At 43.7% G+C, this 72,089-nt stretch overlaps 3 protein-coding genes across 3 annotated transcripts; 1 reads left to right on the top strand and 2 right to left on the bottom strand.

The window, feature by feature from the left end:
• The first annotated feature begins 2,432 nt into the window (after positions 1 to 2,432).
• On the top strand, positions 2,433 to 5,999 carry LOC124661710. Its single transcript, XM_047199590.1, has 2 exons — positions 2,433 to 3,290; positions 3,779 to 5,999. Exons 1-2 carry the CDS (start codon positions 2,433 to 2,435, stop codon positions 5,558 to 5,560), a joined length of 2,640 nt encoding a protein of 879 aa, XP_047055546.1. The 3' UTR covers positions 5,561 to 5,999.
• A 5,351-nt stretch (positions 6,000 to 11,350) lies between these two features.
• Positions 11,351 to 17,448, bottom strand: LOC124666679 (metal tolerance protein 2). The gene is made up of 12 exons (XM_047204011.1): positions 17,137 to 17,448; positions 16,996 to 17,065; positions 15,858 to 15,955; positions 15,539 to 15,687; positions 14,633 to 14,748; positions 14,195 to 14,291; positions 13,303 to 13,387; positions 13,141 to 13,203; positions 12,843 to 12,948; positions 12,233 to 12,372; positions 11,822 to 11,913; positions 11,351 to 11,736 (listed from the first exon to the last, which is right to left on the bottom strand). The coding sequence occupies exons 1-12, from the start codon at positions 17,446 to 17,448 to the stop codon at positions 11,574 to 11,576; spliced, it is 1,491 nt and encodes a 496-aa protein (XP_047059967.1). The 3' UTR covers positions 11,351 to 11,573.
• Positions 17,449 to 34,029: 16,581 nt separating this feature from the next.
• LOC124660370 (lysine-specific demethylase JMJ25) lies at positions 34,030 to 40,282 on the bottom strand. Its single transcript, XM_047198178.1, has 13 exons — positions 39,846 to 40,282; positions 39,577 to 39,728; positions 38,339 to 38,438; positions 37,901 to 38,033; positions 37,767 to 37,821; positions 36,883 to 37,648; positions 36,189 to 36,518; positions 35,573 to 36,001; positions 35,416 to 35,488; positions 34,910 to 34,995; positions 34,652 to 34,771; positions 34,497 to 34,567; positions 34,030 to 34,359 (listed from the first exon to the last, which is right to left on the bottom strand). The coding sequence occupies exons 1-13, from the start codon at positions 40,257 to 40,259 to the stop codon at positions 34,260 to 34,262; spliced, it is 2,829 nt and encodes a 942-aa protein (XP_047054134.1). The 5' UTR covers positions 40,260 to 40,282; the 3' UTR covers positions 34,030 to 34,259.
• Positions 40,283 to 72,089: the final 31,807 nt, after the last annotated feature.

The following is a 72,089-nucleotide window of genomic DNA, read 5'->3' on the forward strand; positions in this document are numbered from 1 at the left end:
ACTCATGCGAAGGTAGTCGTCCTATGTATCGGCAGATGCTCCGTATGCAAGCATCCTCATAGCGGCGGTGCACTTCTGAATTGACGAGAACCCGATCTTGCCAACAACGCCGTGCTTTGGCTTGAAGTAGGGGTCGAGCTCTCGAACATCATGGAGGATATGCATAAACAAACCCTTGCTCATCCTATACCGGCGCTGAAAATGGTCGGCATGTGTTTCCTCGTCTGTGAAGTAGTCGTTGTGCAACATGGTATACCCCTCCAACCTCTGTAGGGCTTCGACTTCTTTCTTCCCGGCTTTGAACCTCCGTCGTGCAGCCTCTTCTTCCTCTCCGTGTCGGCGTCAAGCATGTTTTGGAGGGACGCGATAATCGACAAATGCTCCCGAAGGTCATCGTCGAAGGCTTCCTCTTCCTCCATTATTTCCACGATCATCTTATCCTTGGTATCCATGTCTGAAGCAAAATAAATGGTTAAAATTCATCCACGTCAGAGGAGGCAACGAACATCGACATTTCGTACCTACCAGACAAAACGTTGAACACCTTCTGTGCGCGGAGGAGGGGCGTATTTGCCGGCGTGTTTTGGGACGCGTTGGTGAAACATCGGTGGTGAAAAGGACGACGAGGGAGTCAGTCGTCACGGCGGTGTCCAACGCAGGAGAAATTGTCCGTCGAAACGGCAGACAAATCGCACGGCGGAGGGGTGGGAGACGTGGGAGGAGAGGCGCGGGAGAAAAAAAAAGAGGGAAGCAACCGTCCTAAATGTGGTCGCCACCAGCTGGGTACCGGGCTCGCTTTTCGCTCTGTCTGGGCGCCCGCAGCGTCCTATGTGGACCGAGGATTGCCTCGATGCACCGGACATCATATTAGGTTGTGCTGGCCAAAAAAAAGCCTTTGCAACGTACGGTAAAATAGCCGACGTGTATAAAAAACTTTGAGAGACGCCGACTAAAAATGCTCTAATCCGATGGAGATGCTGCACAACCGCGGACGAGGCTCGTATTAGAGGGCCCATCTTCGGCCCGGCCTATGTTTTGCTTGTCTACTCTGTCCACACCACCAATCTTTCACGCTGTCGCCCTTCTCTCTTCTAGTATTTTTTTCTTCTCTTGTTCTTTGTCTCTAAAGCCCGGCTCGCCGTCTCTGCCTCCGCTCCGAACCACCACCGCGCCCAGACGCCAGGGCCTCACCGTACTCTACACCCCGCGGCGCCGTGCTTGCCGCGTGCTCCTCTCCCGCAACCGCCGCCGGAATCCCGCGGCTCCTCCCGGGGTACCAGATTCTATTGCGTGTCCGGCCGGTGTAGTCCGTTTCTGAGGAGAATCGGAGGCCCCGCGTGTTCGGAGCTGGGAAGGCTTCGTGACGAGGGCCGACGGCGTGCATGGAGGCTAAGGTTTTCCTCGCGACCTCCGCTCCCTCCTCCAATCTTACATTTCTTCTCTGCTTAGGATGACAGCCGCTGCTGTTTGGTGGCGCGTCTCGCGTCCTCCTTCCTCGCGGCGGGGTGGCTCGGCCGTGGCGGCTCCCCTCCGTGATCGCGCCATCCCGACCGAGCTTTTCTAGGTTGCTTGCGTTCGTGCGCGCGCGCGCGCCTTGTTGGAGCAGGGCTCTGGCTTGGATTTGGTTAGCGCGGCCGGGGTTCTTTCCTGGCTCCGTTGGGATGCCTGTGGCTTTGCTTCCGGTATTCTGCCTGAGTCGCGCGGTGCCCCGCGAGTTTGATTGGGTAGGTCGGGGTGGTGGTGCTGAACATGAGATTTGGAAAAGGAAATTAGTGCGTATCGGGGTCTGGGAAATAACTCGGATTTGCTCGTCATGGAGATTTGGGTGCTGTAATACCATGGCTCGCTCGGAGACTGCGAGGGATTTTGAGAGGTTGACGGTAGATTGTTGCCATGATTCACTGCTTGATGCCGATAATTAATTTACAGTGCTTTTGATATCCGAGTCATTCATTCTGCCACGACTGCACCTTTGTTTATTTTTCTCAAGCATTTTCCACTTGTGAGTCATGTCATGTCCAACGACGGCGCCTCCTCGGCAGTGGTTATGCATGATATGCATTGCCTTTTATTTGCTACCCTTTCAACTTAGTGATTACAATTTTTCCATGTAATATGCTACCGGGCTAGTCTTTGTAACTTGTGGAGCTTCAAAGGTATATATCAGTTTGATGGTCCTTGCTATCCTGCTTGCCGTTGCATTTTATCTCAATTACCATTGCTGGAAATATGCCTTTTGCAAATGTTTTGGTGTATGCTGGAGAACTTAACCCTTTTTGTGGAACTGTTTTGCCAAAGTCCTATATGAGCTCTGTTAACGACTTAAACGTCTGCCTCATACTTTGCAACTTAGTTACTAATGTTAACTATATAATGTTTCTTTTTCAATTATGTAATCTCTCACAACTTGTTTTTTCTTATGATTTTGGTAGATGGAGCCACTTGAACTCGAAGACAATGGTGATCACCAACCATCTTTAGAATCTTCCCTTGATTCAGGTGTGATATATGACGACACACCTATATGTCCACGCATTGGAAGTGAGTACCAGGCAGAAATCTCCAAACTGTCCACAGAGGGTGAGCACCGTCGGTTCATCATGACCAGCTCACATGAAAGCATGGTACTTGATTATGATCACCCTGGTATGATTGGGCCAGATATATCAATTATGTGGGCATCAAGTGAAGTCCATAACGAGGAGATACTACGAAGGCAGCATTCTTCAGAAAGTGAAGCAAGAGCCAGCAGCCAGGATGAGGATACTAAGCTGACCTCAATTTCTCCAATCCAAAAAGATACAAGTGACCATGATTCAACAGACCAGGATTCACATTCAGTGGTGCCCGTTGATCAGATGGAGTCTGGCAGCAATCTAGCACATGGTGAGAACTTCGATTCCTCTTCTACTCAAGAAGGTCTCAACTTTACCAATAAGCCGTTGACACAGCAAGGGGAAATCAAGCAATTTACTCCACTGCCTGGTTTATCCAGTTCCCTTTGGAGTGGTATTGAGGCAGAATGTTTTCTTCTTGGGCTATACATTTTTGGCAAAAATCTAAGCCTGATGAGCAGGTTCGTTGGTAATAAGACTGTTGGTAATGTGCTCTTGTACTACTACGGAAAGTTCTACGGAGGAGATGCGTATAAAAGATGGTCGGACTGCAGAAAAGCAAGAACTAGGAGATGCATTCTTGGAGAGCGCATCTTTACAGGTTCTCGTCAGCAGGAGATTATATCTCGTCTGAAATCTGTAATCCTCAAAGAATCTCATGATTCACTACTCGAGGTATGTTGCATATATAGGCTATATAAAAAATGTTCAACTGGCTGTGCCGTCCGGTTTTAAGAAGTTATTCTCTCTAGTTCGAGCTTTTGGTTCCGCTCGTGTTATTCAAAGTAGCAGTTCTAAAATTTTCAGGCAGCATATTCTGCTTAGTTCTGTGCTTCACTTCTATATCAATATTTTAACTACTCTTACTTTTATATAGATTTTTAGCTATCATTATTTTTCTTCTTTTTCTAGTTTTTGTTAAAATTACTAGGCGTTGTTTAATCTAATGTTCCCAGGATAAAGAGTCGAAATTCATGATGATCAAAGACTGAAAAAAATTCCTAGTTTAATATTGTTAAAGAACCATTAAATCTCATTTACCAAAATATTTCTTGTTATAATTTGTGAATATGAACTATTCTTAGCTCTGTTAAAAATTTGAATGGATCTTTTTCTTTTATCATCTATTGCCATATGAATTGTATTGCTTTGAAATGTTGCAGATCTTCAAATCTTTTAACAACGGACAGACATCTTTAGAGGATCTGGTCTTTTCTATAAAATCCATTGTTGGAACAGAAGCTTTTGTGGAGGCTGTTGGAATTGGTAAAGGGAAGCATGATTTGACTGGATTTGTTCAGGATCCATCTAAGCCAAACCAAGTTCTTTCTATTCACCCTGACATACCTACAGGCAAAGATTGTTCCTTGCTTGCTTCGGAAGATATAATCAAGTTTTTAACAGGTGGTTTCAGAATAAGCAAGACAAGATCAAATGATCTTTTCTGGGAAGCTGTGTGGCCCCGTTTGATTGCAAGAGGGTGGCGTTCAGAGCAGCCCAAAGATGTCGGGCCAACTAAGAATTGCATTGTGTTTCTTGTGCCAGGTATCAAAAAGTTCTCAAGAAGTAAACTCACTAAAGGTACTCATTATTTTGATTCTGTGAGTGATGTCCTTAAACGAGTGGCAGCGAATCCCGTTCTTCTTGAGCTAGAGGTTGGTGGAACGGATAATGGTGTTACTGCGGAGCAAAATGGAAATTCCACAGACATAAATCTGAGCCAAGATGCTCCTTTGGATGGCTACCAAGAGCTTCCAAAATTCACAGTTATCGATACCACCTTGGTCCATGGGGAAGAGCCATTCAGAGTCAGGGAGCTGAGGAAATTACCACCTCATGCAAATGTTCGTTTTGGCCCTTCACATTATTCTCATAATACTGTGAGTTTCAGTTCCTCGGAGGAGCAAGATGAGGATGATCAATCAGCAGATGACCAGGAAGTTTGTCAACGAGTTACAGCTGATGTGAATGGCGCTGAAATGGTTTCGGTGTGCAATGAAGGCAAAGAAAACCAAGTTGATTTATTGCAGTACATGTCCACTGCACCATCCTTTAGTTATCCAGTCAATGGCCATTCTTCTAATGGCAGTAGTAACAAAATTGATTTGGCATGCTTCTTTGGCCCCAAAAGAAAAACTGAAAGGCGCAAGTACTTATCCCCAGTGTCAAAGCACAGAAGATTATCCAGCTGTAGCAATGATCAGACCCGTCGGCGCAGCTTTTCTTTCTCGAATGGAGATGGTTTAGTGAGAGAGAAAATCAAGCCACTGTCGACTTCGTCAAAACCAACTGTTGTCGATATTGGTGGTAATATTCAGACCAAATCAATTGCAACATGTTCCACGAAGGAGAAGCCATATAAGCAGGTAACCGTTGCTTCAAACTCTCGTACCAATGGAAGGTCAAAGGAGAAGAAGAATGTGTCCAATTTAAATAAGGACAAGTCTTTTGAGTGCAAGGGCTCGGCGATTCCTAAAGTTCGTTCAAAGATCAGAACCACTAAGGCAAATTTTGCCCAAAAAGGGGTGCAGATTAGTAGTTTGGTTGGTCAGGTTAAACCGGAGACAGCGCTAGATGATAAGCCAAGCACAAAGGTATGTGTCGCTTCATTAGACAACCATGGTCACATGAAGACTGAGGAAGCTCTCTCCGTTTTGAACAGTGATTGGGTCCCTGATGTTTCAGAGGCAACAGGAGGACCTACTATCCCACAACGTAATCTGGCTTCACTGGTGAATTCTCGGAGGCACGGAACCAGGAACAGAGCTCCCACAGCAAAAGCTTTGGAAGCGGTTGCCTTGGGACTCCTTGGAGGAAAGCGCAAGGATGAACCAAAAAGCCCAGGGACAAGCAGGCCTCGCAAGAGAGCTCACAAATCCTGGGTTTATGCGCCTACAAATAGTGACACAGACAAGTCGAGCATGGAGGTTGATGCGCAACTGTGAACGGATTCTTTTGTGATTTTCGGGTGTAAACAACGGCACCATATTGACATTGTGGATGATCACTATCAAGTGGAACATGAGGTCTTCAACTTCAACTGGAGTTGACGAACTGTCTGCATCGTTCTTGTCGTGGACCTTGCATTTTGTTATATTGTAATGTCTGCAATGTAATCGTTAGCAGGTTGGCCTTTAGATTATTGAGTTGTATGCCTGTGAAGGCTTGCAAAACGCAACTGGTACTGGAGACAGAAGAGTTCATGCCCTATATTAGCCAATTTATTAGTCTCTCCGATCCATAACAATTATCGGGGGTTTAGTTCAAATTACTCCAAATTTGAACTAAAATCAATTATTATGGATCGGAGGAAGTATGTGCTTAACAGGATTAATCTTTTCTTAGATCAAAGTATTTCTCTTTGTGTAATACATATACCATCAATGCTTCTGGTTTCCATTTCACCATGCAAGTTTGTGCAATAGGTGCGTGTGCCCTTCAATAGGGAGGTGAACCTATGCACCTCACGACCATGTGATTCTGAGCAGAAAATTTTTGGTATTACATGTTATGTAAGAATGTCTGCAGAACTCTGTCAAAAAAAAAGGATAATATGTGATGTAGTGTTGTATTCCATCTAGTTCTCTAATGGACGTCGTACAATGAGAGTCAAACTTTTGAAACTATGGCCAACAATATTTTCAGAAAATTTTAATTATTTTTCTTTTAAATTAGGAAAATATATGTTAGACACACCTCTCATATACTACTATAGTACTCCCTTCGTTCACTGTTATAAGATGTTTTAGATATTTTCATGTGGCCTAGATGCATACCGAAATGAGTGAACCTACACACCAAAATTCATCTAGATACTTTACATAGTATTCAGAAGTATTGTGGGAGGCTAGAGTAGTATCTCGGGAAGCCCCCAATCTTGGTTCGGAAACCAACATAATTTCCATGGGGTCGATGCCCTCTCACCTAGTGGTGAAGATCTCACTGTTATCTAGGTTTGTGATGAGGCAACGAGCTCTGACTAACTTAAGAATGCCCCTTCGGCAGTGGTGGATCTAACAGTTGTAAGGATGGAGGAGGGCCCACCCTAAGATTCAGCCTAACACATGTATGAGCTATAAGATATCACAACAAGGCCCAGCCCAACTAGAGTATTTTCCATCGTAGCAATATGGGTTGGATGCGCAATTGCGCACCACAAAGGGTCGATGTTCATTTGAATAACAACGAAGATAAAGGGTCGTCTTGACAAAGCTCATTTCGATGGGTGAAAGGGATGCCCGGGTGAGGAAGAGGCTGATAAGCAAATATTGTTCCTACAATTCCCAAGTGTCTATCACCTCCGGCAGATACACACAGTTCACGAAGCCGAAGACCTTTGCGATATCTAACTTGAGGAAGAGTCTTGGATTTTTGTTTGCTACATATCCTTGATGAGATTTGGCCCTATAAAAAGTTGGTGTGTATGCAACACTGCTCAATGAAAGCACTCTTGGACTTGGAGATCAAAGTGTCGAGGCAACCAATGAGCTTATTAGCCATGAGCTTATAGTTGAAGTCTTTAACATGCTAGGGATGATGTCGGTAGGGTGGCAGTCTCAAACTTTGGTAGCGTCGGCCTTCTCAAGGAGCAAGATGATGTTGGCACTAATTACTACTATGAAACTTCTGCCTATGTTGCTATGCATTTTGCATGTGTATGGTGTATGTGTCAGTGTGAGAAGATCTGCATGTCTATGGTTTTCACCATGCACTCAATAGTCTAAACCTTCTATGCTTCGTTTGAGCGTTTTACCATCTGTCATCACTGGTGCTACCTGGCCGTGAAGGATCTTCGCACTGCACAGTTTGTGTTATTCGATGGCCCTGCTGCTCCACAGGGTTTGAGGTCTAATGGCTTTTGCCTCTTATAGTAAAATTATGTTCAATGCATGGGTGGATCGCTCTGAGTCATTGGACACTGCACTGGAGTGTGCACAATGTTGCAAAAAAAACTTGGTGCTAAGACCAAAATATTGTGCTTGACTTGGTTGTAGTACATTGGGCAGGCCGGTGCTAACAAACAAATTTACATTTGAGTCTCGCAGTTCATGCATGTCCATTATATTTGTTCTTCACATTTTTTTGTGCTCCCATTAGAATAGGCTCAGTTGAACTTTGGTTAATAAACACATTTTTCTTTACTCATAAGAATCCAATAAACGGGCTTTCCACTGTTTTTTCCTTCTTAAATGCATCATTTCAACTCTGTGATTAATGAAAGTATTTTGCTTTACCCATAAGAATCTAGTAAACAATCTTCTCACTGCATTTTTTTTCTCTTCTCAACTACTCCCTACATCATCTTGACAGTGTTTTTTTTTTTTTTTGCATTTTCCTTCTCGATGTTTCTATTATACTTTTTCCCCTACCAAACTGCATCATTTCCCAATTGTGTTATCCTTCTCATATGTTTTCATCTCAATTGAATTTTTTCTTAACATCTTCCCAATTGTGTTATCCTTCTAAACAGTTTTCTCAATTGCGTCCTTTCAACCGTGTTTTCCTTCTGAACAGTTTTCTCAATTGCGTCCTTTCATCTGTGTTATTTTTTCGAGAAAACGCAAAGGACCTCTGCGTCTCATTTCATTGAAAAGATAGAGAGTTTACAATCCTCCTAGGAGGCAGCATACAATATACACACTCGGCTACTCAGTGCACATCCCAGGTCGCCGGCAGCGCTACCCTAAGCCCCATAGCACCCGCCTTAGCCCATAGGGATGCTTCGTCCTTGACTTTGGACATTAGGTTGTGCACAGATGGCCGTGCTCCCTCAAAAACACAGTCGTTTTTGTGCTTCCAAATAATCCATGGCAAGAGCAGCGCTGCAGATCCCAGCCCTTTGCGGAGAGGCTTGGGCGTCATTTGCTTCGCCTCCACCAGCCAAGTGAAGATAGAATCATATGTGTCCCGAGGCGTACGGCAGGACAAACGCAACCAAGCCAAATCCTCGAGCCAAACTTGCTTGGCAAAGGGGCAGTGGATGAGTAGGTGCTGCATGGTCTCGGGTTCTTGATCGCATAATAGGCAGAGGGGGTGGTGTTGCAGGCCTCGACGCGCCAGCCGGTCGACAGTCCAGCATCGGTTCTGGGACGCTAACCAGTTGAAAAACTTGACCCGTGGTGGCGCCCAAGCTTTCCAAATGTACTTCCACACCGGGCAGAGGGTGGATCCCTGGAACGTGGCGAGGTAAGCGGAGCTGGCAGAGTATTTGCCGCTCATCGTCCACTTCCAGAGCAGCTGGTCTGGGGCATCGTGGAGCTGAGTGCCGTCAATGTCTTGCCAGATTAGAAGATACTGCCCAATCTCGTGGAGCCCGATCGTGCCATGGATGTCACGTGCCCAGGCATGGTCCTGCAGACCATCCGCCACCGTCCTCAGCTTCCTTCTGCGCTTGGGGATGCAAGCATACAACAGCGGCGCGATCTCGCCGATAGACCGTCCATTGAGCCATCTGTCCTCCCAGAACATGGCCTTGCGTCCGTCCCCAATCTGCATCGTGGTGGATGCGAAGAACAGGGCGCGCTCATCAGCGGTGAACTGTAGGTCTAGATCATGCCAGGCGCGGCGAGGATCGGTGCGACTGAGCCATAGCCAACGCAAGCGCAGGGAGATGCCCGTGCGCTCCAGGTCGTGCACGCCCAGGCCCAGGCCCGCTTCATCTGTGTTATCCTACTAAACTATTTTCTCAAGTTTTTTGTAAACCTGGAATTCACATTTCTGGGCTGGCCTTATAGTGACGAAGAAGCACTTATTCCTATTTGGTTCTTTCTCTAAGGATGGATTTGAGATAAGGTTATGGGGGATAAATGGTTAGAAAATGTCACGCTATGGGAATAATATCCAACTATGTACAATATTGTCCGTCACAAAGATAATACCTTAGCTAAGGTAATGGAATCATCCCTACTGAGCGTGACGTTTAGAAGTGATCTTGTTGGGCCCCAGCTTGCATCATGGAATGAATTGCTATATCGTGGTTTTTTTTTCCATTTGACGCAAGGAGCGGATGGGTTCTGTTGGAACCTAAGTAAGAATGGTAAATTTTTGGTGAATTCCATGTATAGAGCGTGATCCAGCCTGTTGAGACGGTAGTTAATAATAAGATGATTCGGTAAGTAAGATACCGCTGAAGACAAAGATTTCGCGTGGAATCTTCATCGAAGTGTTATTCTCAGTTTCTCACTAAGTACAACCTTACAAAACGTATCTGGGAAGCAAGAAATGTGTATTTTGTCATTCAGGATGAGACAATAAAGCACTTATTCTTCCAATGCCAGTTTGCAAGATCTATATAGTCAATCATTCATATAGGTTCTACCTTATACCCGTTACGTAGAGTTGCCAACATTTTTAGCAATTGGCTTAATGGGGTGTACCGGTGGATACTAGGTTTAAACTACTTATTAGGGTGAGAGCGATTGTCGTTATTTGGTTGTTTCGGCTATGTAAAAATGACAAGATTTTTAATGATTAAAATTTCTTTTCATGTAGGTTATCTACCAGTGCACCATTTTTCTCCGTTCATGATCATCTCAGCGTACGAAGAACCGCGACCTCTTTACAGAGGTGTCTACGTGGTTGGAGGACACAACGAGGGACTTTATTATCCGACATGGGTGGCAGCATAATCTCAAGTCTGGTCCTCCACCGCTTTATGGGTCGATACAGTTTCAACTAATTTCACGTACCGAGCCTTTTATTTTTGTATTCATACTTTAGATTTTGGATGGTTGTGTGCATCTTAGTTATGGGCAGATCGGGTGTAATGCTTAAATCTTTTAAGTAATGAAGCGTGCTTTATAGAAAACCTTTATCAAGAAAACTGTGTTTTCCTTCTCAATTGCATTAATTCAACTATCTTTTTTCATCTAATAAAAACTATGTTTTTGCTACTTAAATATGTCCTTTGAACTGTGCTTGTCCTTCTCAACTGTGTTTTTTCCCTTCTCAACTACGTCATTTCAACTCCATAACAAGCTCCCGTACAAACTAAAGCTTATATCCCAGTGCATCTCCCTAGTTGATGTGGTAAATTCTTTGCTCCTCGTGCGTGTTGTTGAGAGGTGTGAAATTGTGTATGCAGCTGAGCGGTAAGTTGACGAGGATACAGTTTAGAGCAATGCAGTTGATGCAGTTGAGGCTGTGCATTTTTATAGAGGATACGCTTGAGAGCTTTGCAGTTGCAAACACGTTTCAGCTGCATCAATCTTATAAGTGTTCACTGGGTGTACAAGACTGGTAAACGTTTGCTCTGAATTCGCTCCCCAATAAAATAGACCACTTGACCTGGAAAGAAACAATACACACTGCGCTACGTCAATCTTCATTTAACTCTTCGCTACCTGAATGGAACTTGCCAAGTACCATGGTAGTCAACACTGGTGACGATCTAGTTTCCCTATCTGTCTTGCCTTGGGTCTTGCAACAGAACAAGTCCATTGCAAAAATAAACCTGTTATCATTCAATTTCCGCACTGTTGTTCCATCAGCAACATATGACACTAATTTTCTGGTCGCCAAGACGGCACACGATCTCAGGTGGCAGAATCAGTCTGCGTCTTTTATCGCAAAGTCCAGGTGGCATATAACATATCTCCCCTCTTCTTTTCTCCAGTAAAGGAAACATGTCTCATATGAAAGTGAGGTTTACTTATTTTACACTTAATACATGGTCCGATTAACCACACCTCAATCGGAGAGGCACTTGTGTTGTGGAATTTACATGTAGAGTGTAATGCATAGCCTCAAAAGCAGACCTTTTCCGGTTGTCATTTGCAATCAAGGTTGCTCTTGGGGTTATTCCATTTTTTTATTTTGAAACTCTGAACAAGATGTGATGTCCATACACTGTCCTACTCCACTGTCAGCAAAATGCAGTTGATTTATGTCAGGAAAATTAGCAAATTATCATGCTAGCTGACCGAGCCAGCTTAGCTGCAGAATATAAGGCCCCTCCTACTACTGTTTTTCTGCTTGTAGATCATTCTGTCTGCTTTTTCTTGCGGCCAGCTGAAGTTGCTCAATTTGTTGGCCTAATCTCAGCTGTACGCTGACTTGACTTATGCTGGCGTCAGCCTTCATGATCTCCTCCTCGGCTTGTTTTGCAATGTCCATTGCATCCCTACCAAGTTTAATAATTGGAGATGGACACAGGGTTAGAATAACACAAAATTGGAGCTTTGGGTTGGAAGATAAGGGTTGATTACCGAATCAAAATTTCTGGAGACATTGAAACTTGGACCTGAAGCAGCACACGTCCTTGCAAGTAATGCAGCACTAGGTGCTCAAGGGACATTTTCTGCATTTTGAGTCGTATATGAGAATTCTCATTACAGGCGTAAAGAAACTATTTGAAGTGGACAAGATATTCCAGTTAATAAGTTGTCACTGGCACTCCTCAAGTGTAATCACTGAAACAGAACATCAGAGCATTTATTTTCATGTCTTGTAAATAGATTATATCAACCAACCAGATTTTCTGTCAAAACCTCATTCAAGTCATATCGGTATAGTTCTACGCTCACGATTTCACTAAATATTTGCATCTTCTGCATTTCCTGTTAACCTGGAGCTAATAATTCTTGGCAATAAATTTAATGTAGAAAAAAACTATTTACCTTAGGAAAATGAGAGGAAATTATATTGGACACAATAGTTTCTGCACATTGTTGCCGTGGAATAGCATCTGAATTTCTTCTCTCCAAGTTCTCCAAAATCCTTTTCTTGTCCATGTTGACACCCATTGAATATGAGGGGTCTGCAATTTGTGCACTTCAGAAATGTTCCAGTTGAGGGTTTTACACAGTTGTGTAATTAACCACCGGAGACCAGGTTTCAGGCTTACAAGAATAAACTTAATGACAGCCTACCAAATTTGGGAATTGTGAAAGCCTAGTAGAACTGTTGGCTATAAATTGGATGGAAACATGTATGATGCTGCCATAACTAGGTCGTAGTTGGTTACACAAGTCCTGAACGAACAGAAAAAGGTAAATGATCCCAACGCGATGCATGTGAAAACATGATGACGTACAATGCAGTAGTTCTGTTATTAGCACTGGCCAGTACCACATGATAGTTTTTTTCTCGAACACACGCCTAGGCGTGCATCATTATATATTAGAGAAAACCGCTGAGAAGGCGGGAGCATACAGGGTTGTAGCAAGGCTACGAAAAACTGAGAGAAAGCAAAAAGAAAGAGAACATTAAGTTTGAATCATGTGTTACCTATATGTATGAAAACCTCAGCAACTTGATTATGTGTCTTTTGTATATGATGACGGACAGTTTCCCCGATATCATGTGCTGCACTGACACTCAAGAAAGGATGTACCTACAATACAGAGTATCATGATCAGCTTAAGACTGCCTATCAATTTATCTGCTACAGTACTACGCACATAAGGGCCCACTGCACAGTCATCATGGTTCTAGATTTCCAATAAAGGGCGTACCTAATGCTGAAAGCTCCCACGTATTGAAACAAACAGCATACACAAACAAAATAAACCATACTGTTATGTACCTCAATATGCACATCAAGATACAATGAGGTCCCAGCTTTCCTTCCCCTCAACCGATGGCACCCCTTTCATTATGTCAAAAACTTTTGTCACTTAAGCGTCTCAAGTATACAAAAGCACGCTCATGTGGAAAATAATGCTTCAGGAAGTTGCCAATATTGTACCTTTACACCATCAACTTTCACAATTGTTTCCTTGATTGGTTCTAGAAGTGACGGATCAACAGCTGCATCAACAAGCTCTAGTATGCTGCAAGTTAAAACAGAAAAACCGTCGCATACAGTAGCAACATGAAAACTGTAAGATTCATGTGTACTGAACTGTACAGCAATATTGTATGGCTACCTATAAAACTTTGTATTTGATTGATTCAGTGCAGCCAACTTTGTATCATGTCAAGTAGACAAGAAAACAGTGATCCTAGTACTATCAAAGAAGTGAGCACATGGCTCTCTTTTTTTTCCTTCCATGTGACTTCAGAAAGCTACCCCTTGATTAGGACATTTCTGAAGGTACAGAGTATAAAACACTAAATATAGAAAAACATAGGGTGAGGAGTTTTGGCTCCTGGAGGCTGGCCGGATGAACAGTAAATTCGAATTTTTGTGTTCTTGTTTATGTTACTATGGTCCGTGTTTGTGCAATTGTTCATGAAAAAATCAACATGTATGTTCCAACAATAAAAAAGACAAAGCCCGGTGCTCTAAACAAGCAGCAAATCCGACACAACTTATCTTAGCACAGATCACATTATTTGTTAAAACTTTGCAAACAACCAACTGACACGAACAAATACATGTCTAAATTTTTTCATATTTTTGACATCTATAAAATTATTTTTCCGTACGCAGGAGCATATGCTCTTGGGAGCCGAATTGCATTCCCATAAACAATTATCAATGAACATGACTTATAACAAGACCAGAACTTCAATAATGAAAGAATATCTCTTGAGAACAAAATCAGCTTGATTAGAGATTATTATACATTATAATCTGATTAAAATCCAGCATGGCCAAGTTCCTTGAATCAGCTTGACACACCTAAAATAGTTACCTCTCGTATCCTGTCTGAACACCAGCTTTAAGAATCATGCCTGAGACAACAAGCCCAGCTAGTGGATCAAGATATGGTAATCCAACAATGGAGCCACCTGTAAGAGTTCAAAAGCAAAACATAATCAGAGTGTCATAAAATCACGTTTATCCATAAAGATACTGTAGTAAACGTCATTTTCAGGTGAAAATCCACAAACTAAGAAATTGCTTCCTATAACAACGTAAAATGATGCACCTATTTGATCATCAGGCCTAATAGAGATCCACTTCAAATATACAAACAACTTTCTGAGTTCACACTCTAAACATGAATTCAGGGTGTTATATTTTACTCAAGGCTCAAATTTCAATGAACCAACCATTCATGCTCTAGAAATGTGATGCAAACTTTCTTCTAGAGAAATGGAAGTGCAAGCATCATCAAAGGTGGTCTTACCTACCCCTACTAGGGCAACAACAGATGAAATAGCATCCGCACGATGGTGCCATGCATTCGCTTTCATCAGCCCACTCCCTTCTTTCTCACCAGCTCTTTTTGTAATCCAATAGAGCCTGTAATTCCACTAAAGTAAAACTTCATAACACCCTTAACAATTGTCTGATGAAATTATGACATGAGAATTGTCTGTACAAGAAATCAAGAAAGTAAATTCATACTAAAACAAATGATCACAAGAAAATCATGATATGGATGTAAAAACATCTGGGCATTTATCATTTTGATATCAACAATATATTAGAATATATAGTCTGTGCTGTACACACATAGTAATCTTTGATGAGTAAATTCCAACTTTTCAAGCTAGATATATTCCATCAACAAAGGTAGCACACTACACTTCTGGCTACACAACAAAAGAGTGATGTACTACACAGAGCTTTTAATTACCTAACCTTCTTTTTGAATTTTTTATTACTAAGAAATCCTCACCAAACTTATATACAGATTTAACTCTTTTGGCCACACCATGGATCAAGTCCCGCAACGAGCCAAGAGATGGCTTTTCTGTCACGCAAGGCCCAGTGCCCCAGCAACGTGACAGTGTGGTTTTTCGACTCCATGCCCAGTAGTGTTGCCAAATAAGGTCAGAACTTGAAATTAAGTTTTGTATGGGGTTATTGATGTAAATGTGAAATAAAAAAATATGTCGCATGAGATGGTAAAATCTAACAAGAAACAGGACATAAGAAAATTATCTTCGCTATACTCGTAAAATCTAGAGAAGAAAATAACAAAAAAATAAGCCAAGTTGCAAATCACAAGCAATAGTAAAATACAACATCATGGCATCAATAGAAAGCAGAAACTATTAGGCAATGCGTTATGAAATTCTCCACATACCCTTCCTTGATGGATATTGCTAATGTTGTCATACTCAATGCAAGGACTGGATGTTCCAAATCAATTGCATGATTATGCCCACCACTACCATGGTTGTGATTCATGTGGGATGCATTGCCAATTATATCAGGAGCAGAAGACATAACTCCCTGAAATAAACAGTTCAGCACATGAAGTCTATGCATAATCATGTCTAACCGGAATATCAGTCATCAGAAACCATCCATCCATTGTCAAAACAAACAAATGTACCAGCCAACGGATGATATTACTTTAATACATAAAGTTTGCATGATATTGTTAATGAGAAGTAATAGACCTGAAGAACTTCAAAAGAATGCCAGGCAATCCCACCTGCAGTAATCAACAACATGCTTGAAATTCCAAGAGCTCCTAAACTCTCGAACTTTCCATGACCTGGAATGAAGAAAATGATGATAAGTAAACCTTCAATGTTTTGGGGAAAAGAACGAAGAATACGAGAAATAAATCAAGGTTGTTCTATGTATTCTCTACAACAATGGAGGGGCATACAAATAAATTAACTGAAGCAGTAGCATAATGCACTTTCATATTTCTTGTTTTTCTGATATGTGGTACGCACATAGAACATGCATGTTGAGGTAACGGTGCACATGCACAAACAGCAATATCTTGCATGCTACATATGGAAGATCCCTGTTCTCTTCAGAACAGTGAATTTGCAAGATCGAGAGGTAATTAATACTTTGATCAAGCCCATATTCTGAGCTCTAACTTTTCTTAATTAGCTTAGCACACGGAAAGTGAACGATAGCAAAGAGCCTATACCAGAGACTCATGGGTGTACAGAGATGTACACACATTATTTTAGGGAAGAAAACAGAGATTTTGTAGGTATGGTATATATTTGTACATGATAATTAGCTAAAAAATCTTAAATGTGCTTATTTCCTATTCCAGCATGATTTCCAGCTCTCACCTGATCTCATCCACTCCCACCTTCGAAAGCCCATTTTTCTCGAAACCACCCACTAGCCCACACTTGGTGAATTAATCATAAATCAGAAGCATGGAAGATCTCCTTGGTGAATTAATCTGGGAGCTAGTTCTTCCATCTGGATACCTTGTTAGTTTTATAGTGTGCCTTTTGCTTGCATTAGAAATCAAAATCGGCCCAAGTTTTGTGGAACTATGTAAACATGAACCCCAATTGTGGATTTTCTTTTGAGATAAAGTGCAGTCTCTCGTGTACCTGCACTCTTGATTTCCTCTGGGAAAGTGTAGCTACACATTTGACTAGATTGTTCACCGTCTCTTAGTTGCCTTAAAAAATAGCACAACCGTCTTTGAGTTAATCTTATTACTAGTAAGTTAACAACAGAACACGAATCTTTAAATTATGTACACCCATTCCAGAAATTCTAGGCACAGATTGATGAGGGGATCGACGAGCAGAAAAGAGATTGGCAACTGACCATAGGGATGATCCTTGTCTCTGGGAGCCTTGGCCGCCTTGTACGACAGCAAAGCCACCCCGCTCAGCACCTGCGCAGCCCAAAAGGTCAAAATCCTGCACCAATTAAGCGAATCGCTGCGCGCTCGTTTGGAGGACGTACAATGTCGGAGAGGGAGTGGGCGGCATCGGCGGTGATGGCCGTGCTGCCGGAGAGGTAGCCGGTGACAGCTTTCCCTACGGTGAGGACGACGTCGGCGGCGAGGCCCAGCCGGAAGATCTTCTCGGACGCCTCGCCGCTGTCCTCGCCGTGGGGGTGGGAGTGGCCCCCGTGGTCGCGGACAGGGACGAGCCAGTGGGCGCCGCTCGGCGAGGCGAGAGGGGCGAGCGCGGCGCGGGAGAGGAGTGGCGCACGGCGGGAGGAGGAGGCGGCTCGCGCGATGCCGCCGGCCAGGTGGAGGAGGCGGAAGCCCATTCACGGAAGGCAAGGGGAGCAGTAATTGGCTTTGTGCTCTGACGGCGAGACTTGTTGTGGTTTTCCGGATCCTTGGGCGGTGGCTATGAGCAGAGGCAGAGCACAGCTGCCGGTCGCCCCTTCCAGCTTCCCAGCAATTTGCCACCTGGATCTTTTTTTTGCAAGTTCGTGACCAAAGCGCACGTTGGAGGTAACTTCGTATACTACCTCCGTTTCAAAGAATAAGGCGCACGCGTATTACAAGACGAACTTTGACCATAAAAGTTGAGCAACAAAATCTTGATTATATTATATGTATATAATATCGTTAGATTCATATTGAAAAGTACTTTTTAATGATACTAAGTTCATACAAACAATCTTTATTTGAAGTAATTCTTGGTCAAACAAAAAGCTCGTAAAACGAGGACACCTTATTCCTTGAAACGGAGGTAGTACTAAATTGGATTTTTTCTCTTTTTTCTGACCATTTCCTGGACTTGGAGGGGAAATTTTGCATAGAGATGCATCAAGCTAGGGCATAGTTGGTTGCTCGCCAAGGCCTTTATTGCTAGCCTTGAGCTTAGAAAGGACGTTTGGTAGTCTTCAACAAAATGTACACCACGGTTTTTAAAGCATTTCAGATGCAGGCAAAACTTGGCCCGGCAAGAACACACGGTTTGGCCATTCTCCGTGGCCAGGCGTTGGCGAGCACGGGAAAGGGAAAATGTTGCACGCGTTGGAAAGAGCGAGAGACGTCATGTCTCGAGAAAGCGCGCCATAAATCCCCTCACCCCTCTCACTCTCGCATGTTCTCACTTGCCCACTTCTCTCACTTCTATCTCCTCTCGCCATCGACGGTTGTATTGCCACTAGTAGATCTAAGACCACCGCGAGGAGGACTAAAGAGACGGCATTCAGGGAGGGCATCAACCAAATCTTTCTTCCTCGCGTACATGGATCCCTTCTTCTCTGGTTCAAGCTCTGCTCAGCAAAGACATCCATGGAGATGCGAGTCCAAGCTTTTAGGCTTCAATATTCGTAGATCTACGGTTATGCGATGTTCGATATAGGCTTATGTCACGCATGCATGGTAGATCTGTGTAATTAGCAGTTATGTTGGGTTGTTCTTCCTTTTCTAGCATGAATAGTTGCTTCAAATCGGCATATCCATGTTCGTTTACTTGGTTTTCGTGACATCTGGTTTTTTAGGTTGATTTGTAGTCAAATTGGGGGTTTACTGTTCATATCGATGATTAGACGGTAGTGCTAAGCAACTGGAGAGATTCTTATTCAGAACCTAGTGCCATGATCGGAGTCCATTGTTTGATCGTGCAATAGGTTCTGTTCAAACATCTCATCAATTTGTTCGTGCTATGTTTTGTGAGGCCTGACTATACATGTTCCCACCGATGATTATATGTTAGTACAATGGTCGGAAGAGATGGTCTCTCCTCATGCTGGTGCTATGTTCATGCCCTAGGTTGAGTGCAAATATCTCTTCCATATGGTGCTGCTATGTTTTATGAGGTTGTAGTACTAAACCCTAGTTTGTTCAGAACTGAGCCTAAAATGAACTACATGATTTGAAGAATTGGGTAGCTATGTTGATGAATGTACGAGGGAAAGGAAGGAGGAGTGGGAGGGAGAAAGAGAGGCATTGAGGAAGAAAATGAGGCTCTTAAGGAAGATAAGAAAAACTTGGAGTATGGCATGTTTGATCTCCTAAAACTAGGTTATTTAAAGAAGTTTAAGCTGAAGAGGATTAGGGCATTTTATAATGAGTGGTGAAAGAACGTTGGCATGTAATGTAGCTAGGATAATTTAGGCTATGTTTGAACTTTGAACCTTGTTTGTGTGTGATCTGCTATATGATGGAAACTATTATCACAAGTATTTATGTTCGTTCCGATTTAATATGAGTGTTTGGCTTATGATTGAAATCAGGATCACATTGTTAGCTAGGAATGATCTACGACCTTAGGGCTTGCAGCACACATATATATCTTGCATGCTCCTTGGTCGCATGGCATTCTTAGCTAATGGATGCATCATAAGTATGAGGTCTACCTTGTTTTTAGCCGGTGATATGATGTGTCAACGAAATGACATCACAATTGATATTATCCAACCTTGTATAAAGCACAAACACTACTCCTTGTGCCTCGTACTTGGTTGGATAGTATCAATTGTGGTCTTCAATGATTTGAGGCTTTATAGCTTTGCTTCCATCATGCTTCTTCTATGGCTAATGATTTGTTATGTGTCACAATGCAAGGAAAGCGGTTGTCCATAAACCTAGTCCTATGTGCAACAAGATTGTTTATATACTAGAATTAGTTTGCGGACAATCTCTTTCCTAGGTGTTCAATGATACGAGGCCTTATTTGTCATGTTTTTGCCGATTATTGAAATGTGACTACACACTTGTATGAGGCTCTCAATCATAATGTCATATGAGGCTCAACCTACGTCCTTGCACATTTTATCTCCACACACTTCTATTTGTGCTCATTCAAATTGCCTCTTATTTTCGCACTGCTCGAAGATGATGATGTGTGGACCGCGCAGGCTTTTTGGCAAGGGTTGTTCCAACGAAGCTGGAAAAAGGCAACATTGGAAGAGGCCCAGGGGAGGCCTATCAAGATTGGGCATTTCCATGCTGACGTCGGACCAACCCACTTTGCTAAAGTGGAGTTGTCTTCGGGGTTGAAAATGCTTTCAGTCCCAATCGGCTTCCATCCGTACCTTGGCACCGTACCGAGGATGGTCATCCTCAAGACGAACAATGGTTGCTCTTGGATGGTCCAACTGAAGGACATCAAAGGCATTGTTTGCCTCAATCAAGGGTACCTGGATTTACCATTGCTCATCAGATCAAGATCGGCTACTTCATGACCTTCAAGATGCTCAGGGGCAACGTCTTCAATGCCACAATCTTCGACTATACCATGACAGAAGTGGTTCAGAGTTGCCCACATCATGATCCATCCCTTGCCATGATCGGTGAATGTAGAATGTGCCCCTTGGTTTGTTTAATTTTGTGTTGAACAATGTATGATCGATGCTATGTGCCATTGAACAAGTTTGATCGGTTTGTACGTACTCATGTAGTATGTTTGATCATTCCTTATCGGGTGTTCACTTTATTATGAGCTCATATTGATGCTCAAAAGGGGTGATAACCTCACCATTTGGGAATGGGTCAGCACATTAATTTCTCGTTCCGCACATAACCAAACACGATGTTAAGTTTTTTACAAGCATTACCAATCGAACTACCTATCGTTTTTCAAACCGAGTGCAAGTGAAATTGTTAGCATCTTGCTAGCATCTAAACGTAGTGCCAATGATAGCCCAAATCACATTTCTACTCATAGCAGGCCAAGTTGCACGTGAAAAAACCGATGCGAGTTCAAAATTATCAGCTCGACTGTATTTTCGAGGACTTCAGCCCTGGCTGGACGAATTTCAAGCAAACTCGAGCAAAATTTATAAATCCCAAAATTTGCTTCAAAATGGCATGTTGTTATCGGCGATTTTGACAAAAATAACCCTTTTCTAAAAGAAAAGCACAGACTGACCCTCTGGCCAAACTATTTCACTCATCTAACCCTTTTCAGTGGCGCCCTTCTCACTGGCGCCACACCTCACCGTGTGGAGCCCATGCGGGCGGCGCCACACATCCATCCAACGTGGCGTGGTCGATGTTGCGCGCGGTTGACCAGCCGACGTGGCAGGATGTGTGGCGCCGCATTGGCGCCACACATCCACTTATAATTGCCCAAAACATACTGTAAGACAATTCTCCAGGACTTAGCCGTTTTGGCGACCATGTTTGTGTGGTGCCGATGCCAAGGACGCCACACAGTGTAGTGTGGCGCCGACGCCATGGGCACCACACAAACAGGGTCGCCAAAACGGCTAAGGACTAAGCGTCCGGAGCCCCTGGATGTTTTCGACATATAAGTTGACATATGTGGCGTCGATGGCAAGGACGCCACATAGTGCAGTGTGGCGCCGATGCCATGGGCGCCACACATTGACTTGTGCTAAACCATGAAAATTCCACCCATATTTAAACATTTTTGAATACAACATTGCACACAACATGTATGAGACAACATAATGGTTCAGATAACACATAAGGTTCGACGACATCAATGTTCGAATTACAACAAGGTTCAACGACATGAAGGTTCGAGAAGATAAAGGTTAACACAACATCAAGGTTCGACAACATAAATGTTCGACAACATGAACCTAGCCAAACGGACATCACTGCGTGGCAAAGGCTCCCTCCCCCTTCGCCTTCTTCTTCTTCTTAGATTGTTCAGCCAGTTCTTCCTTCTCCCTTATGTCACGAGCCAACTGAACCACCGAGTCGAATAAATGGTGGCGCTCCTCCGTCTTTGAAGCTTCCGCTTGAGCTCTTTTCTCCCTTATGCGCTCAGCCTCCTTAGCCACCTCCTCTAGGTGCATCCTATTGGCCATCTCCCTCGCTAGTTGAGAAAGTTGCCAGTTCCTCTGGAATTTTTCCCTCCATAGGCGGTCCCGTTCGGCCTGGAGCTTCTCATTCTTCTTCTTCGCGCGCCATAGGTATTCCTCATACTCCCTTTGCATACGGGCACGCTCGGCCATCTTTTTGTCGTGCTCCTCCTCCTCCTTCCTCGCAACTTCTTCCTTCTCCCTCTTCCGCACCGGCCTCAGAGCCTCCTCCCAAACGGACTCCTCATTATCATTGCCCTCCCACGTCGCCTTCCCCTTGGTGGGTTGAGTTGCCATACCTGAAAACAAAATTGAAGAAAACAAAGTGAGTAATGGAATAGGAAAATAGAAAAGTACAATACAATTAATATATTAGAGACACATACGGATAAGGCTCCGCTAGGTATCCTAGCATACTACCACCCCGACGTCCACCATGGCGACCTCTACTAAGCCCTACATGAATCCTTGGTTGCCTTGGAGCTTGTCGCCATTGTGATTGATGCCTTGGGGCGTGTTGCCTTGGAGCTTGTTGCCATGGGGCTTGTTGACTTGGAGCTTGTTGCCTTGGAGCTTGTTGGCTTGGACCTTGTTGGCTTGGAGCTTGTTGCCTTGGAGCTTGTTTCCTTGGAGCTTGTTGCCGTGGGGCTTGTTGGCTTGGAGGTTGATTTGAAGCTTGTTGGCTACTTGATTGTTGGCTTGTGCTAGCATCATTGCCCTTTGACTTTTTGCCGGATGTACATTTTCTTCTATTGTGCCCCTTACTATTGCATGATCCACAATTAGTTGGCTCGCGAGCCTCTTGGAATAACTTGTTTCCCGAATGACCCCATCTATCCATATATCCGTGATCGGAAGAAGCCTGGTGACCGGGTGTATATGTGAGCATGCATCCAATGATTGACACGTGTCTAACGGTGTGGCTCGTCCGTTAAGTGATAACACAGCAGCTGATCTCCCTAAAAAAAAGGCGAAGCACAACCTTGTCCTCTATCTGCTCCACCTCCCCTACATCGTCGTCCCTGCTCCGGCCTCCATTACAAAATGTGGAAGAACATCTGCGACGTGGAGGCGGCTCTCTCGCCGGAGGAAGGCATCGAGGTGCTGGCGTCGGCCCGCGCGCTCGCCTTCCTCGCCCTTTGTCGGCTCCCGCGCGCCGCCCTGGCCGGCAGCGCCCCGCCGCACGGCAGACTGTTGTGCCGCCGGCCGGCTCCCGCACGCCGCCAAAATCAGGAGCGCGGTTACTCTCCCTTGCCCGCAGCGGAGGATGCCAGCGTCGAGACGACGGGGCTGGTGCAGCGCTACAGCGAGGAGAGGCTTGGCTGACGCTCGACAGGGTTCCTTGAGCAGCTCAATGAGGTAGTCCCTGGCGCTGAGGTAGCATCTGAGGGAGAAGCTCTGGTACACCAGCTCGTACCTGTACAGGTTCAGGCACGCCAGCCTCGCGTACCGCTCCATGGAGGCCGCCCGAGTCGGGGTCGCCGAGCGTGACGCGGCGGAAGGCGGCGGAGAGGTCCGTGAGGCCGGAGTGGAGCAGGGACGTGAATCCCTCCACCGCCGGCTGCAGGTCCGGGACCGGCGGCAGCGGCCGGTTGAGGAGACGCGCCGCCTTGGACCGCCACAGCACCACGTCCACCACTCGCGATTGCCATTCAATTTTGCGATTCATTAGGCCTGTAGTCTTGTTCTTTCTTGTACCCGCCGATCATAGAGATAAAGAAATCAAATCAAGAGACGGAGTGGTGGTCTGAGAGGAAGAGAAAAGAAAAGATGATTTGATGTATGGTTCATAGCAACTCAGCGTGTGGATAAGGCTAGCGACCAGGGGATTAGGTGAGAGCATTCACGTGGTGGTTGCCAGGGGAGGAGCGGAAGAGATAGTTTATTGCCGTTTGGTTCCGTTTGTGAGGCACGCATCTTAAAGCAAATCCGATGTTAATGGATGTGTGCTCACGTATACACGCGGTTACCAAATCCACTCTCTATCCGTGATACCTCTTTGTCTTTCTTCTTCCACGTTTCACAACCTTCCATTCCGGATCTGGCCAAACTTGCACTACATGATACTCCAGCCATTGTGATTGGTCCAAGTAGGGAGAAAACCTTGGAGCCCATGTCCTCTTTGTGGCTTCAATGGAGAACTCGGACTCCCGAACGGTTAGCGGGTGATTATAGTTCACACGTCTAGTGTGTGCCGCTGTGAGCAAGTGGGAGCAAGCCAAATGAAGCAAAGACGGCCTCCTACATGTGCATTCACATGTCTTTAGGGACACACGGAAAGCCCGACCTCCGTGTTGGACACCACCTTGTGTGGTGCCTTGATACGTCTAAAACGTATTTATAATTTCTTATGTTCCATGCTACTTTTATGATGATACTCACATGTTTTATACACATTATATGTCATTATTATGCATTTTCCGGCACTAACCTATTGACGAGACGCCGAAGAGCCAGTTGTTGTTTTCTGCTGTTTTTGGTTTCAGAAATCCTAGTAAGGAAATATTCTCGGAATTGGACGAAATCAACGCCCAGGGTCCTATTTTTCCACGAAGCTTCCAGAAGACCGGAGGAGATACGAAGTGGGGCCACGAGGTGGCCACACAATAGGGCGGCGCGGCCCAAGCCCTGGCCGCGCCGGCCTAGCGTGTGGGCCCCTCGTGACGCCCCTTGACCTGCCCTTCCGCCTACTTAAAGTCTCCGTCGCGAAACACCCAGTACCAAGAGCCACGATACGGAAAACCTTACAGAGACGCCGCCGCCGCCAAACCCATCTCGGGGGATTCAGGAGATCGCCTCCGGCACCCTGCCGGAGAGGGGAATCATCTCCCGGAGGTCTCTTCATCGCCATGATCGCCTCCGGATCGATGTGTGAGTAGTCCACCCCTGGACTATGGATCCATAGCAGTAGCTAGATGGTTGTCTTCTCCTCATTGTGCTATCATGTTGGATCTTGTGAGCTGCCTATCATGATCAAGATCATCTATTTGTAATGCTACATGTTGTGTTTGTTGGGATCCGATGAATATTGAATACTATGTCAAGTTGATTATCAATCTATCATATATGTTATTTATGTTCTTCCATGCTCTCTGTTGCTAGTAGAGGCTCTGGCCAAGTTGATACTTGTGACTCCAAGAGGGAGTATTTATGCTCGATAGTGGGTTCATGCCTCCATTAAATGCTGGGACAAGTGATGAGAAAGTTCTAAGGTTGTGGATGTCTTGTTGCCACTAGGGACAAAACATCGATGCTTTGTCTAAAGATATTTGTGTTGATTACATTACGCACCATACTTAATGCAATTGTCCGTTGTTTGCAACTTAATACTGGAAGGGGTTCGGATGATAACTCGAAGGTGGACTTTTTAGGCATAGATGCATGTTCGGATAGCGGTCTATGTACTTTATCGTAATGCTCTGATTAAATCTCATAGTACTCATCATGATATATGTATGTGCATTGTTATGCCTTCTTTATTTGTCAATTGCCCAACTGTAATTTGTTCACCCAACATATGTTTATCTTATGGGAGAGACACCACTAGTGAACTGTGGACCCCGGTCCTGTTCTTTACATCTGAAATACAATCTACTGCAATTGTTCTTTACTGTTCTTCGCAAACAATCATCATCATCCACACTATACATCTAATCCTTTGTTTACAGCAAGCCGGTGAGATTGACAACCTCACTGTTACGTTGGGGCAAAGTACTGTGATTGTGTTGTGCAGGTTTCACGTTGGCACCGGAATCCCTGGTGTTGCGCCGCACTACACTCCGCCACCAATAACCTTCAACGTGCTTCTTGGCTCCTACTGGTTCGATAACCTTGGTTTCTTACTGAGGGAAAACTTGCTGATGTGCACATCACACCTTCCTCTTGGGGTTCCCAACGGACGTGTCAACTACGCGCATCAAGACTGTTTTCTGGCGCCGTTGCCGGGGAGATCAAGACACGGTGCAAGGGGAGCCTCCCACATCCAATCTCTTTACTTTGTTTTTGTCTTGCTTTGTTTTACTTTATTCACTGCTTTGTTTTCTCTTATATCAAAAACACAAAAAAATTAGTTGCTAGTAACTTTATTTACTGTCTTGTTCTCCATATCAAAAAAAAAATTAGCTACTTGCATTTAGTTTATTTTATTATCATGTCTAGCTCTGTACCTGTTACTTTTTCACCTGAGGAATTAGTCTTTACTTTTAAACAAGGGGATGAGGAGAGTTTTAAAGATGCTTGGTCTAGAATTTTTTATTCTTATCGTAAAGCTGAACCTCAAATGACCTTAAGTCTGCTCCTTAGTAATTTTTATTTTGGGCTTATGATTCGCTATAGATATGCCTTGGATGCTATAGTAGGAGGAGATTTCCTTCATTGCAATGGTGATCAAACTTTTAATGCCATAAAAAATTTGGTTGCATCACATAGTTCAGCTAATAACTTTGATTCAGCTCTTATTAGCATTTATAATAGATTAAACACTCTTGAGACAAGTGCATCTTGCTTGAAAGAAAATTATAGTTATGTTCGTAACCGTCTTGATCAAGTTTTAGTGAACTCTGAACCTTCAAATGGGACCCTACTATTAAAGTTGTTATTGGTGGTGAAACTTTTCATGCCCATTGTAATATTATGTCTGAATTTTTCCTTATGCCTAAGAGTATTTATGAATCTTTGACACTTTGGGGACTCGTTGAAGGCGGAGAAGGAATAACTCTTATTGATAACTCTGTTATAATTCCTAAGGGAATAGCCGAGGGTGTGCATACAACCATTCTTGGAAGAACAGTATCCACTGATTATCTTGTTATTGAATGTGTAGGAACGGGACAAATCACACTTGGAAGATCCCTGTTGAAACTATTGGGAGCAGTCATAAATGTGGGAGAAGGCACCCTAAAATTCACCTCTACACCGGGAGGTAGACATGTATTCCCTAAACCAAAGAGTAAGAAAAAGAATAAGAAGGGTATGCATAAAGCCCGAGGTAATGTTGATGCTTCATCTCTTGACAATACTTGATTCACACTTTCTGCGCCTAGCTGAAAGGCGTTAAAGAAAAGCGCTTATGGGAGACAGCCCATTATTTTACTTCTGCACTTTGTTTTATATTTGAGTCTTGGAAGTTGTTACTACTGTAGCAACCTCTCCTTATCTTTATTTTATTACATTGTTGTGCCAAGTAAAGTCTTTGATAGTAAAGTCAATACTAGATTTGGATTGCTGCGCAGAAACAGATTTCTTGCTGTCACGAATTTCAATATGCCTCTCTATAGGTAACTCAGAAAAATCTGCCAATTTACGTGCGTGATCCTCAGATATGTACGCAAGTTTCATTCAATTTGGGCATTTTCATCTGAGCAAGTCTGGTGCCTCTAAAAAATTCGTATTTACGGACTGTTCTGTTTTGACAGATTCTGCCTTTTATTTCGCATTACCTGTTTTGCTATGTTTGATGGATTTCTTTGCTCCATTAACTTTCAGTAGCTTTGTGCAATGTCCAGAAGTGTTAAGAATGATTATGTCACCTCTGAATATATGAATTATGCACTGACCCTCTAATGAGTTTGTTTTGAGTTTGGTGTGGAGGAAGTTTTCAAGGGTCAAGAGAGGAGGATGATACAATATGATCAAGAAGAGTGAAAAGTTTAAGCTTGGGGATGCCCCCGTGGTTCATCCCTGCATATTTTAAGAAGACCCAAGCGTCTAAGCTTGGGAATGTCCAAGGCATCCCTTCTTCATCGATAACTTATCAGGTCACCTCTAGTGAAACTATATTTTTATTCCGTCACATCTTATGTGCTTTACTTGGAGCGTCTGTTTGTTTTTGTTTTTGTTTTTGTTTGAATAAAATCGGATCCTAACATTCTTTGTTTGGGAGAGAGACACGCTCCGCTGTTTCGTATGAACACATATGTTCTTAGCTTTATTTGTAATGTTCATTGCCAAAGTTGGACTATTTCATTCATTGTTATATGGTTGGAAACGGAAAATGTCGCATGTGGTAAATGGTTTAATGTCTTGAATAATGTGATACTTGGCAATTATTGTGCTCATATAGATCATGTTTAAGCTCTTGCATCATGTACCTTGTACCCATTAATGAATAACTACATAGAGCTTGTTAAAATTTTGGTTTGCATGATTGATCTCTAGAGTCTAGATATTTTCTGGTTGAGGTGTTTGAACAACAAGGAGACAATATAAAGTCTTATAATACCTACAATATGTTCATATGTGAGCTTTGCTGCACCTTTTATACTGGAGTTTGCTTCAAACAACCTTGCTAGCCTAGCCTTGTATTGAGAGGAATTCTTCTCATGCATCCAAATCCTTGAGCCAAAAACTATGTCATTTGTGTCCACCATACCTACCTACCACATGGTATTTCTCCGCCATTCCAAAGTACATTACTTGAGTGCTACCTTTAAAATTCTATTCTTTGTCTTTGCAATATATAGCTCATGGGAAAGTAGCCTTAAAAACTATTGTGGTGAAGAATATGTACTTATGTGTCTTATTTCTTAATAATTTGCTTGTTGAGCGGTAACCATGTTTCTGGGGACGCCATCAACTTTTACATCTTTGTTGAATATCATGTGAGTTGCTATGCATGTTCGTCTTGTCTGGAGTAAGGGAGATTTTCATGATCCAATGGTTTGAGTATGCATATTGTTAGAGAAAAACATTGGGCCGCTAACTAAAGCCATGATTCATGGTGGAAGTTTCAGTTTGGACAATTAATCCTCAATCTCTTATGAGAATTTTAACTGTTGTTGAATGCTTATGCATTAAAGAGGAGTCCATTATCTCGTTGTCTATGTTGTCCCGGTATGGATGTCTAAGTTGAGAATAATCAAAAGCGAGAAATCCAATGCGAGCTTTCTCCTTAGACCTTTGTACAGAGCGGCATAGAGGTACCCCTTTGTGACACTTGGTTGAAACATATGCTATGCAATGATAATCCGTGTTAATCCAAGCTAATTAGGACAAGGTGCGAGCACTATTGGTATACTATGCATGAGGCTTGCAACTTATAAGATATCTTACACATAACACATATGCATTATTACTACCATTGACAAAATTGTTTCTTGTTTTCAAAATGAAAAGGAAGGGCCTATCTTTTACTTTATTGTTGAGTCAGTTTACATATTCTTTCTATCCCAGAAGCAAACACTTGTGTCAACTGTGTGCATTGATTCTTACATGTTTACCTATTGCACTTGTTATATTACTTTGTGTTGACAATTATCCATGAGATAAATATGTTGAAGTTGAAAGCAACCGCTGAAACTTATATCTTCCTTTGTGTTGCTTCAATGCCTCTACTAAGAATTTATTGCTCTATGAGTAACTCTTATGCAAGTCTTATTGATGCTTGTCTTGAAAGTATTATTCATGAAAAGTCTTTGCTATATGATTCATTTGTTTACTCATTATCTTCATCATTGCTTCGAATCGCTGCATTCATCTCGTATGCTTTACAATAGTATGATCAAGATTATGATAGCATGTCACTTCAGAAATTATCTTTGTTATCGTTTACCTACTCGAGGGCGAGTAGGAACTAAGCTTGGGGATGCTTGATACGTCTAAAACGTATCTATAATTTCTTATGTTCCATGCTACTTTTATGATGATACTCACATGTTTTATACACATTATATGTCATTATTATGCATTTTCCGGCACTAACCTATTGACGAGATGCCGAAGAGCCAGTTGATGTTTTCTGTTGTTTTTGGTTTCAGAAATCCTAGTAAGGAAATATTCTCGGAATTGGACGAAATCAACGCCCAGGGTCCTATTTTTCCACGAAGCTTCCAGAAGACCGGAGGAGATACGAAGTGGGGCCACGAGGTGGCCACACAACAGGGCGGCGCGGCCCAAGCCCTGGCCGCGCCGGCCTAGCGTGTGGGCCCCTCGTGACGCCCCTTGACCTGCCCTTCCGCCTACTTAAAGTCTTCGTCGCGAAACCCCCAGTACCGAGAGCCACGATACGGAAAACCTTACAGAGACGCCGCCGCCAATCCCATCTCGGGGGATTCAGGAGATCGCCTCCGGCACCCTGCCGAAGAGGGGAATCATCTCCCGGAGGTCTCTTCATCGCCATGATCGCCTCCGGATCGATGTGTGAGTAGTCCACCCCTGGACTATGGGTCCATAGCAGTAGCTAGATGGTTGTCTTCTACTCATTGTGCTATCATGTTGGATCTTGTGAGCTGCCTATCATGATCAAGATCATCTATTTGTAATGCTACGTGTTGTGTTTGTTGGGATCCGATGAATATTGAATACTATGTCAAGTTGATTATCAATCTATCATATATGTTATTTATGTTCTTGCATGCTCTCCGTTGCTAGTAGAGGCTCTGGCCAAGTTGATACTTGTGACTCCAAGAGGGAGTATTTATGCTCGATAGTGGGTTCATGCCTCCATTAAATGCTGGGACGGTGACGAGAAAGTTCTAAGGTTGTGGATGTGATGTTGCCACTAGGGATAAAACATCGATGCTTTGTCTAAGGATATTTGTGTTGATTACATTACGCACCATAATTAATGCAATTGTCTGTTGTTTGCAACTTAATGCTTGGAAGGGGTTCGGATGATAACCTCGAAGGTGGACTTTTTAGGCATAGATGCATGCTTTGGATAGCGGTCTATGTACTTTGTCGTAATGCCCTGATTAAATCTCATAGTACTCATCATGATATATGTATGTGCATTGTTATGCCTTCTTTATTTGTCAATTGCCCAACTGTAATTTGTTCACCCAACATCTGTTTATCTTATGGGAGAGACACCACTAGTGAACTGTGGACCCCGGTCCTATTCTTTACATATGAAATACAAACTGCTGCAATTGTTCTTTACTGTTCTTTGCAAACAATCATCATCATCCACACTATACATCTAATCCTTTGTTTACGGAAAGCCGGTGAGATTGACAACCTCACCTGTTACGTTGGGGCAAAGTACTGTGATTGTGTTGTGCGGGTTCCACGTTGGCGCCGGAATCCCTGGTGTTGCGCCGCACTACACTCCGCCACCAACAACCTTCAACGTGCTTCTTGGCTCCTACTGGTTCGATAACCTTGGTTTCTTACTGAGGGAAAACTTGCTGCTGTGCGCATCACACCTTCCTCTTGGGGTTCCCAACGGACGTGTCAACTACGCGCATCATGCCTCCCGGCTCATTCACTTGATAAACTCAGTCAACATTGTCATAACATGTAGCCATTTGGGAGTCCGCCTTCCTCACCTGAAATTCCATGAACTCTTCAACCTTCGTTGGGTACTCGCAGTTCCTAGCAATTTCCTTCTCCGTTTCTTCGGTGTAGTTCTGGAAATAGACATTCAACTTCTCAAATGTGTATTGAATTATTGTCGTCACGGGCAATGCACGGACACCCTTCAGCACATTGTTGAAGCACTCAGCCATGTTGCTTGTCATTTGACCATATCTCCTCCCATCCTCATCATAAGCTCGTGCCCACTTTGAGTTAAATATAAGGTGCCTCTGAAGAAACTCAAAACCACCCGGGTTGAGGTCTTTGTGCTTCGGCAAGCCATTGTATAGGTTTGCGAAGAGGCGCTCGGAGTAAGCGAGGCAACAATCTTGAAGAAGGTCAGACAACTCTTTGTTCTTGCATGCCCGGTAGAAGTTTGCACAAAAATGCCTCATGCACCATCGGTGGTGCAAAGGAGCATGTACGGGAATGTCAAGCTCCACCGCATTGAGAATTCCTTGATGACGATCCGAGATGACACACACTTCCTTTGAGGGTGGTATGACCCTCGTCCTCAATATATGGAAAAACCATTGCCAGTTATCATTGTTCTCAACCTCTACCAATGCAAAAGCCAATGGTACTAAACGGTTGCTCGCATCATTTGCTATTGCCACCAATAGTGTGCCCTTGTACTGCCCGGTCAAGAAGGTACCATCGACGGCGATGACCGGCCTACAATGTTTGAATACCCTCGTGCATTGCTCGAATGACCAAAATGCACGATGAAATACCCTCACTCTTTTACCGTCATGCAATGTCATTTTGGTACTAGAAGGCTCCACCACATGCACCATGCCCGGGTTAGTAGCGGCCATCGCTAACAATAACCTAGGGACTCGGTTGTATGCTTCCTCCCAATCACCGTACAACATCTTGAATGCGGCTTGTTTGGCCTTCCATGCCTTCCCATACTTGACGTCGCAGTCAAACCGGGATTTCACCGTATCTTGCACGGACCTAATACTCATGATAGGAAGTGATGATATCTCCGCCGAGAGCTTGTATGCAATGAACTCGGATGTGAGTTGACGGTGGTCCGGCTGCGCATCATTGCCATCAAGCTTCGGCCCCCGGCACATGTGAGTGGCTACACAACTTGTTATGTGCCAAGAGGGTCCTTTTTTGAAAGGTCTTGCACGGACAACCCATGGGCACCTTTTATCTACACATTTTAGCGTGTACCGCTTCTTCAAGTAGGAGTGAACAACGGTGTAAGGGCGATGATGCTTAATCGAGAACTCCTTCAACCATACCTTCAATTCCAAGAAGGTATCAAACGTGAGCCCTTTAGAGATCATAGCCGTCCTACCATCCACATCTCTCTTGGAAATTGGCCTAGCTCCAAGAAGTAAACTTTTGCCACCATCAACCACGGCTCCATCCGCAAGACTAACATCACGGAACAATGGTATCCGAATATCCCGCCCGGTTACCTTCTTGAAGATCTCGGCTCTTTCGGCTTCCTTAGCCGTCAAGCCATCCTCATCAAATTCCTCATCGGGTCCATCATCATCCGAGTCCGACGCATAGCATCGGGAATAAGGAATGGAGTGGTCCATCTCCTCTTGCGTCAAATATATACCCAAATCACCGACATTGTTGTCATTCATCTCGAAACCATTATCACAATCGTCATGCTCATCGTACTCCTCCAACGGAGGATCTTCGGCAATGGGAGATTGGACAATGGGAGATTCGGTGGCTTCTTCTTGGCTCATGGGTGGTGGACTCCTAGCTTGAACGGGGGAGGAGCGTCAGTTAAGGTCAATCTCCATATGAGCATCAACCGTCTTGGTTGCAAACAACTTCAAAGCCTTGTCTTGTGGCTCGACCACCGTCTCCTTCTAAATGGACCAACGTTACTCGGAGTTGATACGCATTGTCTTCCAACGGGTGTGCATTCCAAAACCCCACATTATGTCTTCCCTCTAGCTCAACACCATCATTTGGCTCATTCCAATTCAAGTCAATCCTCACTTGTGCTACCACCTCGGCAAAGCTAGGGCTAAGGTCAAACACCAAGTCAACCTCTTCCAGGTCTGGCTCTAGGTTTCCCTTCAAGAAAGCATCCTTATCCACATGATGAACATGAACAATTCTTTCCATCCCCCTAGCATAATGTGAACAACACATACATACATACATGTTTTCATTTGTTACCATAATCAACACAAATCATCCTAGGGTTTCTACCCATACAACCTAGCACTACCATTTCTCCTACTTCAACAAACCCTAACATCCAACCAAATCCACATCCACCCTCAAATCAACCTAGGGTTTCACATCTAGGGTTTCACATGTAGATCCAACCAAATACATCAAATCATTAGATGAAAAGAAGGGGAACGTAGGAGATTACCTCAAGGAGGTTGGGAACGATCTCCACAGACAGATCTGAGGAAATCCACCAAGATTTGAGAGGGATTTGGGTGGGGGAGAGAGGTGGCTAGCCGGAGGAGGAAGATGATTTGGGTGGGGGGTGTGGCTGGATCGGGCTGGGTGGCTCGGGCCAAAACAAATTAAGTGGATGTGCGCCACACTTTCAATATGTGGCGCCGATGGAAGCGGCGCTATATATACTGCCACGTTGGCTGGTCAACCGCATGCAGCGTCGACCACGCCACGTCGGATGGATGTGTGGCGCCGCCCTCATGAGCGCCACACAATGAGGTGTGGCGCCAATGGAAGGGCGCCACGGAAAAGGGTTAGATGAGTGAAATAGTTTGATCAAAGGATTAGTCTGTGCTTTTCTTTCAGAAAAGAATTATTTTTGTCAAAATCGCATGCTGTTATCTTATCTAAGCTCCGAAGATATGCTGGTCCAGTAAATTTCACTGTATATTGATTTAATTGCTACACAGATCATTTTGTTTACACGAAGCCCACGCTAGTCCTAAACCCACAATATACAGGTGAGGTTAATGCTATCTGACAGTGTTCCTTCCAAAGACACCATATGATACATGTACAATTTGCTATATCTACTTCACATGGGTTTCAATTTTGAAACCCGTATCAGAATTTCCCCGGGGCCTTGTAGAATCTCAACCGCAAGACACCTTCCGTTGTTTGGTAACTCTAGCCAAGTTCTCTGAAACTGCCCGGGTTAGGTTCTGATCCTCAAATCTGACATCTATATTAAACCTGAGAAAGGCACATAACACTGGTTATAAGCTACATATAGATCAACTAAAGGCATATAGCTTTTTTAAGAATATAATAAGGTCATAATGCTCGACAAGAGAACACTGGGAGATGAGAACATATACAAGTGCACCTACTTGGGATCGAGGGTTATTTTCTGAATTTCTCTGACAGCAAAACTTGCTGCATATAAAGAGATCTTTCCAATCTGTATGTCAGATGACAGAAGTCGTAAGTTTCTTTTTGTTCCAAATGGTATGTAGATAGCATAAAGCAACTGATCGGTGATTACCTCAAGCATCTTCAGTTTTGCATCCTGATGGTTTGGTAGGCAACGTATCTCTTGGCCCATTCGAGCAGACTCCCGCAGACTCTCAGGTGACAAGAAATCAAGAGCCAACTGAACCGTTGACTGAACCATTTTTAACAGAAGACAATGTAAATATAGTTGCATACAATAAACCATTTCAAACAGTAGAATAGTAGATCATCCAAAGCAGTCAGATTCAGAATAGCAGCCCGAGAGTTAGCAATATCATTAGAAGCATACCTGCAGATTTTTCACTTGGAAAGGACAGCCAGCTGGAACAAAAACAGCCTCGCCAATATGTTGTTGAAACGTCCAAGGTTCAATTCCTGTAAGAACGTCCAAACATAAGTGTGCATAAGGCAGATTAAAATAATGAACAAGATGCACCTAAATTAATTAGTCTGACTCCTATCAAAGATAACTAGCACCCTGCTTCATGCTTCACCAAAGACATGGTAGTACAGATATAAGGTTGGGACATCCCAGTAAGGAAGATCTACAAGCATACATTTGATTGTTCTCTTCGAGCAAAGAATTGGTAGAGTTTTGTTTATTGATTCAGTGGAAATGTGAACAGCACATCATCTGCTTGCTTTAGTATTGTGGCAGAGAATTAAGGATGCCTGAGTCTAAGAAATTGGCAAAGTACATGAAGGAATATGCTATGGTACATCAGTAACAGAAAGTCAGCAACTAATACATCTGCCAACTTAGAACTAAGAATAAGCATTATCTCCATTACTTACCATACTGATCCTTCAATACCCTTTTATGATGCTCGTTGAGATACACAGCTTGATCATAAATAGGATGCTTGACCTACAACCAAAAGAATAGTATCCTCAAACAGATTTGACAAAGATGTGTCAACATAATTTGACGCAGAGTAGTGAGAAGCATTACAGAGAGCATCGCCTGACTGCTAACTGTAAGTTCTTGCCAGTTAGAAGCTAAATATTTATTCAGCGTCGGCAGATCCTGCCTGCGAAAGACATCCCAAATAGCACCAGGCTGAGATCTTTCTGAACCATTAGTTTTTGGTTTCTGCGAGACTGATGAACTCGATAACCCAGCAGCAGAGCCTTCAAAACCACCGTAAGACTTAAAGACCGTGTGTTCAGGTGATTGTTCCCCCATATCCAGATTCAAGTTTTGCACAGGAGCATGAGCATTTACATGCCCTGTGATCCCATTGGCAATCCGTTCAGAATGCACAGCTGTGCGAGCATTTACATGCACTGTCATCCCATTGGCAATCCGTTCAGAATGCGCAGGTTGTAGCCCCTTGGGAGAAAGGTTAAGCACTTCAGCTGTATGCATTAACATGTGTACCTACATGTGGAAACATATAGCATTAGCCACATGGCGTTTTTATTGTGCTTTATTCATTTAGCAAGTCCCCAAACAGATCAAAAGGCCAGGTCGCGACATCAGCCAATGTTCTCTGGTAAGAGAAATGTTTGTTTCCAATGAAATAAAAACAAAATTGAGGTGCAAATATAGCAGAAGGCATACTTACCACATCACCCATCTTAATCATCAGATTTGTCACTGAATCGCCCTTACCAAATTCTTGCTGCCTTCCATATGCAATAACCAGCTTCAGGCCTACTTCAGACTGCAGGGTATCTGGGGGTAACTTAGCAGCAAGATTAAGGAGACCCCACTTTGGATGGATAAAATCAACTAACGGAAAATTGACCACAAATTCTGGTCGCTGGCATAACAGAAACTCCTCTAATATGCTCGCTGGGGGCCACTCTTTCAATTTCAGCATCATGAACTTGCCATCTTCACTCGTGTGACCATCTGAATAACCTTTGATAAACTGATTCAGCTTGATATGCACCTGAACAAATTTTTCAATGCAGAACAAAGATTTTAGGATGGCCAAAGTACACATGAAATCTTCCAGTTTTTTCTACTTTATTTTCTTTTCCCACTTCTCCACTCATAATTATAGGATGGAGTAATGATGGTTGAGAAATCCTTGTACAAACAAGTAATTGTCACCACCCACTTTTCTTTGTAGCAAAAGTTATGCTTCTTACAGTCATAATTTCTAACTCAAAGCAAACTAGCAATAGCAATAAAAGTAATAGCATTTGACACTTCAGAGTCTATAAACAGACGTTACAATGATAAAATCATTTCAAACAGAAAGAGAACTTTTACCAAAATAGATAAACTAGTAACCAGCACTCCCTGCTTACCTCTGATTGGTTTGAGCAGTCCACAGCTTTTACTATGGCATTTTCATCCATTTTTTCTTCCATTATCTCCTGGATTCCTCGCCAAATACTTAATGGGTCCCAGCTTGATGATAAAGAAGGCTCAAATGCATTCCTAATCATTACAGGCTCCCCATTTATCCAGTGTTTACGAAAATGGACAATGCCCTCATATTTTAAATTCTCCAATACAGGAGGGTACACAGAGTTCCCATCAACACCATCACTGTCTGAACATTTTGGGACACCGAGGCTACGCTGACCAGTTGAATCCAATCTTCTGCCAGCATTGCGGCATGAGCATCCATTCTCTAGATCATGTGCTTTGCAACCATTCACCATTTCTTGAGAACTCTTTACAAGCTTACCAATCCAGTTTATTTTGAATATTCGCCTTAATACCAACTTTGAGGAGCCACAACCACCAGCTTCATGAGGTCCACAGGTGATGCTGCCATCATTGTTGATTCTCCATGAAGGGAATAAAGACCTAATGCCAATATCATTCACATCTATTGGCTGTGGGAACAACTTATCATTTACATTAGCTGCAGATGGTTCCAATCTTGCTTTGTTGCTCAAAACATCTTTATTTCTGTCTACAGTGTGACCTTTACCTTCAGCATATTCTCCTCTGACTACACTAGTCTGAGATCCCCTAATGTCTCGACAACAGTCAAGGCATAAATCGTACAAACATTTTGGACAGTGTCGGTGATAATCAAAAACTGGCACTTTGCAGAAGTCACTGCAAAAGAAGAGCAATATTATGGTGTTGGAATATAACTACAGGCTTAACATTGTATTGTAAGAATAAGAAAATCCCAATGATAAAGGCAATATATAGAAGAACAAAAAAGCAGTACCAACACATTTGCTCGTCAGAGTTCATCTTTGCTCTGACAATGTCCATCTTGGGTCCTAGCGCATAGAATATGTTATGGCAGTGTTTGAAAGAAGCGAACTTACACAAAGGGAGATAAGAGGGAAACAGAAGTACCATCAGCTCTTGTTTCAACACCTATTTCATAGCATTGGTCGGAGTATATCTGCTTTAGCACTGGAAGAACATATGCCAAAATGCTATGAAGATATCTCAACTTATCTACAACAGATATCTCTTGCACCCTAGCCTTAAAAAACACAAAAAGATGTGTTACATCAAGAAAATTTAGTAGAGCATGGAAGTCAAATACATTGAAACGGAAAAGGAAGGGGTGTGTTTGGTTGGATGTCACATGTTGGCTAACTTGTTGTGGCCAACAAACTGATGGCCACACCTTAGGCTATGCATGGTAAAAAAAAGTGCCAGCGACATGTGGAGTGTGCTAAAATATTGGTAGTGCATCCTACAAGTTTGGCAAAAAAACCAAGCGCTAGACTAAGAAGTCAAAGCTGACTAGCATTTGCATAGCCCAACCAAACATGCCCTACATACCTTAATTAAGTTGTCTCCTTGTAAGCAAACTTTGCAGTTACAAATTCCACGACATGCTGGACAAACCTTCCGAATATCATCTATTGCAATGTCAGAGTACCTATATATATTATATTAGTAAAGAATAAGATAATAAGTGTATAACACAATTTCTAAAGTCTAAATGACAGAACATACACGCTGTACAATGTAAGGTGCCAACATACAAAAATTGTTAATGTCCTAATCAAGTCTACCCAGCATCCACAAAAAGAAGGTGTTGTCTTGACAAAGGAACAGTAACAAAGATGATAGCACCGTTAATCTACAGTTATAAATTTGCAAAACCTAATGAACTTAACATCGTAGAAGTATTTTCAAAGTCTGAGTGCATATGTATCATTTTCATGTGATCAATCAAAATAGCCACAAGATGTTGATCGAAACTGAGATGGCTGGACAGAACATTCCCACGGTTAAGTTTTTGGTGGCTACAGGGAGTACATGTCAAAAGCAAACATAGAGCCCTGAAATTCAAAATTCAGATGGCTCAGTTCCCATGCTGACACTTTTTTGGGACTACACGGAGTGCCTGTCAAGAGCAAACATCAAGCCTTTAACCTCTCTGCAAGAGAATATTTTATCCCCATTTAGCCAGCTCAAAGAGCAGGAAGCATTAGCTGTTGGTCTGTCACTCTCACTGTCGAGAACACCTATTCATCGTCCCAGCTCTGCTCACATTACCCTTGGTACTAACTTTTTTCAATGTGCACCACCTAGCCGTCAGAGCATGCTCCAATGCACCACCGATGGCTTCCATACGCTAACCGCAGAGTTCCTAACTTGTGTTGTCCATCAACATTGATCGGCATCCCAGTTGTTTGACAGTGGCCTTGCCAGCAAATTGAGCAGTGCATCAAAATTTATTACTTGTTCTTAGATGTACTTGGGTGTAATCGGACATTGATTCTCTTTTCAATTAGGTCATAGTACTGAGTTTCTTCTTGAGATAGTGAGAAGGGGCCATAAAAAGAAAAGTGTAGGTTTTGACCAATAAGTTTTTTTGACTGACATGAACCGAGATATAGAGTAATGATTAATTTTGCATTTAAAAGCCCAATCCAAAGCAGAGGCTGTGCTTGTGAAATTACTCTGACATTGCAGAATGCCCTACATTAGTTGGTATAAACAGGTGTCTTACTGTAATAGGTAGGATGCCATGGTTCTTGAGCCAAGAATTGCAGTCAAGTCATACATACCCTGTGGAGATGCAATGGTGGCAATACCCCCTCCTGTCGCAGCTTGTACACCAAACGGCATTGGCAGTCTTGCGGCATTGGTGGCAAGTGGTCTTGACGGTGGCGGCGCTGCTGCAAGGCTGCGGCCCTGCCGAGGCTCTCCCGACGAGTTCCTGCGTCATGAATCAACAACATGGGGTCGCAATGACAAAATTCAGCACAAAACATCCTAACCCCCATAAAAGAAAGAGAGAAAGAAAGATACTAGTGTACTAGTAAAGGCAACTGACCGCCGCCGTGATAGAGTTGTTGCTGAGGGGCAGGCCGTAGACGACGTTCCGGGCCGTGGGCTCGGCCACGTAGACGGGCTCCCCGACGACCCGGCCGTAGAGCGGCCGGGCGACGGCCATGGGCACCGCCGTGGGAAGGTCGTCGTCGGAGTCCGTGCCGTCGTCGCCGTCCAAGTCGGCGTCTTGGGCCGCGGAGGGGTAGGAAGAGGCGGCGTAGGGTGAGGAGGAGGAGGCGGCGGCGCCGGTGCCGGACGACCTGCGTAGGGTGGCGCGCAGCGCGGAGGATGCGGCGCGCTTCTTGGCCTGGACGTAGTGCTTCTCGCAGACGGTCTTGTCGGGCATGGAGGGTGCGCTGCAGCGCCACTGCTTGCCGTCGGAGCGCTTGCAGCGGAAGTCCTCCGGCAGGGCGTCCATGGCCCTGCCCCCCGCCCGGGCAGCCCGATCCGGGACCGGGAGGAGGGGTTAGGGTTTGGGAGAAGAGGAGATCGGGCGGGGCGGGGAGGGGAGGGGAAAGGAAGGAAGGGGGAGGAGGGAGTGCGCGTAATGGTGGCTGGGCGGTGGCGTAAAAGTGGTGGTTGGGATCGTGGTTGTGTAATTTGGAGCTTTGCGGTGGGCTGCGCTGCAACAAGTCTCGCCATCCATCTCTGGCTCTGGCTCTGGTGTGGACTGGTCTCTCTCCTCGCATCGGCACTGCTGCTGTTGCTAGGCTAGGCTGCTAGGTGCCGTGATGGTGGTGGAGTAAATTCCCTTCCAATTTGGTGGTGGTGTGAGCAGGGAAGGTGGAAAGGAGAGGCCGGCAGGCGCGGTGGAGGGGAGCAGTTACCCTCCACCATCACCACCACCTCCCTGGTCAAGCCGTGGCGGAAGGGGCTTCTTTTCTGGGAAAGCACGATGAGTTGCAGGGGGAGACGGACGGGAGTTGCAGGTTTCAGCCCGCCTGGTTTCCTTTGCTTTTCCGTGTGGGCGTGCTGTTGACTACGGCAGATGCCGCAGCTGCAGTGGGGACTGGGGCTGGGGAGGAGGGGAAAAGGGGAGCGTCACACTTCGTTTTCGTCGCATTGCGTCTGCTTCAAGACGCTGTTGCGGGAGAATTTGAGTGTTTGGTAGCCTGCGCCAGTGGTGCGAGGTTTTTTGTATGGTAGGTCGGGCTGCATAGATTGGACCAAAAAGATATTTTTGTTTGTTTGTTTGCAGCCAACCTTAAATTTTAATCAAGATGAAACTACACCTGTTTGGTACCATCTAGGCAAGCATAAAGTCACATCTTCTCTACAACGGGCAGCCTTACCATACTATCACCTCCCATCACACAGAAATCACAGTTCAACCAGTTACACACTTACGAGGCTAACAGTTCACGAAATCAACCCTAGCTACTACAAATGGTACTTCATAACGATACTCTCTAGCTACTATGAATGGCGGTTTATCATCACGGGGTAGTTCAACACACGGGGATCAAACTGGGGCTCGAGAAACAGGGGATCAAAGGGGTTGTTCTTCTTCATTTCTTTTTCACTTCACTTGTTCTTCTCCTTCTCAAATGGTGGCGTTGCATCTGGCTTCCTACATTGCGTCCGCCACATCTTGCCTCTTCTCCTTCCAGGCTTCATTGTCGCCTTGGAAGTGGAATACCAGGTCGGCATGCATATCCAGCATCTTCAAGAAAGAACTTACTCTCAGGGATCGATTTGCAACCCATCGGGCCTTGACAAGCTACCGGACAGGATGCTTACATCATGAGCTAAACCCTCCCAGCCAACAATCACGTATGTGAACCTCATATCAAAATCCATAGCTGCTAGCATGTTCTGGCTGGTGTAGTGCTTCCTCCCGCGAAATGTTGCAGACATTGATCTCCGTACCTTTGTAGTGGCATGCGTACCATCAATAGCCCCAATGCAATCCTGTCAAACAATTAGTACACAGTCATGTTTCTGACAGTACCACACATCTGATAAGTAGAACGAACATGATTTTGTACTCACCCTAAAATACGGGAACCACCTGTTGTTGTTCTTGACCTTGGGTGGTGTGTCCATTGATGTTGGCTTGATCATTTCACCTCTGAGGTCCCCAACTGCGTACAACACCTGCTGGACGTACCGAGAGATAGTCTCTGCGGATCGCTTGAATGTGCTATGGATGACTCTGAACCTCTGGTTATGACCCACGACATGGAGAAACATTGCGACTTGTTCTTCGACAGAGGTGTGGATGCTATCAACCAGCATTCTTCTATCCCTAAACGTTTTCACAAATGCATAGAAAGGGGTTCTTCTCATCTGAAGTATCTGGATAGCCTCTACATAATTGCAGTTGTAGATGTAGTTTAGGTTGGCCATTATCTCCTGATCTCGTTGTAACATAGGACCGTACATGACAGGAGGAAAAGCAGCATGCCTAACTGATCTCTTGTGCACCATCAAGATCCAGGCTTGTATGAAAAATATGAGTGTTGCGGCGTGATGCACAAGCTGGAGTCGGTCGGTTTACTCAAACAAGATCTAAGCATTACAAACGGTCTTATCGAACCCAACAAGTTCTACCAACATGAATCTAACACTACAATTGAGCACATGAGTTTCCCCTTACCTCTGTCATGGCAGACGATGGAGACGGACGGAAGTTGGAGAAGATGTGCGCAGGCTCCACCGCAGGTGGAAACGATGACCCTGGTCCGGCACCGGAGACAGAAGGGAGGAGCTCCTCGTCCAGACCACGGCCAAGGTCAGATGTGCGAGGCTATATCTGGGTCGCTATCCCCGGTGCGAAAATTAGGGAAAGGGAAATTTTGGGAGGGGCTAATGGAGAGGGTAACCGAAGAGGGAGGTTACCCCTACCTTTTTCGCGCAACGCCGCTCGGATTTCACCTTCTCCTGCCATGTCGCGACCGCGCGAACGGCGTTGTCAATTTCCGCTGCGCCCAGGCATGTCCATGGAAAAAAGGTCAAAGCGGGCGTTCCTCCCGGGCCTGTCCTCGAGGTGATTTAAAAACCGTGCTATGCAACAACATCGAGACGACCGGGCATCCAAACGGCCCAAAAATTGCGGGGCATATGCGAGCCAAAGGGTGCACAGGGTACCAAACGCTCCCTAGAAATCGCCCTCAACAACTAGGAGTAGGGCAGTGGATCTAATCCAGGATGGTACCTCATGCCACATTGTCCTAGGGAAGGGGCATCATGTTTGTTGCATTGTGTGGAGTTTTTGTGGTCAACTCCTAACCAACGCAAAAAAAGATCTAGCGCTATCTCCTCCATTGATTTAATGTCAATCCACATGTCCTGCTAGAATAGGGCGGAAGCCCCATCCCCTAGCACCATTGATAGCTCCAATTTGTGTGACATTTTACCGAGGGTTTTTCATTTGGTTCTATTTGGTTTCACCTTTCAACTAACGTTAATATTGCAAAAACAAAGAAACCTTGTTATCTATTTGAACTTTCAGGTGTTATGTTGCTTTGGAAGGATTTGAAGCAATTTGTGAGTTGATTGTAGGAAATCAAGCAAAATATTAATTGGAGAAATCCCATTTGAGGAGTCACAAGTTGTAAGGACCACCGGTATGGGCTGGCACCGATGTACCTTCCTGCTATATCATATGATACCGCCTTCGCCTAGTCAAAAGGAACCACTTTCGTGAAGGAGGCATAGATAAAAACACAACACAACAGCCACCACCCATTTGATCTACTCCAAGATCTTCACCCTCAAGATCATTCGTTTCGCCATCATTCCCCTATCAGAGAGAGTGATGCATATAAAATGCATACATGAAATTTGTCCTTTATCATATTGAATTCTCACATATTTGCAACATATATGATGATAATACCATGTTTACATTGATTTATTGGGATTTACCAATGATCCCCTTTATTTGGTTTATAACTCTGCATAACAATAAACTGCTTGTTTTGCGTATTTTCACTTTCAGAGACCTATATGGAGTCAAATTAACCTGAGATTTTTTTAGCATCATTTTTTCATCGGGGGAAGCACCCTGAAACCTGGAAGCACACCTGGATGAGTCTGAGGCCCAAAAGAGACCAGTTGACGCGCCCAAACATGTAGGGCGCGCCACCCGGGGTCTTTCGGTCGTCGATCATCCAATTCGATTGATTCTTTCGCCCACCGACTTATTTTTACCAAAAAATCACTATATATATATATATATGTGTGTGTGTGTGTGTGTGTGTGTGTGTGTGTGTGTGTGTGTGTGTGTGTGTGTGTGTGTGTGTGTCGTTGCCTATTCGACGGTACCTCGGAGGAGGGATCCTCACGAGGGGCAGAATAAGTAGGGGCCATCAGGCGGAGAGTCCTCGTGACGGTGGTACGCGATTTACCCAGCTTCGGAACACCTGCACAATGACAGGACATACTGCTTGTCTGAAATTATCTGGGCACTTTCGCGTTGTTACAATGAGTTGTGGTTGTGCCTCTAGGGCTCCTGGGATCCGGCTTATAAAGGCGCCAAGATCTAGGGTTTACACGGAGAGTCCTAGCCGGAATACAAGTTGCCTAACTACGGAATATTGCATTGCCGTGCACGTCAAGGATCTGCCTTTTTTTATATGCCGTACTGGATCCGGCTAGTCCAGATGGGCCAGGCCGAATCCGACTTACAGAGTTGGTCGGTGGATCCGGCTCCTTGTTCCTGGGCTGGACTTCATCCATCTTGATCTACAGCAACTGGGCCGCCTGATGGGCCATACGCCACCATCACCGTCTATGGGCCACCCGGGCTTGCCGGATCTAGCCACTGTCAATGGTACACCCATGAAGTATACCCACAACAGTAGCCCCCAGAGTTCTCCGAGATTCACCTATCATTTCCACCTTGCTTGAACCATCTTCATGTCTGACAAACTTCTCGGAAACATGGGGAAACTTGAAGAACTCCAACTTCTTAAAACTTCCCTTTCCAGCATGCATGCCGGAAAGATCCTTCATCGCGCGGGACTTCATCCATCGACCTCATTGTCACAATGAGTCTCCGGCTTACTACCCTGCAAAGATAATGGCTTATCATTTGAAATTCTTACCCGAAACCTTGAGAGGCTCAAACGGTTCCGCCAATCTTGGCGCCATTTTCGGGTAATTTGAACGGTAACTTGATCCTTAGCCATTTTTACCGCTAGGGTTTTCGACGCGTGTCCATCATCCAACGGTGCGACGCTTGCGTTCCGACCACATGATGCGGAGCATGAATCTCATCCTGCGCCTATAAATATCCTCACTGCACACTCTAACCACTTCATTCTCCCCGTTTTTCACCTCTCGCTCGAGCGCCGCCACCGAGTTCCTGCTTCCGCCGTGTCAGAGTCTGCCGGAGTTTTGCCGGAGCCAGCGCCGCCGCGTCGAGTTCATCGTGTTCTTAACCTCGGCGAGCCACCGCAGCAAAAACCTCGTCACCGGCGCCTCCGACCACCACAGCAGCCATCTCCGGTAAGCTTCCTAACCTCGAGCTTTTTCATCAGCATCGGTAGGGATGACTAGTGTGTAGCGGTAGTTCCGACTAAGTTAGTTTGCTTTCAATTGTAGATGTCTTATTCTACTCCGCCTGAAACGCAGCGTAGCCGATCGCGGCCACGCCAATCTCCTCCGCCCCTCTGCCATTCATCCCCGTCCAGCTGGACCCTTCCAAGGAATCCCGCAAGACCATTGAGGGAGCCACTGCTAAGCCGTCGGACTTAGCTGGAAAGAAGCAGATGTAGAAAAAGGTGGAGGAGGCCGCCGCCAAGAAATCAAAGGCCCGATATCGCGAAGGCGAGGTTAAGGGGCAATGGTGGCCCTGCACCACCACTAAAGATGAACTCCGCAGCTTCGAGGCGGAGGGATTTTTGCAACCCGGATCCTAGAGAGTGGTTCCGGGTGCTCTCAACCCGGTGCCCGAGGCCGCTGAATGGGTGTTGACCAGGGCATTGGTAGAGCGCAGATTCTCCTTGCCCCCGAGCAATTTCTTCTCAGAAATCCTTGAGGCATACAAGCTGCAACCCCACAACATCTCCCCCAACAGCGTCCTCGCCATCGCCAACCATGTCGCTCTGTGCGAGGGTCATCTCCGAGTAACACGAGACCTAGCCCTCTTTCAATATATTTCCTCCGTCAAGAAGGAGACGGTCCCGCAAACTTCATCGCTCGCCACCTGCGGGAGCATTACCTTCAAGATCCGCCCCGGCCACATCTATCCTCACACGGATCGTCACGAGTTTGTGAGCTACTAGTCTGGGGGGTTCTTCTATGTGAAGGATGTCTCGGATTCGGCCAGCCCGAAGACTTTGCCGGAGTTCAAGGACGGGCCTGCCAGCGAGACCCCCGCCTGGACAAACTGCCCCTATATCTCCGAGTCACCTACGATGACAAGGATGGTAAGGCGGATCTGCAAGCTGACCGAGTCTAGCTTGTCGGGGAAGGACCTGACGCTCTCCTGGTTCACCAAACGGGTCCAGCCTCTCCAACATCATGATCGATTGATGTATGAGTAAAGCGGCCGCAACGACACCATTTGCGCCACAAAGGACAACCTCTCCTCCGACGCCCTGAACAAGCGGCTCCTGTTCATGATCAAAATTCCGCGTGATGTTCACTCTCACGTGTGTCATTTTGACATACACACGGATGGCGTTGGCACCGCGGTAAGTCTTCCAACTAATCATCATTACCTTTTTATGCCACGAATTTGTCTAAGGACTTTATCTTGTATGTTCAGCTCGAAGCCCTCGAGGAAAAAGATCTTGGGAACCTGACCCAGGTTCCCACTCCGGCACCACGAACCCGGAAGCCGCGTCTGATGCGGAAGCTCCTGAGGGGCCTCCTCCCGCAAAGCGGAACAGCGGTGCAGCCTCCGGGTCGGCGCCCAAACATGCGCGCGAGACTCCCAGCGCCGCGGCCACCAAGAAAGCCGAGAAAGAGAAACAACAACTCAAGGAAATCGACACCAGCAAAAGCTCGCAGGCTAGCCTCGAGCGATTCTTCAACAAGCCTGGGTAATAACTCAACTTCCGGCTTACTCCTTAAGCAACTTATCTCGAAATATATTAAGTGTCACACTCTTTTTGTTGTGCAGCAAAATTGCCGGAAGCAAGCCCCCGAAGAAGAAGACCAAGCCCTCGCCTGCCTCTATGCATGTTACCCTGGAAGTGGAGGTTCCGCCTAAGCCCTCCTCCTCTGCAGCTCCAAACCCAAAGGACATCATCAATATTGATGATATTTCGTAGGCTACCGTAGATTCCGGCAAAGACGCCTCCTCGTCCAAGCATCCGCCTAAAGAGCCTGAATCCACCTCGGCTGAAGCTACGGCTAATGATGCCACAAAGAAATTGTTGCTAAGTGGTGCTACCGATACGCCCCAAACGCATCAACATTTGTTTCCGGTACTTCAAAAAGTTCCACTGGCGCAGCGTCATGCGGAAATGACCAACTTAATGAATGAAGTGTGGGGGAAGCCGGAGACGGAGCAACAAGACCTAGCAACCCTCGAAGACAATCTCCGGGTCTTGTTTGCCAAGCACAAAGCCGTGCGCCAGGTAACACTAGCCTCCAAGCATTGGTTTAGATATTTTCCGAGTGTAATTTGTGAACCGATGCTTCAACTATATTATCTTGGTTGGATCTTGGCGGAAACTTGAAATTTTTGAGCACAAGAAGAACTTTTAACTTCGCGTCCAACCCCCCAGATTTTAAATTTCTAGCTAACCATTCCAACTTGCTGCACAGAACACCAGTCAACTTCATGAAGATCTGCGGACGTTAGTGCTGGAGCAGAAGGCGGAGATCGAGAGGTTGTACAAGAAGGAGGCGGAGGACCGACAGGCAATCATACTTCTTGAAACTCGTTTGAAAACATCAGCAAGTTTCCCTTAAGTGAATCACCCAAGGTTTATCGAACTCAGGGAGGTAGAGGTCAAAGATATCCCTCTCGAGAAACCCTGCAATTACGATACAAGAAGTCTCTTGTGTCCCCAACACACCTAATACACTTGTCAGATGTATAGGTGCACTAGTTCGGCGAAGAGATAGTAAGATGCAAGTGATATGGATGAATATGAGTGGTAATAACAGTATGAAATAAAGATGGCAGCAAGTAAACATGCAGTAGAACAGTAAATAAACGGTGTTTCAATGCTTAGAAACAAGGCCTAGGGATCATACTTTCACCAGTGGACACTCTCAACAATGATCACATAATAAATAAATAACTTATCCTCACTTGTGCTACTTTCTAACACTCTCTTGTTGGATAATAAACACCATTCATTGTGTAGGGCTACAAGAGCTCCCTCAAGCCGGAGTAAACAAGCTCCACAATGTCATAAAGGAAACACACACGATGCACACACTGTCACCATCACACCGTGGAGTGTGAATCCGGAGTTCATATTAAAGTAACCTCTAGAGTGCATAGTAATAGTTAACTTCATAATCTACAAGAGATTACAATCATAACCTACGCCAAGTACTACATGATGCACACACTGTCAACATTACATCATGAAGGAGGAATAGACTACTTTAATAACATCACTAGAGTAGCACATAGATTGATAGTGATACAAAGCTCATGATCACATAAAGATCACATGGGAGAGAGAGATGAACCACATAGCTACCGGTAGAGCCCTCAGCCTCGGGGGAGAACTACTCCCTCCTCATCATGGGAGACAGCGATGGCGATGAAGATGGTGGTGGTGTCGATGGAGATGACTCCGGGGGCACTTCCCCATCCCGGCGGCGTGCCGAAACAGAGACTTCTGTCCCCCGAACTTGGCTTCGCGATGGCGGCGGCTGCGTAACTTTTCTCGTATCGTGGCTTATCTCCTTAGGGTTTTCACGACGGAGAGACTTTATAGGCGGAAGGGCAGCCTCGGAGGGGTCCTGGGGGACCCACACCATAGGGGGCGCCCCCCCTTGGCCGCGCCGCCATGTGGGGTGGGGCCCCCTTGGCTCCCCTATGGCCCCTCTTCGGTGCTCTGGAACCTTCCGTGGAAAATAGGACCCTGGGCGTTGATTCGTCCAATTCCGAGAATATTTCCTGTGTAAGATTTCTGGAACCAAAAACAGCAGAAAACAGGAACTGGCACTTCAGCATCTTGTTAATAGGTTAGTTCCGGAAAATGCATCAAAACGATATAAAGTGTGAACAAAACATGTAGGTATTGTCATAAACTAGCATGGAACATCAGAAATTATAGATACGTTGGAGACGTATCAAGCATCCCCAAGCTTAGTTCCTACTCGCCCTCGAGTAGGTAAACGATAAAAAGAATAATTTACGAAGTGACATGCTACTAACATAATCTTGATCATACTATTGTAAAGCATATGAGATAATGAAGTGATTCAAAGCAATGGTAAAGATAATGACTAAACAACTGATCATATAGCAAAGACTTTTCATGAATAGTACTTTGAAGACAAGCATCTATAAGACTTGCATAGGAGTTAACTCATAAAGGAATAAATTCTTAGTAGAAGGTTTTGAAGCAACACAAAGGATGATTAAGTTTCAGCAATTGCTTTCAACTTGTAACATGTATATCTCATGGATAGTTGTCATCATAAAGCAATATAACAAGTGCAATAGGTAAACATGTAAGGATCAATGCACACGAGTTGACACAAGTGTTTGCTTCTAAGATAGAAAGAAGTAGGTAAACCGACTCAACATAAAGTAAAAGAATGGCCCTTCACGAGAGGAAGCATGGATTACTATTTTTGTGCTAGAGCTTTTATTTTGAAAACATAGAAACAATTTTGTCAACGGTAGTAATAATTCATATGTGTTATGCATAAGACATCATATAAGTTGCAAGCCTCATGCATAGAATACCAATAGTGCTCGCACCTTGTCCTAATTAGCTTGGATTTACATGGATTATCATTGCATAACATATGTTTCAACCAAGTGTCACAAAGGGGTACCTCTATGCCGCATGTACAAAGGTCCAAGGAGATAGATCGCATTTGATTTCTCGTTTTTGATGGATCTCAACTAAGGACATCCATACCGGGACAACATAGACAACAGATAATGGACTCCTCTTTAATGCATAAGCATTCAACAACAGATAAACTTCTCATAAGAGATTGAGGATTGATGTCCAAACTGAAACTTCCACCATGATTCATGGCTTTAGTTAGCGGCCCAATGTTCTTCTCTAACAATATGCATACTCAAACCATTTGATCATGATAAATAACCCTTACTTCATACAAGACGAACATGCATAGCAACTCACATGATATTCAACAAAGGTGTAATAGTTGATGGCGTCCCCAGAAACATGGTTACCGCTCAACAAGCAACTTATAAGAAATAAGATACATAAGCTACATATTCAATACCACAATAGTTTTTAAGGCTATTTTCCCATGAGCCATGTATTGCAAAGACAAGGAATGAAATTTTAAAGGTAGCACTCAAGTAATTTACTTTGGAATGGCAGAGAAATACCACATAGTAGGTAGGTATGGTGGACACAAATGGCATAGGTTTTTGGCTCAAGGATTTGGATGCACGAGAAGAATTCCCTCTCAATACAAGGCTTTGGCTAGCAAGGTTGTTTGAAGCAAACTCAAGTATGAACCGGTACAGCAAAACTTACATATGAACATATTGCAAGCATTATAAGACTCTACACTGTCTCCTTGTTGTTCAAACACCTTAACCAGAAAATATCTAGACTTCAGAGAGGCCAATCATGCAAACCAAGTTTCAACAAGCTCTATGGTAGTTCTTCATTAATGGGTACAAAGTACATGATGCAAGAGCTTAAACATGATCTATTTGAGCACAACAATTGCCAAGTATCAAATTATTCAAGACATTATACCAATTACCACATGAAGCATTTTCTGTTTCCAACCAAATAATAATGAACGAAGCAGTTTCAACCTTCGCCATGAACATTAAAAGTAAAGCTAAGAACACCTGTGTTCATATGAACGAGCGGAGCGTGTCTCTCTCCCACACAAAGAATGCTAGGATCCGATTTTATTCAAAAAAAAACAAAAACAAAAACATACGGACGCTCCAAGTAAAGCACATAAGATGTGACGGAATAAAAATATAGTTTCACTAGAGGTGACCTGATAAGTTGTCGATGAAGAAGGGGATGCCCAAGGCATCCCCAAGCTTAGATGCTTGAGTCTTCTTGAAATATGCAGGGATGAACCACGGGGGCATCCCCAAGCTTAGACTTTTCACTCTTCTTGATCATATTGTATCATCCTCCTCTCTTGACCCTTGAAAACTTCCTCCACACCAAACTCAAAACAAGCTCATTAGAGGGTTAGTGCATAATCAAAAATTCACATATTCAGAGGTGACACAATCATTCTTAACACTTCTGGACATTGCACAAAGCTACTGAAAGTTAATGGAAAAGAAATCCATCCATCATAGCAAAACAGGCAATGCGAAACAAAAGGCAGAATCTGTCAAAACAGAACAGTCCATAAAGACGAATTTTTTAGAGGCACTTAACTTGCTCAGATGAAAAAGCTCAAATTGAATGAAAGTTGCGTACGTATCTGAGGATCACGCACGTAAATTGGCAGATTTTTCTGAGTTACCTACAGACGGGGCTACTCAATTTCGTGACAGCAAGAAATCTGTTTCTGTGCAGTAATCCAAATCTAGTATCAACATTACTATCAAAGACTTTACTTGGCACAACAATGCAATAAAATAAAGATAAGGAGAGGTTACTACAGTAGTAACAACTTCCAAGACACAACAAAACAGTAGCAAAATAAACACATGGGTTATCTCCCAAGAAGTGCTTTCTTCATAGCCATTAAGATGGGCTCAGTAATTTTAATGATGCACTCGCAAGAAATAAGAGTTGAAGCAAAAGAGAGCATCAAAAAGCAAGTATGAAACAAATTTAATCCTAACCCGCTTCCTATGAAAAGGAATCTTGTAAATAAACAAGTCATGTAAGCATAACGCAATAAGAATAGAAAAGTAACACAAGCGCAACTTCAAGATTCTCAACATAAAGAGGGGAAACTTAATATTATTAAGATGCATATAACCATGTTTCCCTCTCTCATAATAACTTTCAGTGGCATTATGAACAAACTCAACAATATAACTATCACATAAAGCATTCTTATTCACATGCATAAAAGTATCATTACTCTCCACATAAGCATAATCAATTTTATTAATTGTAGTGGGAGAAAATTCAACAAAGTAGCTATCATTATTATTCTCATCACCATAATAATAAAATTTAGGAGGCATAGTATAATCATAATAAACTTTATCCTCCATAGTAGGTGGCACCAAAATACCACTATCATTATAATCATCATAAATGGGAGGCAAAGTATCGTCAAAGAAAATTTTCTCCTCAAAACTTGGGGGACTAAAAATGTCACAACCAGCTTCCCCAAGCTTAAATTCTTCCATAGCATTAGCAATAATAGTGTTCAAAGAGTTCATGCTAATAACATTGCTACAACTATTTTGCAAAAAAAGTTCCATGGGTTTTTTAATTTTCTCTTCAAACACATCATGTCCTAATTCAATATAAAGTTCATAAAGATCTCTAATTTTTATGTTGTTTTCCATTAAGCCTTACTAGTGAACAAGAAACAAAAAGATGCAATTGCAGGATCTAAAGGAAATAGCTTCGAGCACTCACACACCGGCAACAATGCTAGGAAATAGCTTAGTAGTCGGAGGATGTGAATACCTTTTACCTTACCTCCCCGACAACGGCGCCGAGAAAATAGCTTGATGTCTACGCACGCTTCTATTCCTGTAGACGGTGTTGGGCCTCCAAGAGCGGAGGTTTGTAGAATAGCGACAAGTTTCCCTTAAGTGAATCACCCAAGGTTTATCGAACTCGGGGAGGTAGAGGTCAAAGATATCCCTCTCAAGCAACCACTGCAATTACGATACAAGAAGTCTCTTGTGTCCCCAACACACCTAATACACTTGTCAGATGTATAGGTGCACTAGTTCGGCGAAGAGATAGTAAGATGCAAGTGATATGAATGAATATGAGTGGTAATAACAATCTGAAATAAAGATGGCAGCAAGTAAACATGTAGTAGAACAGTAAATCAACGGTGTTTCAATGCTTAGAAACAAGGCCTAGGGATCATATTTTCACCAGTGGACACTCTCAACAATGATCACATAATAAATAAATAACTTCTCCTCACTTGTGCTACTTTCTAACACTCTCTTGTTGGATAATAAACATCATTCATTGTGTAGGGCTACAAGAGCTCCCTCAAGCCGGAGTAAACAAGCTCCACAATGTCATAAAGGAAACACACACGATGCACACACTGTCACCATCACACCGTAGAGAGTGAATCCGGAGTTCATATTAAAGTAACCTCTAGAGTGCATAGTAATAGTTAACTTCATAATCTACAAGAGATTACAATCATAACCTACGCCAAGTACTACATGATGCACACACTGTCAACATTACATCATGAAGGAGGAATAGACTGCTTTAATAACATCACTAGAGTAGCACATAGATTGATAGTGATACAAAGCTCATGATCACATAAAGATCACATGGGAGAGAGAGATGAACCACATAGCTACCGGTAGAGCCCTCGACCTCGGGGAGAACTACTCCCTCCTCATCATGGGAGACAGCAATGGCGATGAAGATGGCGGTGGTGTCGATGGAGATGACTTCGGGGGCACTTCCCCGTCCCGGTGGCGTGCCGAAACAGAGACTTCTGTCCCCCGAACTTGGCTTCGCGATGGCGGCGGCTGCGTAACTTTTCTCGTATCGTGGCTTATCTCCTTAGGGTTTTCGCGACGGAGAGACTTTATAGGCGGAAGGGCAGCCTCGGAGGGGTCCTGGGGGACCCACACCATAGGGGGCGCGCCCCCCCCCCTTGGCCGCGTCGCCATGTGGGGTGGGGCCCCCTTGGCTCCCTTTGGCCCCTCTTCGGTGCTCTGGAACCTTCCGTGGAAAATAGGACCCTGGGCGTTGATTTCGTCCAATTCCGAGAATATTTCCTGTGTAAGATTTCTGGAACCAAAAACAGCAGAAAACAAGAACTGGCACTTCGGCATCTTGTTAATAGGTTAGTTCCGGAAAATGCATCAAAACGATATAAAGTGTGAACAAAACATGTAGGTATTGTCATAAAACTAGCATGGAACATCAGAAATTATAGATACGTTGGAGACGTATCAAGGACACACGCAATCTTAGTAATCATAGCCACCGCAAGTCTAGAGCTAGGTCCCTGCAGAACTTAGTCTCTCGACGAGATCATAGCCGAAACCTTCGGCACCCCATTGTAACCCGATATTTTCATAATCAAGATCAGACATGCGGGACGTAAGGGTTTTACCTCACCGAGGGCCCCGAACCTGGGTAAATCGCTCTCCCCGCTTGTTTGATAACCAATGTCTCGTGTCAGCCTACATGAATCCATCTACCCTAAGCCCCTTACGGAGGGCATTGCCGAGGAGTACCCTCGACAATTGGCGCCGTCTGTGGGAAACCTGTTAGCACAAGATCCGTCATCGACAAATTCGTCCATGTCATCGGCAGCTTCATCGACACTACCGGCGTCACCACCGGCACTTTCATCGCCAAGCTCAGGGAGTTCGATTCGATTTGGCTCCTTCGAGTTCACCCCGCACAACAACTCGTCCCGTTCGACTTTTTCGGATCTGCAAGGAAGCTTGGGCATGACGTTCGGGAGTGTCCATTGCAACGTTAACGCGGAAGGGATCCTTCGGCTGGTCGAGCCGTTCGTCCCCATATCAGCAAGGAAACCATCACCATCGGCTGCAGGATGGATCATGTCATCATCAATCGATCTGTCGGCTGGTTTAACGGACTCGACGAATCCGTCTCCACCATCGACCCCTTGGTCGGTATCCTCGATGTCAGTTGGATCCGATGATTCCATGTCATCCGATATGACCTCGTATTACTGCTTGAACTGCGACACCAGGCATGGATTGGGGTCAAGCGATACACCGTTCATCTGCAGCGCCAGATATTCGTCGGGAGAGGAAAGTATCGACAGCGCCGTCAGGATGACTACCTGGAGGACAGCGCGTCACCAAGTTTATGCTACCCTCAACGCAGGAAACGCGGGGAATGGAGGATAAGAAGGAGATCGCACCCCCCCGTTTCGGCAGACGGCGTAACTCTGAAAATAGCGCCAGCAACGACGATATCGATTACACCATCACGGAGGAAGAGTGGGCAGTGGCTCGGGATGCCATAACCAAAAACACGCCACTTCCCGCCGGAACTTCGGTTGGTACTCTCAATGCGTACCGAAGGATCTTGGAGAAGAATCGGGAACGACTATCGAATGAGCAGGCCACTCTCAATCGTCGCAAACTCGCAGCAGATCAGTCTAGCGAGCGCCGCAGGGCCTCGCACGGAAGCGCCTCTCGAAGCAGTCATGGTGTAGGGAGGCATCGTTCGAGGTTATCCAGGCTCTCAGAAAACGATGCAAGAGAAATAACGTCAAACCTATCCAAGTCCTTCATGAACACGGACACTGCGGGTATGCTGAGGCCGAAAACCATCGAAGGAGCAACCGCGAACCTCGCGGCATATTTAATTAACCAACAACCAGCACCTGAAGGTCCCATGACCCAAGCTCATCGGGGCGCCTTGGAAAGCCTCGCAATCCTTGGAAATAAACTAGTTCCACGAAAGGAGAAATCTGCGCTCCAAGCCAGCGGTTCAAGGCACCATTCGAGGGACGCTCGAGATGAAATCACTCAGAGCAGGATCGACAGAGCTAAGCTACGACGAGCGGCAACGGAAGAATACGACAGTGATGATTCTGAAGAAAGCCAGGAGTATGACGGCGAGATGAGAGGAGCCGATTGTTTAAGTTACAAGATCCGCGAGACAATGCCACCTAAAAGATTCAAACCTACTCCTACTGATGCCGCCAAATATGATGGGCAACATCAGCCGAGGTCCTGGATAGACGATTATTTGCAGACCGTAATCCTGCATAAGGGGAACCAAATAGCGGCGATGCAGTGTCTACAGCTCTACTTGAAGGATTCAATGCGAGCCTGGTTAAGAGGTCTGCCGAAGGGATCCATCAAATCATGGGACGATCTGGTAGATGCTTTCGTAAAAAAATTCCAGGCAACGTATAAAAGGCCGGTCGGAATCGAGGAATTACGTCATTGTCATCAGAAGCCGAAGGAGTCGATGCGCGCATACATCGGGAGGTTTACCAAGCTCCTGAACTCTGCCGAAGACGTTTCTGTCGACAGAGCGATCGACGCTTTCAGCGACGGCATCCGACGTGAATCTTATATAGAGGAGCTTGGGCGTAAAAAGCCAAAGACCATAACCAAATTAATGGAGATCGCCAATAGCTGGGCTGATGGCGAGGATATTGTACGAAAACCTCGACCGTGCATTGACGATGAAGATGATGATCAGCCGAGGCACGATTCGGGTAGTCGAAGAGACCGCCGTAAGAGAAGAAAAGAGCGCGGATACGATGATACCAACATGGTAGCTGCAGGATATTCTGATCGATACGATGACATGCGGGATGATCGACAGGACAGCAATCACGGGAATCGCAGTAACTACAAATCGCGACCCTCAAGGGTCCCAGAACTCCCTTTCGCCGAGCAGCTGAACGCTCCTTGTTACCTGCACGCCTATATCGATTCTAAAGATAACCAGAAGAAGTCAAGCCACCTACTTAGGGACTGTCGATAGTTCATCGAGATGCAGAAGTTTATTCAGCAACAGCAGCAGCAGCCAAGCCAACCGCCGCCACCACCACCACCTCAGCACCATGTTCAGCAAGTACAACCTCGTAACCCTAACAAATCTTTCCCTCCACCACGGGGACAGATGAGCACGATCCACAAAACTGGTGTTTCGAGAAGATAGATGAAGAAGCTGACTCAAGAAATCAACCTAGCAGAAAGTACCATGGCAAACGTTCCAGAATATGTCGATTGGTTGTCTCAGAGTATCTTGTTCAGCAGAGCGGATCACCCGATGACAATCCCAAAACCAGGGCACGCTGCCTTGGTAGTTGAGGCGCAAGTAGGAGGATACAATATGAGCAAAGTATTCATGGATGGCGGAAGCGGCTTAAATCTGATATTCGCAAACACAGTCAGGAATATGGGAATTACAATGAGGATGTTGGAAGAATCCGACACATGTTTTCACGGCATCCTCCCCACCTCACCAGCGTACTCTCTTGGCAGGGTTTTCTTAAATGTTGTCTTTGGGAAACCTAACAATTTCAGGAAGGAAAAGATAGAGTTCGAGGTAGTAGATTGGGAATCACAGTACCACGCTATACTCGGGAGACCAGCTTATGCCAAGTTCATGGTTGTGCCACATGATGTGTATCTCAGAGCTCAGGATGCCAGGAAACAATGGAACAAACATCACAGTCTATGTAAGTTTTCCACGCTCGGATAACTGTGATCGCGAGTTTCAGAGGATTGATGCAAAATTTGGAGTGAAGCAAGAACCTGTCGACTTCCCCTCCAAGTCGTTAGCACTCGACGTTAAGGAGGACGAGCGCGTCAAGAAATCAAAGAAGAAACTGGATGATCCTACTGTTATCACCAGAATTTGACCGGATCAGAGGTGGGCCGCGATTGAGATGGGCTTGAAGAATATACATGGAAGAAATACATAAATCGGCCTTATATGCAAAGTTTGGGCTAGTTTGCCCGTGTATCTGTAATATAGTAGGATACGTGTCGGTTAGATAGAATTTGGCTCGTGCACGGTTGGGATTATTCCCACGTTAGAAAGTCTACGGACTATAAATATGTATCTAGGGTTTATGAAATAAACAACAATCACGTTCACCACAAACCAATCTAGGCGCATCGCCAACTCCCTTGTCTCGAGGGTTTCTTCCGGGTAAGCATCATGCTGCCTAGATCGCATCTTGCGATCTAGGCGATACACGTTTATTCGTCGTTCATGCGTTGCTCGTCGTTGAAGCCTTGTTGATGGCGAGCAACGTAGTTATCATAGATGTGTTAGGGTTAGCAATGTTTCATCGTATCATATGCTTTCGTCCGTGCAACCCTTAGACGTCTAGCCGCCCTTACACCTATCTTGGGTGTAAGGGCGGCACCCCGCTTGATCATTATTTAGTAGATCCGATCCGTTATGATTGCTCCTTGTTCTTCAAGGATTAGTTTAATATCTCGCATAGTTAGGCCTTACAAACGGGTTGAAGGATCCAGTGGCGCGTAGGGTGTAGTTTGCTAGCCCTAGGCAAGATGTTCCGGGGATCAACTTCATGTTGGTTTTTAGGCCTTGTCTAGGGTCGGTTTACGATCACCGTGCGCGGCCGTGATGTCTACGTTCCCCCTCCTTTCCTGTAGACAGTGTTGGGCCCCCAAGAGCAGAGGTTTGTAGAACAACAGCAAGTTTTCCCTTAAGTGGATCACCCAAGGTTTATCGAACTCAGGGAGGAAGAGGTCAAAGATATCCCTCTCATGCAACCCTGCAACCACAAAGCAAGAAGTCTCTTGTGTCCCCAACACACCTAATAGGTGCACTAGTTCGGCGAAGAGATAGTGAAATACAAGTGGTATGAATAAATATGAGCGAGTAGTAACGGCGTGTAGTTGATGGTGGTAATATGGTAGCGAGTAGTAACGCAGCGAGTAGTAACGCAGCGAGTAGTAACGCAATAAAACGAGTAAACAAGCAGCGATAGCGATATTTAGGAACAAGGCCTAGGGATTACACTTTCACTAGTGGACACTCTCAACATTGATCACATAACGGAATAGATAAATGCATACTCTACACTTTTGTTGGATGATGAACACATTGCGTAGGATTACACGAACCCTCAATGCCGGAGTTAACAAGCTCCACAATAATGCTCATGTTTTAGTAACCTTTAGTGTAAGATAGATCAACGAGACTAAACCAAGTACTAGCATAGCATGCACACCGTAACCTTCATGCATATGTAGGAGGAATAGATCACATCAATACCATCATAATGATAATTAACTCCACAATCTACAAGAGATCATGATCATAGCCTACGACAAGAACCACACGGTGCACACACTAGTCACCTTTACACACGTGCAGGAGGAATAGAACTACTTTAATAACATCACTAGAGTAGCACAAAGATGAATTGTGATACAAAACTCATATGAATCTCAATCATGTAAAGCAGCTCATGAGATCATTGTATTGAAGTACATGGAAGAGAGATGAACCACATAGCTACCGGTACAGCCCCGAGCCTCGATGGAGAACTACTCCCTCCTCATGGGAGCGAGCAGCGGTGATGAAGATGGCGGTGGAGATGGCAGCGGTGTCGATGGAGAAGCCTTCCGGGGGCACTTCCCCACTCCGGCAGGGTGCCGGAACGAGAGACTCCTGTCCCCCGGATCTTGGCTTCGCGATGGCGGTGGCTCGCGGAAGGTTTTCCGTCTCGTGGTTTTTTCGTCGATGTTTTTAGGTCACGACGGCTTATATAGGCGAAGAATCGGAGTCGGAGGGGCCACGGGCTGCCCACACTATAGGGGGCGCGCCCCCCCGGCCGCGCCGGGGTGTGGTGTGGCCCCCACGGCACCTCTCCGGCCCTTCTCCGGTGCTCCGGAAGCTTCGCGAAATTATAAGATCCCCGGAATTGATTTCGTCCGATTCCGAAAATATTTCCTTACTAGGATTTCGAAACCAAAAACAGCGAGAAAACAGACAAGCTGGCCTTTCGGCATCTCGTCAATAGGTTAGTTCCGGAAAACGCATAAAAATGATATAAAGTGTGAACAAAACATGTTGGTATTGTCATAAAACAAGCATGGAACATCGGAAATTATAGATACGTTGGAGACGTATCGGCATCCCCAAGCTTAGTTCCTACTCGTCCTCGAGTAGGTAAACGATAAAAGATAATTTATGAGGTGACATGCTACCAACATAATCTTAATCATACTATTGTAAAGCATATGAGATGAATGCAGCGATTCAAAACAATGTTAATGCAATGAGTAAACAATTGAATCATATAGCAAAGACTTTTCATGAATAGTACTTTCAAGACAAGCATCAATAAGTCTTGCATAAGAGTTACTCATAAAGCAATAAATTCTTAGTAGAGACATTGAAACAACACTATGGAAGATTAAGTTTCAGCGGTTGCTTTCAACTTGTAACATGTATATCTCATGGATAGTTGTCAATGCAAAGCAATATAACAAATGCAATAAGCAAGTATGTAAGAATCAATGCACAGTTCACACAAATGTTTGCTTCTTGAGGTGGAGAAAGATAGGTGAACTGACTCAACAATAAAAGTAAAAGAATGGTCCTTCAAAGAGGAAAGCATCGATTGCTATATTTGTGCTAGAGCTTTTATTTTGAAAACATGAAACAATTTTGTCAACGGTAGTAATAAAGCATATGCATCATGTAAATTATATCTTACAAGTTGCAAGCCTCATGCATAGTATACTAATAGTGCCCGCACCTTGTCCTAATTAGCTTGGACTACCGGATCTTTGCAATGCACATGTTTTAACCAAGTGTCACAATGGGGTACCTCCATGCCGCTCTGTACAAAGGTCTAAGGAGAAAGCTCGCATTTTGGATTTCTCGCTTTTGATTATTCTCAACTTAGACATCCATACCGGGACAACATGGACAACAGATAATGGACTCCTCTTTAATGCATAAGCATGTGGCAACAATTATTATTCTCATATGAGATTGAGGATATATGTCCAAACTGAAACTTCCACCATGAATCATGGCTTTAGTTAGCGGCCCAAAGTTCTTCTCTAACAATATGCATGCTCCAACCATGAAGGTGGTAGATCTCTCTTACTTCGGACAAGACGGACATGCATAGCAACTCACATGATATTCAACAAAGAATAGTTGATGGCGTCCCCGAAACATGGTTATCGCACAACAAGCAACTTAATAAGAGATAAAGTGCATAAGTACATATTCAATACCACAATAGTTTTTAAGCTATTTGTCCCATGAGCTATATATTGCAAAGGTGAATGATGGAATTTTAAAGGTAGCACTCAAGCAATTTACTTTGGAATGGCGGATAAATACCATGTAGTAGGTAGGTATGGTGGACACGAATGGCATAGTGGTTGGCTCAAGTATTTTGGATGCATGAGAAGTATTCCCTCTCGATACAAGGTTTAGGCCAGCAAGGTTGTTTGAAGCAAACACAAGTATGAACTAGTACAGCAAAACTCACATAAAAGACATATTACAAGCATCATAAAACTATACATCGTCTTCCTTGTTGTTCAAACATCTTACTAGAAAATATCTAGACTCTAGAGAAACCACTCATGCAAACCAAATTTTAACAAGCTCTATGTATTTCTTAACTAATAGGTGCAAGGTATATGATGCAAGAGCTTAAATAAGAGCACAACAATTGCTAGGTATCAAGTTATTCAAGACATTTTAGCAATTTACTACATGTATCATTTTCCAATTCCAACCATATAACAAATTAACGAAGAAGAAACTTCGCCATGAAAATTAAAAGCTAAGAACACATGTGTTCATATGAACCAGCGGAGCGTGTCTCTCTTCCACACAAGCATTTATTCAAACAAAAACAAAAACAAAAGCACACAGACGCTCCAAGCAAAGTACATAAGATGTGGCCGAATAAAAATATAGTTTCAAGAGAAGGAACCTGATAATTTGTCGATGAAGAAGGGGATGCCTTGGGCATCCCCAAGCTTAGACGCTTGAGTCTTCTTGAAATATGCAGGGGTGAACCACCGGGGCATCCCCAAGCTTAGAGTTTTCACTCTTCTTGATCATAGTATATCATCCTCCTCTCTTGACCCTTGAAAACTTCCTCCACACCAAACTTTAAGCAAACTCATTAGAGGGTTAGTGCATAATCAAAAACTCACATGTTCAGAGGTGACACAATCATTCTTAACACTTCTGGTCATTGCTCAAAGCTACTGGAAGGTAATGGAACAAAGAAATCCACCCAACACAGCGAAAGAAGCAATGCGAAATAAAAGGCAGAATCTGTCAAAAACAGAACAGTCCGTAAAGACGAATTTTAAAATGGCACCAGACTTGCTCAAATGGAAAAACTCAAAACTAATGAAAGTTGCGTACATATCTGAGGATCACTCACGTAAATTGGCATAATTTTCTGAGTTACCTACAGAGAATTAGACCCAGATTCGTGACGAGACAGCAATGCTGTTTCTGCGCAGCAATCCAAATCTAGCATCAACTTTACCATAGAGACTTTACTTGGCACAACAAAACATAAAACTAAGATAAGGAGAGGTTGCTACAGTAGTAAACAACTTCCAAGACACAAATATAAAACAAAGTACTGTAGCAAAATAACACATGGGTTATCTCCCAAGATATCTCTGTGGCAGATTTTCTCTCTGCCACCTCGCTTGCTGGAATTTTCAATCTTCCTTTATCCCCAGAAGCTTTACAAGAAATACGACAGCTTCAGATGGATGCACAACATATTGACCTTCAGGAGAATACACAGGATCAATGGGTTTATGAATGGAAATCTGAGAAATACTCTTCAAGGCTATATTATAAGTACTGTTTCAGAGAATTAAAGCCACACATCTCGATACAATGGCTCTGGAAATCAAAAAGCATTCCAAAGATGAAATTCTTCGGCTGGTTATTATTATCTGATAGAATCAATACAAGAAATATGCTCAGGAGAAGAAACTTTACTCTTAATACTGGATATAACTGCTTACTGTGTGACAATCCACCTGAGGAAACGGTAGAGCACCTGTTTTTTCACTGCCCTTTTAGTCAAGAGTGCTGGTCCAGGCTACATTTTATTTGGCCACTTCAACACAACAGATTACAAATTATTGAGCATGGAAACAGGCAATGGAGGAAGCCACTATTTATGGAAGTTTTTCTCATTGGTGCTTGGAATATCTGGAAGGAAAGAAATAACTTGCACTTTAGAAATATTACTCCTTCTTATGCAGCTTGGAAGAGAAGATTCATAGAAGACCTTGGGCTACTTAAACATAGAACAAAAGAAGGGATTCACCCTTACATTGATCAGATCATCTCTAGCTTGTAATCCACAAATACTTCCTCTGTACTGACCAAGATCCTTTGTAAATACCCATCATGTAATATCTGGGATCCCTTTTTGGATCCTAATTATTAATATAAAACAGTAGGAGCCTTTCCTACTGTTAAAGTTTCAAAAAAAAAAAAAAAGATGGGCTCAGCAGTTTTAATGATGCACTCGCAAGAAATAGTATTTGAAGCAAAAGAGAGCATCAAGAGGCAAATTCAAAACACATTTAAGTCTAACATGCTTCCTATGCATAGGAATCTTGTACACAAATGAATTCATGAAGAACAAAGTGACAAGCATAAGAGGATAAAACACGAGTAACTTCAAGATTCTCAACATAAAGAGGAGAAACTTAATATTATTAAGATGCATATAACCATATTTCCCTCTCTCATAATAACTTTCGGTAGCATCATTGATGAAATCCACAATATACCCATCACTTAAAACATTCTTATCATGGTTCATATGCATAGAAGTATCATTAAATTTGGCATAAGAAGAATTATTCTCATTAATAGTAATTGGAGCAGGATTATTATCAAGAATTTGAACATGGTAAACAAGTTGCATCTTATATTTACTAATTGGAGGCACCATTCGTGACACCACATTAATCCACATCATTAGAATAATTAAAACAATTAGATCTAAAATTAATGGCTAAGATTAGTCAAAAATACGTTATTTATAATGTCAGGAGGTCACGTAGACACGTTTACATAATGATAGGACTCAGGGAAACTAATATATCTGGTGCGGTGATTGACACGGTTTTGGCCTAACGTCCCTAGAGTCCAATAAGAATCCTCCGAGCAGGTTGCTGATCATATATAAATCCATTTAAACGGATAAGACATTGGCCGGATATAAGATCATGAGCAGTTTGTTATTTCTAACAACATATCTCTAAATGTTTTTCTTTTAAAATAGCGATCCGTGTGATGTAGAACTCAGTTAAACAGCTAAGACATTGGCCATTGGTCGGATATAAGATCACGAGAAGTTTGCTACTCCTAACAGCAAATCTCTAAATGTTTTTTCCTTTAAAGTAGCAGTCCGTCACGTACAACTTCTCGAGAAGAAACATGCAGATCAGAAAAACTGTCTTGCTCACACGGCGCAGGCTCGCATCTTCAGAGCCGCCTAAGCTTCGCCGCTGGTCCTTCACGCATCGTCGACCACGTCGACTCCAGTTCTTCCTCATCCTACAACTATTCCACCTGGGCGGCTGCTCCTCCACAGTCATTGTCGCTGCAGCGCTCTCTCCACGGCACATCTCTAAGAGGTTGAAGGCGCCCGGCCGACCAAGCTGTATGTTCATCATAGGCAATCCTGTAGCTAGCTTTGAGATATCATCGTTGATCTCTTCCACTGTGATTTAAGCCGTCAAGATCGTGTGGCGGTATGGAGTTGTAGGGATGAATTCCGAGGCTTCGAGCAGTATACCTATAGATGAGTCTACACACCATGCCAATACGGAAGGCTGGCAAGATCGACGCTTCGTGGTTCTAGAGTGAAGCCAGTAGGCGACAACTTCTGCGAGTCTCCTATACATGTACACAACTACATCTGCAACTAGGTGTTTCGTTCTTCCTAGACAAAATTCTAAAACAATCATCAAGGTGTTTCTAAGTATTTGTTGATATGTTTGTGCAGTTAAGCATCGTTTCTTGACAGTTCTTTGCGGGCTTTAATCCATTTTAGGTCCTGGCACCCTCCCATCAGCACGGACAAGGAAAAGCTGCAATGAAAACTTAACAATCCTGCTCCTACCTTCGTCAGTAGGTCTCTCCATCGGCAGCAGTCCTCCGGCAAACACTCATGGCTGTCAAGTTGTTCCTTGCTGATGATATAAAACGATTGCATCCTCAACGGTTTGATAAATCTAATTGTCTGATGGTTTACTTGGTATAGTTTTGTGCATATGGGTATTTCACATCAAAGCTAAGCTAGCAAGAACCGGATGTGTAGCAGCCGGCAATGCATGGTGAGGCTGGCGACAGCTATTGAGGGACACCATTTATGCATAGATGGAATTATCTTTATTTGTTTATAAATGGGAGATTCATAGGTTATTTTCCTTGCATTACTGAACATTTAATTTCTCCCTTATACTCATCTTTTCCGTGATGGTTTTTCCTGAATACCAGGAGCACTTAATGTACAGGGTTTGCCCTCCTGATTATAGCCTTTGTAAGTAAATAAAGTCAGTTCTATGGCTTCGAATTTCCCAAATTTTTATTTAGTGGAATTTTCATCTACTTGCAGGAATTGTTCATAGATTCGTGCAAGTGGAGACTGGAGAGTCTCCATGGTGTGCAAAGAATAATGGAATTATATTATTGGAACTATAATTTGATGCTATGAGTTATTTAGCAGACTTGCTAGCGCTCAGTTCTATTCTTGGTAGGGGATTGTCAGTGATGAGTTATTTGTAAGAAATATTTGATAAAGGACTATCCATCGAAATATAAAGTTCAATAAGGTAATTTGAATGTTGGTATGTTTTTCCTTCCGACCAGGGTGCCAGTTCATGTATGCTGAGCTAATTGCTTCATTCTCATTTTATGGACCATATAATACATTTCAGTTCTACACTTACCAACTTTTGATTTCTGATTTTTCTCAAAGGTTGTTGCAAATAAAATGAACATATTTCATAATGGATTTGTGTTTGATCCTACAAAAGAAATTAATGTATTCAGATGATCTTATGTAAGTATCTTCACCAATTTTGTAAGTGTCAAATCATATTTGTTTTATTCCATATATAGCGTCCTTTCAGTTTATACATAAATAACTCCTTATGTGCCTTTTTCTATACATTGTTTATTAATGACATCACCTAAGCTTTGAAATAAGGTATCTTTCAATCATAGCTTTCAATATTCCTAAGCTCAAAATGAATCACAGGAAAGTAGGTAAAAGGAGTGTAGTATGGATTATGTTGATCACAGTACACTTAGGAATATATGAGACTACGGGGCAATAAAATAATTGGACACTTCAATTGGCAGGTACTACTCTAATCCCTTTTTGTCTTTTCCCTATCTACAGCACAATCTTAACAAGATATAATTTTGATATATTTGCTAGAGAAGGATGGCCGCGTATGGTCCACCTATATTTTTTACCATTTATTTGTTCATTGTTCTATCCATTTAATTAGTTCTGACATAACATCTTAGAATCATGAAAAGACAGATAATGAAGTGGCAAACTGAGTGCTTGACACATAGTTGATTTCCTCCTTCACTTTCTTAGTCTCCAAAACTGTTTGTACTCTTTTCTCACAGTAATTACCTCTACATGGTGTCACAGGTGAAAACATGCAAATGAGTTATAGAATCAAAATTTCGAAGTGGAGAGAAAATGCTTCTTATTGGTGGTTATATTGTACATAATTATTCTCTATTTAAAAGCTAAGCAACCATTTTATATTCTCCCTGTGGATTATCAAACAAATCAATGCGCGGATGTTACAATCTTGGTAGTTGAAATCTAAAAATATCTTGGTATTCAAGATGCAAAAAATATATGTCGACTTGATACTTCAAATTCTCATTTCTTATAACTGATTATCCACAAATTTCATCGACAAGGTGAATGCAAGATTCTTATTTGTGGGTTTATAATACATAATTAATGTTACCGAGTAAGGGAAAATAAAATTACTTTTTTGAAAAATAGCTCGCTCAATTTCAATGTTGATATTAGAATTGATTTTTGATACTAGAAATAATAGTGTGCCTTCCTCCTAATATCCTGCTTCGTTGCATTTAAAGAATGCACTTAAATTTTGATAACGATACATATTATTACATTAAAATTATATTCTTTATGCTTAAAAACCTCTGACTTAACACTATTACCTAATAAATATTAATCATTTGTTCATTTCCTAATTATACACCCTTTGTTCTTCAAGATAAGCAAAACTTACAAAACTGCTAACATTCTCATGTTGTAGAGAATTTCTGTAACAGAAAAGCATGATACACTTTTAAGCATTCATCAACGCATAATAGAAACACTCTAATCATGAAATAGCTGAAGAATATAGATCTTTTGGCTAAAATATTTCCAAAAGTTGAGATATGATCCTCAACATCACTAGCACGTGCAGTGTGCACGGGCTAATGACTAGTATTAAGGGAATTGTTTTTGGTAACCCAATCATGACTATGACAAGTTTCATAAGGATAGTTAGAACCTATATCATAGCATTCTTTGTAATGATCATCAGAGATCGGAGGCACAGTGTCATCATAAGAAATAGAATAGTTATCTTTCACAATCGGTTTATCCGTGTCCACACCATTATTGTTATTAGAAGGAGATGTATCAAGAACATAATGACCAGTAGCTAAAGGATTTTCAAACACCTCTTCCCCAAGCTTAGAGCTTTCTATATCATTATGGGAGGAAGCATGGATAGTACTGACGCTATGGCAATTATTATATTCATTTTCAGAATTAGTTTCCCAGAGATTTGTAATATCAAAAGTAGTGTGCTCATTCAAATCATGATCGCTAATGTATGTAAAGGGCATAGGAAGATCATCGTACTCAGATTCATTATCACAATAATCATCAGGAGCAACATACTTACGGTTACCTATCGTTATCTCATATACGCGGGGATATGTTGTTACCTCTTTCTTTTTATTCCCCTTCTTCTTCTTCTTCTTCTTCGTTCCCTTCTTCTTCTTCTTCTCCTCCTCCTTTTCCTCGTTCCCTTCTTTAGGAGGAAGAGGCTTGGGTGGCTTGTCCGCATAACCTGATTTACTTTCAGAAACAATGGAAGAAACTTGGGAGGATCCATCCTTTTCATTAATTAGTTGAAAACACACAGCGGTCCTATCATATTTTGGTAAGGTGTCATCTTCTAAAATATTTTGTATGTAAGTATTTGTATGGCTATTATCAATGCAATAAGAAAAACACCCATGCAGGACATCATCGATATCAAGATCACTCATATGTAACAAAGAGATTTTTCTCGACAATTCTTCACACCCCAAAAATAAAGTAAGTTCATCATGCTGATTAGGAGTAATTTCATCATCACAATACAAATTTGCAGCACTCATTGGGTTCAAATTATCATTGGAGGAGCATTGAAAATTAAAATGACCCACTTCATGGCAAACTTCACAAATAAAAGGATAGAGGGCACAAACTTTTTTACCAAGATCATCTAGAGCCCTAAACCACTTTCTAGTTTTTTCATTAGCATGATGGATACGATATTCATCTTTGATTTGATTAATTCCACAAGGTCTATGTATTCCACAAAAATTAACATGCTTATAGGAAATAGCATTCTTAGGAGTTTGAGCATGCTCATTACAATAATTAACAACAATTTCATTCTTCATACAAGCCTCTTTAAAAGGTTCATGATACTTATCAAAATTCTTTGTAGGCAATTCAAAATGAGAAGCAAAGGCTTTATAAAGATTTGCAGCAACTTGAGAGTCAAGACCATAAGTAGCACTCATATTTCGAAATTTATCGGTATCCATAAAAGTTTCAATGCATTCATAATCATAATTTATACCCGACTCTTTACCTTTGTCGTTCTCCCAATCTTCAGCGTTCTCCTTAATCCGATCAAGAAGGTCCCTTTTAAACTCTTCTTTGTTGCGCGTGAATGATCCAGAACAAGTAGCATCCAGCAAAGTCTTATCTTGAAAAGAGAGTCTTGCATAGAAATTGTCAATAATGATATTACCTGGAAGCTCATGATTGGGGCATTTGAGCATTAAAGACTTCAATCTCTCCCATGCTTGGGCAATACTCTCTCCATCATGAGGCCGAAATTATATATTCGGTTTCGATCTTTGTGAATTTCACTTGGAGGATAGAATTTAGAATAAAATAGATGCACAATATCCTTCCAATCAAGAGAATGCTCATCCTTCGACAGTTTATGCCAATGCGCCGCTTTACCGGACAACGACATAGAGAATAATTTCTTCTTCACTTCATCCATAGAGATACCTGCACACTTGAATAACCCGCATAATTCATGCAAAAACGAGTAAATGATCTCCGGGATGCACGGTTCCATCCCCTTCATAGCGGTTATCCATAACACGTTCAATAATTTTCATAGGTATTTTATATGGAGTACTTTCAGTAGGTGCATTTAAAATATCACAAGCATCATTAGAGTTATCGCATATGGGAGATAAAGTATTATCGGAGCAAATTTTCTCACCCGAAGATGGGAAGCTAAAAAGATCACAAAAACTAGCTTCCCCAAGCTTAGACTTCTCCATAGCATTAGCGAGTAATTGCATTTATACTAATAACATCGCTACTAGCATGCGAATAAGGTTCCATTGGTTTTTTAATGTTTGCACCAAACAATTCTAAATCAGGAAAAAGATTAAAAAGCTCACTAATTTTTTTGTTGTTTTCCATTATGCCTAACTAGTGTAAACAAGAAACAAAAAGATGCAATTGCGGGATCTAAAGGAAATAGCTTCGAGCACAAATACAATGGCGCCGGAAAAGTACTCGTTACCTGGAACCGGAGTATGAGTGCCTTTTTACCTTTCCTCCCCGGCAACGGCGCCGGAAAATAGCTTGATGTCTACGTTCCCCTCCTTTCCCGTAGACGGTGTTGGGCCCCCAAGAGCGAGAGGTTTGTAGAACAGCAGCAAGTTTTCCCTTAAGTGGATCACCCAAGGTTTATCGAACTCGGGGAGGAAGAGGTCAAAGATATCCCTCTCATGCAACCTCGCAACCACAAAGCAAGAAGTCTCTTGTGTCCCCAACACACCTAATAGGTGCACTAGTTCGGCGAAGAGATAGTGAAATACAAGTGGTATGAATAAATATGAGCGGTAGTAACGGCGTGTAGTTGATGGTGGTAATATGGTAGCGGTAGTAACGCAGCAGTAGTAACGCAGCGAGTAGTAACGCAATAAAACGAGTAAACAAGCCGCGATAGCGATATTTAGGAACAAGGCCTAGGGATTACACTTTCACTAGTGGACACTCTCAACATTGATCACATAACAGAATAGATAAATGCATACTCTACACTTTTGTTGGATGATGAACACATTGCGTAGGATTACACGAACCCTCAATGCCGGAGTTAACAAGCTCCACAATAATGCTCATGTTTTAGTAACCTTTAGTGTAAGATAGATCAACAGACTAAACCAAGTACTAGCATAGCATGTACACCGTAACCTTCATGCATATGTAGGAGGAATAGATCACATCAATACCATCATAATGATAATTAACTGCACAATCTACAAGAGATCATGATCATAGCCTACGACAAGAACCACACGGTGCACACACTAGTCACCTTTACACACGTGCAGGAGGAATAGAACTACTTTAATAACATCACTAGAGTAGCACAAAGATGAATTGTGATACAAAACTCATATGAATCTCAATCATGTAAAGCAGCTCATGAGATCATTGTATTGAAGTACATGGAAGAGAGATGAACCACATAGCTACCGGTACAGCCCCGAGCCTCGATGGAGAACTACTCCCTCCTCATGGGAGCAGCAGCGGTGATGAAGATGGCGGTGGAGATGGCAGCGGTGTCGATGGAGAAGCCTTCCGGGGCACTTCCCCACTCCGGCGAGGTGCCGGAACGGAGACTCCTGTCCCCCAGATCTTGGCTTCGCGATGGCGGCGGCTCTGGAAGGTTTTCCGTCTCGTGGTTTTTCCGTCGATGTTTTTAGGTCACGACGGCTTATATAGGCGAAGAATCGGAGTCGGAGGGGCCACGGGCTGCCCACACTATAGGGGGCGCGCCCCCCGGCCGCGCCGGGGTGTGGTGTGGGCCCCCCGGCACCTCTCTCGGCCCTTCTCCGGTGCTCCGGAAGCTTCGCGAAATTATAAGATCCCCGGAATTGATTTCGTCCGATTCCGAAAATATTTCCTTACTAGGATTTCGAAACCAAAAACAGCGAGAAAACAAGAACCGGCCTTTCGGCATCTCGTCAATAGGTTAGTTCCGGAAAACGCATAAAAATGATATAAAGTGTGAACAAAACATGTTGGTATTGTCATAAAACAAGCATGGAACATCGGAAATTATAGATACGTTGGAGACGTATCGAGCCGCCGAGCTCAATCACGCGTAGGATGTTCCGATTATGTGGTGAAAACCCTAAATCGTAGTAGGTTGTTTTAGCTTTATTTTGATCAAGCAGGACCACCATCCGATCGTACACCTCGTACGGATCATGGGTGGATCGGCTCCTTGAGCCGATTCACGGGACAACTCGAGAGCCGATCGAGGCTCGTATTTAATGTTTACGTGTATGCCATGCAGGAAACTAAGAGAGGCAAATCCAACACCTTCCCGACCAGGTATAGGTCGGGTGGCACGCCCTGCACCAGCATCGGACGTGCGTGCCGGAGTCTTTGCGGGCCGTCGCTCGGAGGGACCAGGGCCAGCCGCAGTCCTGGGAGCCTCCCGGCTCTACCGTGTTGCCCGTCGCTGCTCGCCGGTGGGTTTCTGACCGCAACACATTCTGGCACGCCCGGTGGGACAGTCTTCGACATCAACCGCATCGCCATCTACATCTGAGATGGCGGAAGGCACTTGATGTCTACGGGTGCTTCTATTCTTGTAGACAGTGTTGGGCCTCCAAGAGCAGAGGTTTGTAGAACAGCAGCAAGTTTCCCTTAAGTGGATCACCCAAGGTTTATCGAACTCAGGGAGGAAGAGGTCAAAGATATCCCTCTCATGCAACCCTCGCAACCACAAAGCAAGAAGTCTCTTGTGTCCCCAACACACCAAATAGGTGCACTAGTTCGGCGAAGAGATAGTGAAATACAGGTGGTATAAATAAGTATGAGCAGTAGTAACGCAAGCAGTAGTAACGCAATAAAACGAGTAAACAAGCAACGATAGCGATATTTAGGAACAAGGCCTAGGGATTACACTTTCACTAGTGGACACTCTCAACATTGATCACATAACGAGAATAGATAAATGCATACTCTACACTCTCGTTGAATGATGAACACTATTGCGTAGGATTACACGAACCCTCAATGCCGGAGTTAACAAGCTCCACAATTCAATGTTCATATTTAAATAACCTTAGAGTGCATGAAAGATCAACATAACCAAATAGATCAC

This window comes from Lolium rigidum, chromosome 6 (assembly GCF_022539505.1).
Source record: "Lolium rigidum isolate FL_2022 chromosome 6, APGP_CSIRO_Lrig_0.1, whole genome shotgun sequence".
Taxonomy (NCBI): Eukaryota; Viridiplantae; Streptophyta; class Magnoliopsida; order Poales; family Poaceae; genus Lolium; species Lolium rigidum.

Bases quoted from the DNA above. Each gene is read 5' to 3' on its own strand.
- LOC124661710 (XM_047199590.1), top strand. From the start codon at position 2,433: ATGGAGCCACTTGAACTCGAAGACAATGGTGATCACCAACCATCTTTA. The intron at 3,291-3,778 runs GTATGTTGCATA...GAAATGTTGCAG, and splicing joins CTCATGATTCACTACTCGAG to ATCTTCAAATCTTTTAACAA.
- LOC124660370 (XM_047198178.1), bottom strand. From the start codon at position 40,259: ATGGACGCCCTGCCGGAGGACTTCCGCTGCAAGCGCTCCGACGGCAAG. The intron at 37,822-37,900 runs GTACTTCTGTTT...TCTATGCGCTAG, and splicing joins TGTTGAAACAAGAGCTGATG to GACCCAAGATGGACATTGTC. The intron at 36,519-36,882 runs GTAAGCAGGGAG...AAATTTGTTCAG, and splicing joins ACTGCTCAAACCAATCAGAG to GTGCATATCAAGCTGAATCA.
- LOC124666679 (XM_047204011.1), bottom strand. From the start codon at position 17,448: ATGGGCTTCCGCCTCCTCCACCTGGCCGGCGGCATCGCGCGAGCCGCC. The intron at 17,066-17,136 runs GTACGTCCTCCA...TGGGCTGCGCAG, and splicing joins CCCACTCCCTCTCCGACATT to GTGCTGAGCGGGGTGGCTTT. The intron at 13,388-14,194 runs GTAACTATTTTA...TTTAACTTGCAG, and splicing joins GTTCAGACAGGATACGAGAG to CATACTAGAGCTTGTTGATG.